Consider the following 70,127-nt stretch of genomic DNA (forward strand, 5'->3'; position numbering starts at 1 on the left):
TTTCAGGAAAAACCCTTCCATTTTCCAAAGAAAATGAGTTCAGTCCCACATTTGAGATTTTACTCCTGGCTTCTCATAAATTAAAATATTTGATATTATTTTTTAGCTTGTTTCCCAATAAAGCTCATTTAACCATGAGTTGAGTATGAAAAGGAGAGACCTCCAAGTTCCAGTTCATCTTTTTGGGTGTCCAAAGGATCTGGGAAGGGAGATCTGGGCATCCTCCTTTCCTGCTGCTTTGCCAGGTGCAAAGATGAGGTGCTGCCTGCTCCCAGCATCACCAGATTTTGGGAAGCCTGTGGTTCTCCAGGCACTCCCAGGTGAGGAACTTGCCCCTTCCACTTGGCAAAGCCATGGCTATCCCATCTTTCCCAACACTTGCCATTTTACCAGCAAGGCTGACAGCTTGCATGTGAGAACTCCCAGGAGGAAAACGTATGGAAAACATCTGATTTTCATAATTTGAATCCCAAATTGTCTCAAATCCGTGCTTTGCTTTTCATTTTGTTTGTTGATATGTTGCCATTGCAACCTTTTACACAACTCAGTGACAGGTTTGGAGCTGAAACTCCTCTGTCAGGGGATCACTCTGGAAAGGATCCCACTCTTCACAAGGGTTTCACCTCCAAATTACTCCTGGTTGTAGCTCCTAAATTTCTTCAATTACAAGGAGATTCCAAAAGAGTTCATATTTGGTTGGCTGGAGTTTGTGAGGAAAAGTCTTTCCCTTCATGACCCAACTTTGCTCCACATTTCCAAGAAGTGCTGAGATCATCATCCAACTCACAAACCCTCCTTGCTCCAACGAGGAGACTTTCCAAGGGATTATCCTCACAGGCATTAAAAATACTTAAAATAGGCAGCAGAGATGATGCAGGGAGTTCAGGAAGCACCTATGTCCAAGTAAAAACATGCTCACTCCAACTCCACATGTCTCCAAAGCTTGTTGAGTTGGGACAAAGTCTTAAAAGAGTGCAGAGATTTCCCAAATTTCACATTCCAAACCTCAACAAAGAGTAGGAATGAAAAGCAGCTGTTGGTACAGCTTAGAGGAATCTTTCTTGGGAAGTTTTACACTCGCAAAAAAATTCCTTTTGGAAGTCACACAGTATTTGCAGACATTTTTAAGCAGGGGTAAAAAAGCTAGCATGGCTTTGGGAAGTGTTTTTGATAAACATTTCTGAGGTACAACAGTTTTCCACTTTGGAAAACATGTGTGAAGATGCTCCTATTTTTAATTAGAAAAAGAAGTAAAGCAGCTCTTAATTAGAATAGATCTTGGGGTTTTAAAAAATACTTTTGCATCAAAAAAGGTTGAAAATCCATAGAACTTGCCTTTGTGCACAGTTTAAAGCAAACACTACAACTTTCAGCTTTTCTCCTCCTGTTACAGGTTTAGGGGGAAATTTCAGATGTTTCATTCTGTTAATTTTTTTTTTTTCCCAAACATATTGAGCCAATTCAATGTCATATTTTAAAGAGAAATCTTTCCAAGGGGAAGGTTGGAATTATCATAGAATGGTTTGGGTTGGAAGGGACCTTAAAGCTCCTCTTGTTCCAACCCCTGCCACGGACAGGGACACCTTCCACAGACCAGGCTGCTCAAACAATCACTGTCCTTCAAACAGGAGGATGAGGGAGTGATGGAAGGAAAGAAAAGGCCAAATTCATTAAATTCCTTCTTCAATGGTGAAACACCCCAATTAGAGTGGAATAAAGATGAGCTCCAAACTAACTCCTGCTCTTGTTTGCACATCCATTGATTTGGGGATTTCACTTGCACGGCCACTTTGGGGGACTGGTTCAGGACTGATGGCAGCTCTCTCTGTCTCTCTCTTTAGGATGAAAGGATCCATGAGGGAGATGTGGTAGGAGGGAGTCCAGCCACCCCCCTGGAATGTGCTCCTTCGGGAAGGGACGAGCTCCCTGCCTCGTTTTATGGATGTCACTGAAGTAGACTTTGAAGGCCTTTGGAAGCCCATCCCAGACTTGGCATGGGAAACCACAGCAACAACCATACCTGCCTGACAGACGATTCCTTCAAGTACAACCTGTACGGAGCCGTGTACAGCGTGGTGTTCATCCTGGGCTTGATCACAAACTGCGCCTCCCTCTTCGTGTTCCTCTTCCGCATGCGGATGCGGAGCGAGACGGCCATTTTCATGACCAACCTGGCGGTTTCAGACTTGCTTTTCGTGTTCACTCTGCCCTTCAAGATCTTCTACAACTTCAACAGGCACTGGCCCTTCGGGGACACGCTGTGCAAGATCTCGGGCACGGCGTTCCTCACCAACATCTACGGCAGCATGCTGTTCCTGACGTGCATCAGCGTGGATCGCTTCCTGGCCATCGTCTACCCCTTCCGCTCGCGCACCATCCGCACCCGCCGGAACTCGGCCGTCGTCTGCGCCGGCGTCTGGATCCTGGTGCTCAGCGGGGGCATCTCGGCCTCGCTCTTCTCCACCACCAACGTGTCCAACACCAGCACCACCTGCTTCGAAGGGTTCTCCAAAAGGATCTGGAAAACCTACCTGTCCAAGATCACCATATTTATTGAGGTGGTGGGGTTCATCATCCCTCTGCTGCTCAACCTCACGTGCTCCTCGCTGGTTCTCCGGACTTTGCGGAAGCCGGCCACGCTGTCCCAGATTGGGACGAACAAGGAGAAGGTGCTGAAGATGATCATCGTGCACGTGGCCATTTTCGTGGTGTGCTTTGTCCCCTACAACTCCATCCTGTTCCTGTACGCGCTCGTGCGCTCCCAGGCCATCGCCAACTGCTCCCTGGAGAGGTTTGCCAGGACCATGTATCCCATCACGTTGTGCATCGCCACCCTCAACTGCTGCTTCGACCCCTTCATCTACTACTTCACCTCTGAGTCCTTCCAGAAGTCCTTCAACATCAAAACCCAGATCAAAATGGATTCTCTCTTCAAGACAGAGGTGCCGCTCACCAAGACGGCGCTGCCGGCACCGCAGGACGAGATCAGCGACCAGGCCATCACCAACGGAGGAGATCCCACCTCTGAATCCCATTTCTAGGGAGCTGTTTACACAGGAGTTACCCCCATGAACTCCTGATTAGCACCACGTGGCAAAGAGCAGCTCCAGGAAACGGGGGCTCCCGCGTGGGGTTAATGAAGAAAAGCTGCTGGGGGACGACAGATCCTCGCACCGGGATGGTCCCAAAGTACAAAATCCCCATGGATCCTCCTTTGGAGATTGTGGATAGGCTGCAACACATGCATCAGCTCAGGAGGGAACAGAACAGCTTCTTTAACCAGAAGATGCCAACATTTGGCATCTTTGCCCCTCAGCAGTTGACATGGGACCAGCTGGGAAATAGAAAATTTCATTTTCTTAGAGAATCCTGCCGATATTTCTGCATTCTGGAGGTGCATCCTCATCCTCATATGTTAACTCAGTAACTTCCCACAATATGTATGTTTGCTTACAAAGGCATAATAAAAGCTTGTGGCTTTTCCTTACTCCACTGCCAGAGTGTAGAGCCTGGTTTTCCTAGAGACTGGAATTTATGGAGAGGTTTGAAGTGTAAATAATCGTTTAGCAATTAGGCAAAGGAGTTGCTTGGTGACAGAAAAGATAATAAGAAAAAAAAAGATAATTATTACTACAGTTTTGAAACATGACGTTTCATTTTTATCAGATTAAGCTGTCATTTAATTTATTTGATTATTTTTAATGCCACATCTGGGGAGGAGTAAAGAGCTCATTAATGATCTGTTGCACCTGGGCTTTTATATCCCAGGGGCTTTTATGACTATTTCTAGGAAGGGCTGGACTGTAAAGTCAGCTGGAGAAGGGCCTGAACCCCCAAAGTTCTTCCAAGGGCAAAGCTCCCATGTGAAGCTGAGGCAGCTGAAGGCCCAGGAATGCTGATCCCACTGAAATATGGACCAGTGGTGTCAGAGCACCCAATCAAGGGATGATCTCTGGTTGCTTAATGGGTTTTTAGAGCCTCAAAGTAACTCAAAAACCAGTTTGCTGCACTCTTTTCTTAGCTGGTTACAGCAATGTTGTCTTGTTTTCCAATTAATTTATTTCCTTTTCTTCTAGAGATTACAGAAATATATGGAAAATTAATTATTTGTATGTGTTGTATTTTACCATCTGGTTCCTTTCTCCAGCTCTTGGCTTGTGTTTGGAGCTCGACAGCCCTTCCCAGGCTGGTTCATTCTTAAGTGTAAGACACAGAAATGAGGAGAAATTTTAATTTGAAAAGATATAAAGTTACAGCTTGTTAGCTCAGCTGTCTACATTGCCATGGTAAAGCTACTTCTAAGGCTGTATTGCCAAAAAGAGAGACAAATTATTAATTGAACAGATGTTTTCCACTCAACTCTATTTGAAATCTCTCTGATGAAGCCTCATGAGATACAAGAGCAACACCTCAAAGGTGATCATTAAAAGCAACAGAGGTTTAAGTGTGAGAAGAATTCAGCTGTAAAATGTTAATGCTTCCAAGGGAATATTTATTTAGCACTGCATTCACTTTGAATAAAGAAGTCAGTGGCTAACCAAGGTTGAGAGACCCCAAAAATGATTCTTTTTCAGTCCTAAAGTGTCACTTATTGGAGAAAAGCATATGATCAACTCATTATACACAGAGAGCATGAGAGCAGCCAAAATATTCTATTTCAGCTCTGGGTTACAGCAGTATTTACTGGAAACTTGCACACAGGGCTGGCCTGGGAAACTGTTCTGGAGATTAAACCCTCAGACAACTGCACTTTGGAGCAGGAAAATGTGAAAACAGGGAGAGATAATTGAAAAAATTTAGTGGAGTGAGGTCAGAGTGGCAGGACAAGGGATAGGCAATGGCAGGGAATTTGTCAGCCCAAGGGATGAGCTGGGCTTTGGGAAGGAGCAATATTTGTCATTTAACCAGTGTCTTGTCCCTTTTCCTGCCTGTGTCCCTTTCCTGCTGGACCCAAACTCTTCACAGGGAATTTTCCAATCCATATTTCCTTTGGCTGATCAGCTCATCTCAACCCTTGCCATGAAATGTGTGGATTCCAGAGAAGATGTTCCCATAATTTCAGAGCAAAAGGCAAGTGAGGGATTTGCCAGTTTCCCCACAGGCAGAGTTCTCCCTGTGGAGCAAATCCTTCATCCCAGGGCAGAGAGGAGGGTTGGAGAACCAACAGCTCTGGCACACCCCAAACTCTGTGAGAAATGGGGCACCCCATCCCAAACCCTGCCAGGAACTGAGACACAGGATGGATTTTTAGGGATGAGAGAAGAAAGGAAAAAGAACAGGAAGAATTCACTAACAAGCTTCATTTCTAGGGGTGAGGGAGAGAAGGAATGAGAGTGAGAAGGATTCACTAAAAAACTGAGGGTGCACAGAATATCCTGAGCTGGAAGTGACCCACAAGGATCATGGAAATCCAACTCCTGGCCCTGCACAGGACAGCCCCAAGAACCCCACTCTGTGCCTAAAAACACATCTTCCTATTGGCAAGAAAAATATTTGGAACATAAGAAAATGCTCTTCTCTGAGGCAAACCCCTGATTAATTCAGATTTACAGAGATGAGAATCCTGTTTACACTCAGCTTGTTCTCAGCAGGCAACATCCAACTGCCAGCTTGGAAATCTTATTTTAAAGCTGCTGCTTCTTGCAAAGCAAGAAGAGATTTTGAGACCCCAGAGTTTGTGGGGTTTGGGAGCTTTGTGGGACAAGGCTGTTCTTGTATCTGGTGGCTGCAGAATTTCTCATTTCCAGAATCCTGAGACATCTTCTGCTCTGGATGTGCTGCACAGACCTTCCTCTGGTAAAATCCAAGTGAAAAAAAGAATCCAGGCTAGAAACCACTGTCTGGGCTTCTGAGGGAAATGGCAACAGAGAGGAGGGAAAGAACTGCCTGGGACTGGACAAGCTCCAGGCTCCACATCCATGGCCTGCCTGTAATCCCAGCATAATGGGTGTCTTTTTGGGAGCCAAACCAGTGCCAATGCTTACAAATTTCTGTTTGCAGTTTTATGGGGTAAGAGCTGTGGTGGATATTCTCACATAAAATGTAATCCTATCATCCTGTGCCAAAATGCCAAGTGAAAAGATCCATTATTTTGTAATTTAAGACCTCATAAATTATATGGAGATCACATGATGACTGACACTCACATCTGCTGGGACAGGTCTTGACTAATCTGGTTTTTTCTAGGTCAGGTACACTGAGTACACACTCCATGGTTTGTGGATAAATAGCCAATTATGCATTCAGAGAGAGGAAAAGACATTTTTCAGATGTCAGCAAAGCCAAGCTGGGAGGAGAGGGTGGCAAAAAATTGGATTCCCAGTTTTTCTGGCTGAGGGGCAGCTGAGTGCTCCTCCCCCTGACAAAGAGCTGCTGTCAGCAAAGACAGCACAACTTCAAGTTTAAAAACAAAATCAAATTAATTAAAAGTCACTGCCTTTAGCTGAGCCTGAGACAGGACCCAGAGATCCTAAACAAACATTAATCATGGATTTCCCTACTCCCAGCCAGCTCCCTCTTCCCATTCCCCACTCCTCCCACAACATTCACTCACCAGTTTTATAACCCACTGCCCAGGTGGAAAAGCTGCAGTTCCAAAAAAGCTCCTGAGCCCTCTGCCCAGCCCAAACCCACCCTGGGGTGCCCACACCTGGTGGAATTCTGTGCCAGTCACAACAGGGGGAACCAGGACTTTGCTCTGCAGCCAGGGAAGCTCCTCCTGGTGCCACCCTGCAGTGGGTAAAAGGTGCCAAGCCTGGTGTAAATCTTGGGTAAATCTTGTGAAAATCTCCAGCAGCTTTGCACAATCAGTGCAAACTACCCAGAGTCACAGCTAAGAACCACAAGGGCAAAGAGGCAGCACCAGCCATGAACAAAAGTCATGGGTGAGCTCCTGGAGGAGCCAGAGGGATGGAAAGTTCAGGGATGGAAAGTTCCTGTGCTGCACATCCCACCAGCCAGCCCTGCTCCTCCTACCCCTGCTCCCTGCATGGATCCAGCCTTGAAATCCCTCTAAAACAAACCCTGGGAAGTTTTTTTTGGTGGCTGTCCCTGAAGTTCTGCATGGATGAGGGAGGGAGGCTCTGCTGCCAAGCCAGAAAAACACACAGAAGGGATTTCCCTGTGCCAGAGAGGAGCAGCACCTCTAAACTCCTCAAAAGCTGTGTCCCTGCAGAGTTCCCCCTTGCCATTCCCAGGGGGAGGGTTTGCTGCCACAGCAGGAATCTGTCCCTTGGTGTGACCTGCTGGCCACAGGGAGCACAGGGTAACCCCAAAGCTTTGTGCCCAAAGAGCTCTCAGGGCAGGATTTGGGGGCAGGAACAAAGCAGCCCTCACTTCACTAAGCAGGTTTTGGTGCTCAGCATTAATTGAAGAAAGGGGCAGAGTTGTTCTCTGTGGATTAGCAGCCCAAGCCTTGTTACCCCTGTAATTCCAGGAAAGCTGTAATTTGTATTTCTGAATGCTGACCCCAGGCTGACCCCAGAGCCCAGGCTGGGTCTGAGCTGTGTGCACCCTCTGACACTCCAGGGACCATAAATCACCCCTGGAATCATGGAATTAGGGATGGAAAGACCTCCAAGATCATCAAACCCAACAATCAGCCCAGCCCCACCACTCTGACCAAAAACCCAAGTGCCACATCCCCACATTTTCTGAACACTTCCAGGGATGGGCACTCCACCCCTTTGCTGTTTCAATGCTTGACAACCCTTTCTGTGAAAGAATTTTTCCTGATACCCCATCTGAACCTCCTCTGGCACAACTTGAGGCCATCCCCTCTCATCCTGTTGTGATATTTTTTATATCTCCTGCATCTCCCTGCAATCCTGTGCCATGGAGATGCCACTTGGAGAAAATTAGGTTTGTGGGAGGGTTCAAGGGAGTAAGGGAGATTTACCCAAAACATCTTTTATTCCCACAAGAGTGGTCAAAGCTCCTTTTCTCTGGGTACAGATTCCAGCCATGGGAATATTCTCCCTTTCCTGTTTGTTCTGTCAGGATCTGGGTGGGTTTAAATGTTCATTCTGCCCAAAGTGAAATCCTGGAAGTGTCCAAGGCCAGGCTGGAAGGGGCTTGGAGCAGCCTGGGACAGTGGGAGGTGTCCCTGCTCATGGTCTTCAAGGCCAATTCCAGCCCACACCATCCCATGATTTAAGACAGATTTAAGACATGATTTAAGATTTAAACCAGATTTAAGACATGATTTAAGATTTAAGCCAGATTTAAGGCATGATTTAAGATTTAAGCCTTATAAAATGTGCACATTTCACAGTAAAACATGGAGCTCTTCCTGTTTTCTCCTATGGAAAACATCACTTCACTTAAAACTAACATTTAACACTGCTGGCTGTTCTTGATTTTAATTCTTAAATTTAATTTCCATGCAAAACAGCAGGACATTCAGACCCCCAAACCACTGGGACAAGCAAGGAGTGGGGTGGTTTCTTTTTGGGATCACTTGGCGTGTGTTTTCCAAGAAAACTGTCCAGCTCCTAAGAAAACCCTGGGCTGGTTTTTCCCTGCCTGAGGGATTTGAGCAATGTAAATATTGTATAGAAGTGACCAACGCCCATGTTTTGCACTGTTTGCTCTTTTCTGTGTCTCTGTGGATGTGTGTGGATAATGAAAAAGGAAAGTTTTTTCCGGAAAAACAGAACGTGTGAGTGTGCTCATTTACCCTGGCTTACATAAATACACAATGTTAGCTGGAATAATATTTAAATTCCAATTTCTCTGTAGCCCTCTCAAATCCTGAGTACATCCAGTGCACACAGAGATTTTCCTGGAAACCCTCAGCATGGAAACTGGTCATTCCTTGTTCTTGGTTTGTACAAATCCCATTTCTTCCATCATTAACCCAAAGCACCTCTGCAGTCATGGAATACTTTCTTAGAACTCATTCCCTAGATCACTTCTAAGCCCACAACACACAGAAAAAAAAAAAACCCCAAAGCAGTTGCACTGAACCTATTTTAATTTATATTTCCCCAAGTTCCCATCTTTCCTGCACAGGGTGACACATTGCTAGTGGAATTAAATTAACCTTAAAAATATCTTTTGACCACTGGAAGGGCTGTGCTGCTTCCAAAGCTGGTTTTGTGTGTTATCCCTGGAAGTGCCATGGAATAAAAGCCCTCTCAGCACCAGGGAGGGCTGAAATCTTACACAGGGAGTCTGAGAACCTCATGGATGACACTGAATTAGCAGCTGATCCCCAGGGGAGGTGTTATTTTATGTTCTAAATCAATATTAGCTGCATTAGGGAGCTGAGGAAAGTGCTGTGAAAAATCCTGCTGCACAGATAAAGAGCCTTGGGTAATAATTTACAAATTTTACATAGATCACACAAAGAAAAAAAAAAATAACCTCTTTGAATAGTGACATTATTAACATTATAAATTCTCTGTAACTGCTCATTACACATTGAAAGCCTGGACTAAAGAAAACCCCCCAAAATAAGGCCTGGATTAAGCCCAGGTGTTGATTGTGCAGCTGCAAGGAATATTTTGTTTTTTATAACATGAGCAGCACCACTCAGAGCTGGAGGTCACAGTGGAGCTGAGACTTGCTCACACAACCACAGACCCAAATTTCCAGCACATGGGCAAAAAGTCCTCTTAAAATCAGGATTAAGCCAGGCCTGGAACTACCTGACAGCATTTGAGAGCTTGCTTCATTTTCAGTTTGGGCAGGAAAAAGGTTCAGATTTATCAAAGGACAAATTTCAGTCCCAAGTCCAACAATCACATCCTGCAGTACCTGGAGGAGGAATTTTCTCTTTCTGGCTCAGGGCTGCTGTTTTCCCCTGGCACAGGGACAGCTGGAGGCCACAGGCAGGGGCCCAAAGGATCCCACTGAAATTCCTGCACTCACCTCCAGATTTTTGCATTGCAAATGATTTCATTTGAAAAGCTCCTTCCCTCGGGGTTGCTCAGCAGAATAATTGGGCATTTTCCAGCCCCACTCCCACTTGTGAGAGGTGACATGGATGATGGAAGCATCCTGATCCAAGGGAAAGGAGAAAAATTTGTCATAGCTGAGGCATAAAAAGTGAGTTTTTGGCAGCTTAGATTCCTGTCTTTCCCCATCTATTACCTCATCATTCCAAACTGGCAGAGCACTGAGGGATCACAGGTAGGACTGAGGATGGGGAGATAATGGGAAAACACCCTCCTGCCACAGCCACTCCTTCCCAAAGATTTATCCTGCAATTCCCCCTTTAAACACAACTCCCTCATTGATTCTTTCCAAATCCAGGGCTCACAGGACATTTGTCCCTCTCTCTTCTGAGGAGGGGAGGACAATGACATTGATTTGGGGGGCTGCCTCCTTTTCTCCTCTCCACATCCCCCTGTGGCTCCCCCATTGCCTTGAGCTGTCCAACACCTCACATTGCCCCCTAGATCTCTGCAAAATAAATTAAAATGAAACAGAACTGTGATTTCCACAACCTCCCCCAAAAGGAGGTTTATTTTTATCCTGGATCTTTTAACCAGGTTCCTGGGAACATCCCATCCATCCCAGTGCTGGCACTGAGGAGGTGTCCATGGAGGGACAAGGGGAATTTCTGAGCCAACTTTGCAGCCTCACAAAGCCACTCTCCAGAACAAGCAGCAGCAGGGTGGTGCAGGTGGATTTTTATTTCCATGTGAAGCCTTAAATACAACTCCTGAACATTGAAACTCCCTGGCTGACACCACCAGCCCTTCAAAGCCACCTCACCCTCAGAGATCTGTGGTTTAAATCAGAATTAAAGGGTGATTCCCACGTGATTTCACCTCTTACTCCCATTTTTATTTCATTAGCTGAACCTGTTTGGGTTTGCACTCCAGCTCTCACAACAGCAGAGCACCCTGCCCTTGGGAAAGAAATGAAAAATTCTGCTAAAAACATCCTTTAGTTTTTGGGAGGGAGCTGAGAAGGGACACTTATCTCTGGACTCCTCTTAGACAAAGCAGGACAGATTGTGGGGTCAGCCACAAGGCAAAGAAGGGAAAAAAGAGAAAATCAGGATAACCCCTGTCCAGCAGTGGGAATAAGTGCCTGAATTCCTGAGAAGTCCTTGACTTGCCACAGCCTTGAGCCAGTCTGGGACTGATGTGAAAACTGGAGAGGATTTGGGGTATTTAGGATTTTAAATCCTAATGTGTTACCAAAACCTGAGCAGAAATGCTGTATGTTCAGAAATGCTGTAAGGTTCTGAAATGCTGTATATTCAGAAATGCTGTATGCTCAGAAATGCTGTATGTTCAGAAATGCTGTATGCTCAGAAATGCTGTCAGGTTCAGAAATGCTGTATATTCAGAAATGCTGTATATTCAGAAATGTTGTAAGGTTCAGAAATGCTGTATGTTCAGCAATGCTGTATATTCAGAAATGCTCTATGTTCAGAAATGCTGTATATTCAGAAATGCTGTCAGATTCAGAAATGCTGTATGCTCAGAAATGCTGTATATTCAGAAATGCTCTATGTTCAGAAATGCTGTATGTTCAGAAATGCTGTATATTCAGAAATGCTCTATGCTCAGAAATGCTGTATGTTCAGCAATGCTGTATATTCAGAAATGCTGTATATTCAGAAATGCTCTATGTTCAGAAATGCTGTATATTCAGAAATGCTCTATATTCAGAAATGCTGTATATTCAGAAATGCTCTATGCTCAGAAATGCTGTATATTCAGAAATGCTCTATGTTCAGAAATGCTGTATGTTCAGCAATGCTGTATGTTCAGCAATGCTGTATATTCAGAAATGCTGTATGCTCAGAAATACTGGATGGTTTTGCCATCCCTATGGATGATGGCCTGGGAGCACATCCTTGCTGTATCCCGTCCTCTGACTGCACACAGTGCTGGAAGAGCCAAAAGGGCAGAAAGGAGTCCAAGATGACCCCCTGTGCATCTCCAGGAACTAATTCACGGGATTCTAGAAGGAGCAGCTTGTCCTGCAAAGCAGGGTGAGGATTTGGGGCCATGGTTTATGGCTGTGCTCTTGGCAGTGCTGGGCTAATGCTTGGACTCGATCTCAGATGTCTTTTCCAACTGAAACAATTCCATAATGTGGAAGGAGGAAGGCTGAGGGAGAGGAGGGAGGCTGTGTGTCAGAATTAGATCATAAATTTCCCCAAATAACTCATGGAGCTGAATCTTTCACAGGGGTCACCTCCCCTTGGCAAGCTGGCCAAGAGCCTGGCAGCTCACACCTGAACCTGGTCCTGGTTTAATAAATCCAGGGATTCCTGGCCAGGGGACAGGGCTGAGCTCACACAGCCCTGTTGTTTCCATTCAAGGCTTGGCTCACACCTGGCCAGCCCCAAGCACAGCAGCCCCAACATCTGCAGGAGCCCCCAGCCCCAAAACCTCAGGTGCTTTTCAAGCACAGCCACGGGGTTTTGATTACAAACATGACTTTTTTTAAATCAGAAAAAGCTGGGAGCTTGTTCTGCAAACAAGTTTTATTGTCTTCAACTGGGGGTTTTATTGTCAACATCTGAGGCTGGAGGAGGGGAAAAAAAAAAAATCCCAGCTTGTTGGCAAAGCCATTCCCCTGTCCTGTGAGTCACAGGTTTGACCCAGCCCGGTGGGACAGGAGCCATCTGACAACAATGGGAGTCTGGCACTTTGCATCCCAGAGTTCAAGGAGCACACAGGCCCTAAAAATAAACCCTGCTAAGCTGCTGAAACTGTATTTTCCTACCAAATTTCCTGCTGAGCTGATCCAACCATCATTTGACCACATGGATAGACCTCCTTGGTTCTAGGCAGGGAGATTTAATTAGGAAGGAAGGAAGCAGGGAATTCCTGTTTGGGGTTGTTTTTTTTTTTTTTTTTGGAGAGGGGAGTAGGAGGGAAGAACAAATGAGACAAAAAGAATTATGAGCAATGGACATGTTTTCCTGGCACTGGAGTTGCTGAGAGTAAAGGATGCTGTGAAACATCTCCTTCCTCCTCAGGGGTCTCTCTCTCCTTCCTTCCCTTCACCCAGCAGGGTTTAAATAAAGAAACATCTGCAGAAACTCCCCAACAGACGAGCCCTAATCAGGGGAAGATAAATGTGAGTATCTGGGATGTGTATGGAGGTGTAGGATGCCAAGGGGCTTTGTGGGAATTGGGTGCCAAGTCACTTGAGCTGCAGATTAGAGTTGGCAGGGATTCCATGGAGCCTGGCCCTGGAAAAATGTGCTGCAGGACAGAGAGCCATGGGAATACTCCCAGGAAAGGACACCCTGAGGTACCACAGCTCAAAAACGACATTTTGGTACAAGGGGAATGTTGTGAGTGGGTCTAAATTGCAGAGAGGTGGAAAAAAAATCTGGATTAGGCAGAGTGGACAAGGGCTGGAATTACCTTTGAGCTCAGGATCTCATATCTTGCATGTGGCAGCTCTGTGCCATCTTTACTTTTATTTCATTGAATACATCTCTGTCTGGATTTGGGGAGAATCCAAGAGTTTCCACTCTGGCAGGAGCTGTTTGGGAAATAAGAGCTGCTAAAATCCCAGGCAGAGGTGCTCCCTGGATGCTTCACAGAAGGATCCAGGCTGGGCAGCCCTTGGAGCAGCCTGGGCTGTGGAATGGGAATGGGATGGGCTGTAAGGCCCCATTAATCCCCATCCATGCTGGGATCCTATAAGGGGAGCACATCCTCTGCTTCCTGTGGATCTGGCTAACCCTTCCCACCATGCCAGCAGCAGCCTGAGCACTCTCCCTGGTTCCTGCAGGGCTCCTTGAGGGCTGTCTCATCTCACAGCTGACCTTTATCTGGTCACAGAGATCACCCCAGAGCTCCCTCCCAGCTCCAAACAGGAAATCCCAGCCAGCCCCAGAGCAAACAGGGACTTTTCCAGCAGCAGGATTTTCACACCTCTCCTGGGCTGCTCTTTCCCTTTGCTCTTCTGCTCAGTATTTCGGGGGGGAAATGGAGAACAGGGGAGATTTAAAGCACTCCCCCATAAAAGCTGCTCAGTTTCACAGCTCCAGCAGGAAAATCTCCTCTGCTGAGACTGAGCAGGCAGCTGGAGCAGAGGCAGACCAATGGCTTCAACAGCATCTATTTTTCCTGGCTTTGTCCCACTTGACTGCTCCAAAAAGCAACCTAAGGGCTTTAGGCAAGGAGCAGAGATCAAATTTACTTCCTTTCCTTGCAGGGTTTGAAGTGAAAGATCCTATTCCACAGTGCTCTCTTAGGAAAACATATCAAGCATATTTTTACTCCTTTTTTCCCCCCCCCTCTCTCTTTTTTCCTCTTTGCAATAAGCTCTGGATAAAGCCCAGAGCCAGAGCCTGGTGTCTGTCTGGCTCAGTGACACGCACAGGATGAGCTGAGCCTGTCCCAGTTGGAAGGATGCATTCCCAGGAGGAATTCAGCTCATTTTGGGGCTCTGGGAGAAGCCTGCAGGCACCTCCTGGAGCTGGTGAAAGCTGTGGCTCAGCTTTGTAACACCCTCTAAGCCAGGCCTAAGGGCTTTATCACATCAGGCAGATTGGGCAGCTCAAGGTCACAGAGCAGCAGAGCCCAACTGCAGCTTCACACCAGGGGAAAAAAAAAAAATCCTCCCACCTCAGTTACTTCACTATTTTTTCATCATTTTGTTCTTCCCAAACCTCCACCTTCCCCAGTATTTTTGTAACACTGGAGCTCAGCATCCCAACATTCCACATTGGCTAAAATCAACTGGGCTCACAGGCTGCCACTTAATTCCTTCAATTAAAAATAAAAGCTGGTGGCAAGTGCAGATTTCTGGTCCTGAAAAAGGAAGGAAGCTCCATCCTCACGTGGAAATCACCATTTTAACTGAGGAAACCCAGCAAAAATGGAAACACAAAGGGATGCAAATGACTCAGGGGTTGAACTGTGTGTTAGCCAGCAAGGCCAGTGGTGTTTTGGAGACCATCCTAAGAAAAAAGTTGTTTATTCCCAGCTCCATGGCAACCAAAAATCACTTTTGTGAGCTCTGCTTGTCCTGCAGCCAGCCTGGTGTCTCCAGCAGGAAACCAGGGGAGGAATTTTGATTACAAGTGATCACTGCTGAAGATGTGTATTCAGATAAAAAGGACTTTTCATCCAGTTCCCTTTGTTTCTTGATTCATAGTCAAACTCTAATCCTATGGCAAGTTGGAATTCCCATAGCAACTCTTTTTAATCAGGAGAAGCTGGCAAAGGGGAAAGGGCATTATTTAAATACCTGATTACTGACTTCTGCAGCAAAGCTGCTGCCAAACACCCAAGAACAACTTCTATTTGAGCTTGGGCTAAAAGTAAAAACCCTTCTAAGGTGAAAATCCAATGTGAAAATCCTTCTTTTTAGGAGCTGCAAATTCTTGGTCTGCTCCCACTGCCTGGATATCCACACATCTCTTAACACTTGTGCTTCCTAATGCAAGAAATGGAAATCTTTCTGGAGATGCAGGGCAAGAGAGCAAATGAGGATTTATCTTCAAGGGAATCTTGCAGAAATACTTTTATTTAATCTTTGCTGCTGTATGCTGATGTTAAAGCAGTTATTTTTATAGTGACACTGATGGACAGAGGAAAGGCCAGGGCAGATTGCTGACAAAAACTTGATTTCCCTTTAAATAATCTAGATTTTCTCTGTTAATTGGAGGACTGGAATTTGTACTGATTGTTTAGAAATACACAGAAAAGAAGAAAACCAACCCACAGGGCTGCCCAAATTCATCTGGTTTTGAGCACAGCCCAGCAGTGCCACAGGATGGATGTGACCCTCCCAAAGCCACCCCAAATCCAGAGGGATGGAGCAGCCTTGGGGAGCTCTGAGTGTCCCTGTCACCCCAGCCCTTCCCCACATCCCAGGTTTCTCCCAAACCATGGAAATGTCACAGACAATTTTTCCTTAAAACAACAACAACAACAACCCCCCAGGCACAGAGCTGTACAACCAAAGCAGAAATCCAGAGTTTGCAGAGTCCTGCACCTTGGACACCTGGAGCACCCCTGCACCTGCATTTCCATGGACACATGAATGGTGAAAATGAGTCAAATCCAGCAGTGGGAAGGAGCTGTGAACATCCAGCTGTGCCCTGGCTCACTCTGGGTGTCCCAGCCACAAAATTCAGATGCCAAACCAGCACTGCCACGCTGGATTTGTGTTGGAGCTCAAGACAAAAGCTCTGAAGTGATTTCAAAAACAGCAAAAATTTGATTTCTAGGCACTCTGAGTGTTTCTCTTTGGGTTTTGACGCTCTGGTGAACATTTCAAGTGAGAACTGAGGTTAAAATACCTGGTACAGGGCTCAGGGATAACCCAACACACTCCAGTGTCCCCCACAGTTCTCTGATGTCACTGGGGTGGCTCAGGAGACACCACAACAAACAGAAATGCAAATTACCCCATCTCAGATAAGCCTCAGGAACAGGAACCACCTTCTCTTCCAGCCCCATGGGCAGCTCCAACACACCCAGAAGGGCTTTGCTTGCCCAGCAGGGGCTGTGGCTCCTCAGCTGTGACCCAGGGCCTCACAGGGACTGTGTCAGGGATCTTTGGGCAGGTGATGCTCCTTGGACACTGCAGGGCTGACCAGCCAGGATCACACATTCCAACATTTCCTGGGAAGGAACATCAGGAGCCTGTGTGTGCCCTGGGGGCACAGGGATGTCACCCACTGCAGGCAGCTCCTGCTCACACAGCCTTGGGCACTTTACAGGTATGAGCAGCTCTGGTTCTGCCCTTCCAGGAAATCCACCTGGATATTCCCTGGCAACCCACCCTGAGTGTGGTTTCACAGTTAAATGTGATACCCTGTGGAAAAATCAGAGGGTGGGATCAATTAAGATGGACTGAAGGCTTTACCCAATTAAAAAATTGAGGAGACAGTTCAAAGCCTTTCTGTGATCCCAAAGGAATGGAGGATGCAAGGAACAAAGGATAGAGATGAAAAGAGGATGTGCAGACAACTGGGGAAGAGACATGAAGGGGTAAAAATAAAGAAATAAAACAAAAGGAAGCCTCAAAGAACCAGAGGGCAGGACAGAGCTGACAAGAGAGCAAATATAACAGGGCAGAAGAGGAAGGTGATGTAGGACAGATAGGGAAGAAAAACCCTAAACAAAGCATAAAATGCAAAATAAATTAAGCCAGCATGAGTCACTTTGCCATAGTCAGCCCATCCTCAGGGGCTGACAGCCTCTCCCAGGCACAAGCACAGGGCAGAGCTCTGATCCAGAGTCACTGATGGTATCACCTCATACACAGACATTTCTCAGCCCATCCTGTGCCCTGCTGCAGAAATGACTCTGCTGGGGTAACGAGGCAAGAATTAAAAACACAGCAGTGCCTGTGCCAAAAACTCAGAGCAGCTGCTCTGGGGGGGATGCTGGGCTAAGGGGGCCAGGAAAATCCTCCCCCCACTGCTTGGCACAGCCACAGTTCCTAAATAATTGCCAGGCACAAGGCAGTGAGAGCCTGGCACAGCTCTGCTCACAGAGCTCTGCTGTGCTGCTGCTACTACAGGTTTACAACAGCCTTCCTCATGAGCCTGGGACCCCAGACTCCACAGAGCAGATTGCAGGTGAAGGCAGCTGCTGATTTACTCTGAGCTGCTCTGAAATCCCCCAGGGCCCAGGCAGCTCCTTGGCTCAGCAGCATCCCCAGATCCCATTTTTGCAGATTCCTTTTCCTAGAGACTTTCTGCTGAGCAACCCCACAGTTCCTGAGCTCCAAACTCCTCAGGATCCATCAGCATCCAGAGCTCCTGCATCCATCAGAATTCAGAGCTCCTGGATCCATCAGAATTCAGAGTTCCTGGATCCATCAGCACCCAGAGCTCCTGGATCCATCAGAATTCAGATCTTCTGGATCCATCAGCATCAGAGCTCCTGGATCCATCAGAATTCAGAGCTCCTGGACCCATCAGAATTCAGAGCTCCTGGATCCATCAGAATTCAGAGCTCCTGGATCCATCAGCACCCAGAGCTCCTGGATCCATCAGAATTCAGATCTCCTGGATCCATCAGCACCCAGAGCTCCTGGATCCATCAGAATTCAGAGTTCCTGGATCCATCAGCACCCAGAGCTCCTGGATCCATCAGAATTCAGATCTCCTGGATCCATCAGCACCCAGAGCTCCTGGACCCATCAGAATTCAGATCTCCTGGATCCATCAGGAGAGCTCTGAGAGCCCAGGATGGGTGGGTGGGTGGGTGGGTGACACCCCTCTCCCACCCAAACCTCATCCCTGCAGCTCTCAGGGACTCAGCAGCATCCAGGGAGGTGTTTCCAGGGAGAAGGGGCTGCTGCCTCACCCCAGCTCCTGTCAGCCCCTCTCTCCAAGGATTTTCTCCTGCTTTCTGCTCAGCAAAGCTTCAGGAGGTGACAAGTCATAATTCCACTATTTAAAGGTTCTGATTTCTCCCTCCCTCCTGTGTGTGCTGCAGTCTGCAGGTGAGGGGTGCACCAACCCTAGACCTGGAAAAGGAGGATTTTTCAGGTTTGTGTTCAGTGCTTTGCTGCAAACCAAACTCCAATTCCCTAAAGTGCAGCATATTTAACTCACAGATCATAGAGTGAAACAAGAAATTAGCATTAAACCTTAGAAACCAGCACTGAGACCCCTTTCAGCAATGCCAGAAAGGAGGTTTTGGCGAGTTTCAATTGATATTTTTTCCCACCCAGGGGCCTGGAAGGTGGCCAGGGCTCTGTGGGAGCACTGGGGCTTTGTTTGCCTCAATTCCCAGCAGGCACAAGAGCCTTGTCCCCTGTCCTGCCCCTCCTGCTGCAGGAATTCTGTGTCAATACACTCCACAGGCTGGGAGGGACTGGTAGCTCTGCCCTCAGTGTCATTAGGACTTGGCCCTCATTAATTAACCTTTTCAGGGTGCTGAGACCTGGATTCCAACATCCTGGGCTTTCCAGGCACAAATCCCTGCTCCCTTTCCCAAGGACAGCTCTCAAAACCTCCCTGACCTTTCCTTTTTAAGGTATTTTTTGTAGAAGCCTGACCCCTGAAGGTGCTCACAGGATGCATCTCAATTTTACCCCTGTCATGATTTGGGTTCTGACACAAGGAGAGCTTTCTGAAATAATGAATTAATCCCATCCACACCACCAGCTCTTCTCTGGGGCTTAGAAAAGCAGGAATATGCTCCTTACAGAGTTTCTTTTTCCACTCTTCTCCTAGAAAACATTATTTATTCACAGTTAGGTAACTATGTGCAATCAGGGACAAAAATCTCATTTTTAAACCTTCAATCTCACATGCTTTTTGCCTCTTATTTCAGTCACCTTGAAAGGGCAAATCTAAGGTGCTCCCAAATTCCTTAATTTGATTATTTGGCTTTCTGGACCAAAAGCATCATCCCACTCAAGGGACCAGAGTTTTAATTGCTTCCTAATTAAAGAAAAATGCCACTTCTTGTGGTTTTTTCTCTGTGTGAAGTTCAATGCATCACAAAAGTGTTATATATATAAAAAATATAACCAGAAATGTTAAATCAGAAGGAAAAGGGTGCAGAAATTGTGAAGCATTTAGTGAGGAACACAAATGTAGTTGTAAGAAACCACATTTGAGGGGGGAATAAAAGGATCTGTTATAACAAAATGGTGTCTTTATTAGGGGTTGTCCATTGAAGTCCTAAATTATACTTTCAAATGCAGTAATGGCACAAGAGAAGCAACATGAAACAAGCCTGTGGTAGCTGCAGGCTATGAAATCTCTGTGAAAATCTGTGAGTGACACCCAGGGAGCTGCTCAGGGTTTAGAGAGCAGCAGAGGGCACCCGTGGAACACAAAAAAAACCCCTTGGAGCTCACAGGAACCAGCAAAACACAGCAGAAAGAGCTGTAAATACATCCCCTGACAGAAAAAAAAAAAAAAAAAAAAAAAAAGGAGGGTATTTTGCAGGAAAAGCATTCACATGAGTGCTGTAAGAAGAGGGAAGATAAGGAAAAAAATCATAGAGCTCTTCAAAACCAGCTCAGCCAAAGCTGCTTATCCCAGGCAGCTGAGATGTCACAAATCCTCTGCCATTTATTCACATTTCTCTCCCTCCAGCTGCTTTGAGGGTCCTGTTCCCCTGGGACATTTCTTTATTCCAGCACTGACAGATTCCTTTGATGAAAGGAGTTATTCCAGTGCCAGGAATGGTTTTTGCCACTGCAGTGCCCCGAGTGTCAGCCAGAGCCCAGACCTGTGTGATCTGTTCTGGGGAAAAGCACAAATCCTGCACAAATCCCACTGGGATTCCAACAGGCACAGCCCCAGGAGGAAACCCAGCAGTGGCAGAAATTAATGAAAGGGGGGAAATAAGGGATGGATTGCATTTTTGTAAGGGAAAGGGAGAGATTCGGGCACAGGGAATAAATCCTTCATTTATCTATTCCAAGCTACTGCAAAGGAAGGGGTTAGAATTAGAGAATCCTGGAATGGTTTGGGTTGGAGGGACTTTAAAGCTCATCCAGTGTCACCCCTGCCATGGTCAGGGACACCTCCCACTGTCCCAGGGTGCTCCAAACCCTGTCCAACCTGGCCTTGGCACTTCCAGGGATCCAGGGGCAGCCACAGCTCTGGGCACCCTGTGCTCACAACCAGAAATTATTTCCAATATCCCACCTGAGCCTTCCCTTCCTCAGCTTAGAGCCATTCCCTGTGTCCTGTCCCTCCATCCCTTTTCCCAAATCCCTCTCCAGCTCTCCTGGAGCTCCTTCAGGCACTGGAAGGGGCTCTGAGATCTCCCTGGAGCTTCTCTTCTCCAGGCACATCCAGCCTGCCAAAGTTTGTTTTCAGGACTTTGTTTTCCATTATTCCCTGGTGCAATGCTGAGGCATCTGCTGCCATCCCACATCCAGAGGAAAACACTCCAGGCAAGAAAAGGAACTTTTTTCAGCTCAGAGTGGGGGTGAGAGCAGCTCTGCTGTGCCACCCTCAGCTCCTCCCTGGCACCAGTGTTTGGTGCGGGTTTATTGCTCCAACCAGCTCAGACTTTGTCCAAATGAGCTCTAAAATATCCCCACAGACAGAAATTTCCCCCCTCAACAACACTGCTGTGTTTGCTCAGGGTGTGGAGCAAACCCTCCCCCCAAATGGCACTGAGAGAAAACACAGGAAAATGGTCAGAGGACAAAAACCACCCAGACCCCCCTGAATCCAATTATTAAAGCACTTTATTATCATCACACAAACTCCTCTCCTGCTGTCCCCAGCCTGGCTCTGCCCTGAGGATGAGCCCCAGGTGTGGAACATTTTCCACCTTCCCTCCTTGCCATGAGGAATTGCTCAGAGATATCAAATTGCTTCAAAACTGCAGTTCAGAGTCACAATCCCAGAGGCAGAGATTCTGGGAATTAGTGTGAGACCCTGAAAATACAGGTGCTGCTTTTAGTGATTCTCCTCATTAATCCCTTTATCCAGACTATCCTTGCCCTCAAAGGGAACCCAAGTTCCCTTGGTCTTTAGAACAGATTTTTCAAACTATTATAAACAGTTAATGGACATGAAAAGGCTGAACTTTTGCTACCTTCATAATTCCACAGTAAATCAGGAGCATCCCTGGCAGAAAATCTTCTCATTTCCCATGGAAACTCTGACCTTCAAAGCAGACACAGCTGAAATGGTTAAAAGCACAAACAAAACCCCAAAAACACCTGTTCAAGTGTCAGCCCAAGCAAAGTTATTTCTCCCTTGAGGTTTACAGAACAAAACTCTGTCTCCTCACCACGTGCACACCATGTGGGAAGTTATTTAATTCTGAATTAAAAGCATTGATAATGACATTGGGTGTCCCAGATAAATTCTGGGAGATGAATCCTGGCTTGGGAAGGATCCCATTATCAGCACCCCTCTAAATCTATTTTAAATTAAAGATAAACCAGCAGCTGCAGAGGAGAAGGAAAAGGGAGAAAATGAAGCACTTGCTGAGGGAAATCTTTCCTTAAGCCCCCCAGGTTTGTATTTGCTGCTAAAATAAATTCAGGTGGGATGGAAAAGTGTCAGACCAAAAGTGGTGAAAGTGTTTTGTATCAAAACTTCATCAAGTTCTTTGTTTCAATAAAACGTCTTTTCCTCCTCTCAAATCTTCTCAATAACAACTTCTCTTTCCCTAGATCTTTTCATCTTGTTTTCATTTCAGCTAGAAAACATTTAAAAGTTCATTTAAAAATACTCAAGAAGGTTGTGGGGTTTTTTTGTTTTGGTTTGGTTTTTTGTTGTTTTGTTGTTTTGGTTTTTTGGGGTGGTTTTTTTTGTTTGTTTTTTTTTTTTGTTTGTTTTTTTTTTTTTTGGGTGGGGGTGTGTGTGATTATTTTGTTTGTTTTGGTATTTTTAACAATTAACATTTTCTTCTATTTCTTCTCCACCTCCATTTTATTCTCAACTCCACATCTCGAGACTCCTGCACGAAAAACTCAAGACAGGATCCAGCTTTTAACAGCACATTTGCAATGTTTTATGTGGATGAATTCCTTCATTTCATTGCTTTTCAGTAGCTGATACCTTCCAGCCTGGGGCAAAAAAGGGCTTACAGAAATTTTACTATCTCAAGTGGAACTGAAGCTGATTGTTACAAATAGTCCCATAATGAGGTTAAAAGGGCCATAAATCTTCACAAAGTCAAGTTCCTTCCTGCTCTGAAAGCACATTTTCAGCAAGGCAAAGTCAGAGGAGCTGACTTGGAAAGGCACAACTTGGAGCTGAAAAATAAACTTAAAACAGCAACTCAGCCCAAGCAGCTAAAAAATCATTGTCAGGGAAATGATCCTGGAAATAAAATTGTCTGAATTTGGGATGGACTCCAGGGATGTAAGAAATGGGTGGCAGGGAAGAAGGCAGAACCACATCACCTCATTGTTGGGGGATTCATGCTTGAAAGGGGAAAACAACAAACAAAAATACCAAACAAAATAAAACAAACAAACAAAAACCCAAACAGGATGGGCCCTGTGGATTGAAGGAGAAGGGGCCTTTCTTTGACTTTCATGCCAAATGTGCCAGGTCAGAGCCCAAAAGGATTTTGGCAGCTCGTGGAAAGGGAAATTGAGGAGCTGAAATCTTGATATTTTCTTTTCTAAGGTGAACCAACACCTTGCCAAGCCCTGCATCCACTCCAAATCCTAAAATTTCCCCCTCTAACCCCAGCCTTCTGTCCCTTTATATAAATTTCTATAAATTTGGCTGTTCCTCCCCATTGCCCATGCTGATGTGTTTGACTGGAGCACGGCAGGCTCCCCCAGACCCCAGACCAGCCCATGGGATCCAGCCCCTCTGTGCTGCAGAGCCTCTCCCTGGGTGCTCACAGCAAGCAGGGGCTGCAGGAGCACACCCAGCAGGAGCTGTGGGGACATTTCTGCAGCTTTGGGAGCATTTCTGCAGCTCAGAGCCTCTTCTGGTTTCGTGCAGCTGTGGCTAAACTGTCATCAGCTCCCAGGCCACCAGCTGGGACAGAAGAGTTTGGGTATTAGGTAACAATTCTGATTAATTATCTGAGCTCCTTGGGACATTTCATGAGCTCAGCACACCCAGAGAGGCTGTGGGGTAAGAGAAAACCAAGCAGCCAGCAAATCCTGCCTGCAGGTCCCACCTGCAGCTGCCCCTGTGTCTGTCCCTGCACAGGGACTGTGGTGACACCGTGTCCCTGCTGCCACCTGCCAGCTCAGGGCACATTATCCCTCTCCTACACCTCTCCCAGCAATTTCCAGAGTTTTTCTCTCTCTGAGCATCCCTCAGCCTCCCCCTCTGGGATGTCCCTCCTGCCCTCCCTGGGGAATCACAGCTCCCCTTCCTCTGGAGCATCTGCTGACAAAAGGCAGGATATTGTTTTCCTGAAGCCTGATGTCTCTGGCTCTGCAGAAATCTAATTAATGCATGTTAATGAGGCTAATTCAAAGTCTCTGATCCAGCCCAGTGCTTCTTCCAGACTTAAATTCTCCTTCTAGCTAAAAAGAAAAGAAGAAAAGGGAATCAGCAGAGCTGGTCTTTGCATCTTGACACTTACACAATTTCACTGATATCTCAACCACAAACCAGCAGTTTCCTTTTTTTTTTTTTTTTCCACTCCACCTGCACAAGAATTCTCAGAATAAAATGATTGCACCATGAATTTATGAGCTGCAGCTCTTCCAGACGAGGTGTCTGGTTATGTGGTGGCTACAAAAAAATTTTTTTTTATCCAGACAAAAAAATGATGAGGCATCCTGTGAAAAGCAGAGATGGGGCTGATATCAAGTGGAAGAGGAACCTGAGAGTTACTGACAAATCTGGGAAACACCTGGGTTCTGCTTATCAAGAGAAGACAGGAAAAAAAAAAAAGTTTTATGTAAACTCAGCAAGCAAAAATAAACCAAACCAGACCCAAACAAAAAAACCCAAACCCCAACAACTCAGCCTGAAATGAGAAGGGGAAAAGTCCCATTCTAATTCACAGATTATTATAATTTCCCAGTCAGAGCCCAGTGCTAACTGGGATTACCTATGGCCCGGTTTATGAGGGAATCATAGGACTGGTGTGGATTCTTCCACTGATTTCAGGGAGGAAGGGAAAGAAGGAACTTTGCTTTTAGTCTAAAATCAGATGATTTGAGAAGCCAATTCTGAATGGTTTTTCTCTCTCACTTCTCACTGGGATGTTCTGTATGTGGAGCCTCCTCTGTGCTCCATTTTCTCAACAGATCCTAAAGGTGGAGGAGTTATCCCAATCCCAAAAACCTCTTCTCAATCTCCCAAGTGGATTCTCAAAGGTTCTCATTTAAAAGCAGCAGGATTTGAGAGTTCCAATCCAATGAAAACCCATTGGAAGTTGGTGGGATATTTGTTTTTTCCAGGCAGGGAGGACTCCTGGGATCTTGAGGTGCCTTGAGGAGGTTTCTCAGCTAAACTGAAAATTGTTTGGGGGATGTGTCTGCATGTCCCTAAAAAAAAAAAAACAAAAAAGAGATTTTGCCAGTTAAGGTTTGGATTTCACCCCAGTAAAATTGTGGTACTGGAAGTTGTGTTTTCTGTCTCTGGGTACAGCTGGAATATGAGAGAAAATCAATTTAGACTGACTCAAAGGCTGCAAATATTCCTTCTCCCAGCTCCTGAATCTGGGAATACCCGGTTAGAAACATCCATTTAGAGTCAATCCCTTACAGCAGCTGTTCAGAAATGCTATCCAAGGAATTGGTAGCTTGATGCAATCTACATTATGGATAGAAAATGAAATTAAAAAGTGAAACATTAGGGAAAAACATTGGAGAAACAGGGTGTAGTTTAAGGGTTGTTTGATCCCAGAATCTGAAAGATTCTTTCTGCAAGACTGGGATGCTGCAAACACAACCTAGATGTGATTGTGCTGCATTTCCTCCCCAGGTGTCAGAGAAAACTGAGGAGTGAAACACAAATTTGAGAGAGAAAACCAGAAACAAGGAGTGAAGCTAAACACAGAGCTGCTGGAGAAACTGTGAAAACAAAGAGCAAAAACCAACAGGGCCAATGAATTTTGGCTGCCAAGGAAACTTTAACTCCTCCATGCAGAGGAACTCTTGTAAGAGTAAAGACTCACTCATCCTTCCCAGCACTCAGCTGGATTTACAGCCCTGTGGGATGTGATGTCTCCAAGATGGGAAGGAGGCTCCAGGAGTTGCTGCCTAGTTGTTTTTCTTACATATTTTGCTGTTTCTTCACAGTTTTTCTGTATATTTCTTAGTTTAAGCCAATGTTTATAACAAGTGCACAAAGTAAACGATTTTTAAGTGTTTTTCTGCAACTTGTTGAAACCCTTCAAGGCCACTGAAACATAAATTGTGCTAAATCAAGAAAAAAAGAGCTAAGAAACAAAATACCAAAATTAAAAAACCCAAAATAAAAATTCTATCATCATACCTAAAAACTCATACAAAACACATAAACAACATAGAAACACCAAAAAAATACATGATTGCATAAACAATAATCTTAAAATATATAATTAAAACTAAAAAATAAACAATAAATCAACATCTACATAATAATATTAATTTGCTGTTCAAAAATCCTGTTTCTCCCACACTGAGAACTTGTGAACTGAAGGTCTTCACTTGTAGCTCTGGAGGGCAAAATGTTGGAGTTTGTGGCTGGTGGGGTTCAGCTTCAGCAGAATCCAGGCACTTGGAGCAGGACTAAGAGCTGACAAAAAATATTTATAAGCCAAAAAGCCCCAAACAGATGATGCTGAGCTAATGTTTGTCAGGAAGAGCTAAAATCAAGCATGGTCACACACCACTGCACCTCTGCTGCTGGGCAGGGAAGTCAAAGCAGCTCCCAGGGTTTTGTCCTGTCATTCAGAATCCTGGGAAGCAGTGACAGAGCAAAACCATCTCCTGGCTTTTCATTATTCCAGTCAGCCAGTGGGATCTGTAGCTGCTGTGATTTGTACTGCCAGTGTCTCTGATCTTATTGGAATGATGAAATGTCTCATGAGGCTGTTTTCTCCCAGGAATTATTTTCCTTGGAATCCTTCCCCAGCCAGGAGCACCCAGAGCAGAGCTGAGACACAACTGCTGCTGTTGATTTCTGGCTGTCAGCTCTTGATGGGGTGGAATTCACTTTTTTCTCTGACCAGATTTATATCTTAGGCCATGTTTGTAACACACCCCACACAGTCCTGGCTGCTTCCACATCCAGGCTGGACAGGGATTTGAGTGAGCTGCTCTAGGTGGACACCTGCTCCATGGCAGGGGGTTGGAGTGAGATGAGATTTAAATCTCCTCCAGCCCAGACAGTCCTGTGATTCCATAACCTGACAGGGATGAGTCCAGCCTGGCCTTGGATCCAAGGATCCAGGGGCAGCCAAAGCTTCTCTGAGCCTCCCCACTCTCACAGGGAAGGATTTCTTCCCTATATCTCATCTCAAAATCTACTAATTTTTAAATGCAGTCAAGTTCTGTCTTTGCTGGAGGGTTTGGTGCTGTTCCCAGACGAAGTGAAAGGGGAAGCAGAGCCTGATGAAGAAAATGTGATGAAGAACATGACTGGGGTTGATCACATTCGTTGGGGGGAGGTTTTCCAGTCTCAGGAATTCCCCACGGGGATCTCTGGGTTTGTCTTCCAGTTCCGATGAAAATTCTCATCCTTCTCTTTGCAGCTTTCATGGGGAGGCTGTGCCAGTGTCACAGATGATATTTGGGATTGGGATATTTTGGATTGTGGAATCCCAGGATGGTTTGGGACGTGTCCAAGTTCACACCAGGACTCTGAGAGTTGTCCTGCCTCTCCAGAGGGGTGAGTCACCTGTGGGTAAGGGGGGACAGAGCTCCAGGCTGAGTTGGTTCCCTGAGGCTGATGTTCCAGCTCTCCTTTTGCTGGAAGCTCTAAATTAACCAGTTATAACCTTTACATTTAGCTGGATCTCACCAGATTGTCCTGGTGATTCCCCCTGGCAAAACTAGAGCAATGGCTTTGGCATAAATCTCCAAAAGGAGCACAAACAATGCACTCAACTCCCTGAGACAAAAGGAAAAGGAATTTCTTGTGCCAGCTTGTGGCAGCTGCTCCAGGACAACTCACCACTACAAAGACCCCCCTGGGAACAGAACTTAAACTGGGCAAACAGATTAAAACCACCACAGGCAAAACTAAGAGTTCATTTTTCTCCCCAGGTGCCTCTCCCTCAAAATTTTCATTTATCCCTCCAAAAAAGCTGCTGGACTCTGACTGTGAAGGGATTCTGAGCTGCAGGGGATGAAGGAAAAGTTTCAGCAAAGAAAACCAACTATTATTTTTAGCATCAGCTGCATGGAAAATACTTCTCAGAGGCTCTGGTTGGTTAGAGGGGAAGACATATTTTCTCCTTTTTCGTTCCTGTTAAAAACCAGAATTTAGGAAGTAAATGACTGACAAAGAGCAATGGTTCTGACAGGCAAATCCTTGTGGCTGGCATTGGCAAACCCTGGTTCTCCCATTGGAAGAACTGCTCAGATTCCCTTCCAGCTCCAGGGATTCAAGGTGCTCAGCTGCTCTGATTGCTGTGCTCAGCATTCCACGATTTCCTTTCTCTTTCTGCTGTCAGGGAGGAATATTTTTGTTCCTGTAGAAGCCCTCGGTGTGAAGGTTTTCAGCTCGTTATTATCCCCAGTTCCAAGCGCCCAGGGAAGGGAGCAGCTGCCCTGGGATGCAGGGATGGGCTGAGACAGAGCTACTGGGCAGCTCTGCTAGGAAAATCTGCTGGTTTGAATTAAAAATCCATTTATTTGGAGCAGAATCAGCCTCTCTTTTGGACAGGAGTGTGTCTGTACTGGGGGCAGAGGAAATGTTAACAATGTGAGTTGTTAACAATTGGAGCTCTGTAGCAGCAGAGAGAGGCACTAATGAGCAATGATATTTCAGAAAATGCAGGTAATTAGAAGTTATTTCTCACAGAACACCCCATTCTGACTTTTCCCATGTGCCTCCTGTTCCTTTTTGTAGCAAGAAAAAAAAATTATTATCAGTTTGAGGCCCCAAAACCAGAAATAAAAGAGAAGAATTTGGAAATATTTGTCATTCTGTGTTCCTCTTTCTGTTATCTGATATATTAGAGTAAACAACACCCTTATGTAATTTAACCCCCATATACACATTTCACTCTCCTTTAAATAGTCCTTTAAATTCTCCATAGGAAGAATCACTGAATCAGGATACAATTATTTATTTTCTCCTTGTCAGAGTAAAGCTTTTGACCAAACTTAGATAAATTTATTGGTGTGATCTTCTGTTGAATGTCTGCTTTTCCACACTCCAAAGACTTGACAGCAAAAAAAAAAAAAAAAAAAAAATTGACATGAAATTTAAATCTTTATGTTATTTATTGGCTGCTCTATCCAATATAATTATTATTTATTGGATGCCCCATCCTTGGAAGTGTCCAAGGCTAGGTTGGATTGGGTTTGGATAGTGGAAGGTGTCCCTGCCATGGAAGGGGTGGAGCTGAATGGACTTTGAGGTCACTTCCCATCCAAACATCCTGGAATTCTGTGATTTTAGAAAAAAAATTTAATAATTATGCACTATTATGAATATTGATATATTAATAATACTGCACAATATACTATATTAATGTTTTCTATATACTAAATAATACATTTTCCTAAATTACATACCTATGTCAGTAATAATTTAGAAATGCAGCTGCTTTTCCTCTAGCTCCCACTGAAGAGCTGTAATTTGTTTTATGGGAGGTATTTTTCCTTATTTGATTTCTGCCCCTGTAGATGTGGAAAACCTCTAAAAACCCAGTTACAGTTCTTTGGACTAAACCACAAAAAAGCCACAGAGAAGCCACTTCATTTTGGATTTGGGGAAAGAACTTGGAAAGGAAACAGAGGCATGGAAAAGCCATGGAAACTTCTTTCTATTTGGGATTGTTGCACATCAAATCCAGTCCCTGAACAGCAAACAGGCAAAGTTGGAGCTATATATATATATATTTTTTTTTAGTTAAAACCATGGTATTGCTCAATTATCTGTCACTTGATGATGGCACCAAAGTCCAGGTGGCCTTGCAGGATCCAAGTTCTCCTTTAATCCAGGTAATGTTGATAATTAATATTTCTGGGAAGCCATAACCAAGAGGAGGAGGAGCCTTACACTGCACAAACTGAAGTTTTACCCCCACAACGAGGCAAAGAGCTCTGTAGGGAAATTCCATCAGACCCAGCATAACTGTAAGCAAAATCTCTGGGCAGTTCTGGTTTATCAGCAGAAAAAGCCACTTCCTGAGCCCTTGTCTGCAGGAGAACTGATAAACCACCCCAGTAAACAGGCTCAGACCCTCTGCAACTGCTCTTATTTAGGGAACAAGAAATTCAGCAGGATATTCTGCAGGTACAATGAGTTGTGCTTTTAAATTTCTTTCATGGTCCTAAAACTCAGGTACCCACCTGGCCCAAACCAGAGCAGTTTATGGCCATGGGGAGAGGCAGGAGCAGCAGCTGCATCTTTTCCCTTTCCTTGTTTTTTTACAAGGGTTTTGGCTTTTATTCAGATGAGTCAAACCTGTCCTAGATGGAGGTTCATGAAGAGAAGAGCATCTGCACAAGAGCTGATAATGAGGGTGGTGGTGCCATGGCACAGGCACCCAGAGAAGTTTTTCCTGGATCCCTGCAAGTGTCCAAGGCTGGGTTGGACAGGGCTTGGAGCAGCCTGGGCTAGTGGAAGGTGTCCCTGCCCATGGCAGGAGCAAGATAAGCCTTAAACTCCTTCCCTTTCCAAACCATGGTGTGATTCTGTGATTCTACAAATGTTTGTTTTCCACAGATGCTGGTGGGGTCAGTCAGGGAACTTCTGTTCCCAAATTCTCAGCTTACCAGGCTGCAGAGTGCAGTGATTTTATGTGAAAGACAATTTTGTGATTGGAGAAATTCCAGCAAATATGTTTCCATTGCTGAGGAAAAAAAAAAATCAGCTAAACAGGATGTGCTGATAAACACTGCAGCACCAGCCAAAACCTCACTATTGCTTTTCACAGGGTCCATATAAATAATTTCAAAATAAACACCTGGCAAGCTGCCAACTTCTACCAACCTCCTTTGACAACTGATAGAAATGAGACCATCAGGAAAGTACAGCACTGCATTTCAGGGGGTGCTCATGTGAATGAGAGCCACCAGTTCTGGGTTTCTGAGGTTTCTGAGCTGCCAGACATCATTGCACTGTCCCCACGTCAGGTAGCAGCTGCTGTGAGGTTTGACCTCACACTCAAACCACAAGAGAACAGTTATTGGTGAGGACAGGAGCCATGGAGTGATGGGGGACAATTCCCAAAGCAGTGACTTTCTGAAAATCCACCCAGTGAGATCCTCCAAGGGGGCAAAGCTGCAGTCCCAGCTGGGTATTTATCCCCTGGGATAAGGTGAGGCTGGATCTGTGCCCCTTCCTTGGAGCAATGTGCCACCCTTGGGCACTGCTGGCACGGAGGTCCAGTGTGTGTAAAGCGAGCTGGGGACTTATTTAGTTCAGGAGAAATGTCAGGCAAGGCTCACACTGTGCTAAAAAAAGCCTTTGGGAAGTCAGACCTCATCTGCAGGAGGACTGAGCTGGAGCAGAGCAGCAGGTCCTGAGCCCCAGGGGCAGGAGGGGACAGCAGGGCAGGAGAGGGCAGAGACCTCGGGAGCATTTCCATGGTCTGCTCAGAGCTGTGCTTGGAGAGGAGGAAGGCTTGGAGGGGAGGAAGGGTTGGAGAGAAGGATGAACTGGAGAGGAGGAAGAGGTGGCAAGGAGAAATAGTTGGAGAGGGGGAAGAATTGGAGAGGAGGAAGAGCTGAAGAGGAGGAAGAATTGGAGGGGAGGAAGAGTTAGAGGGGAGGAATAGTTGGAGGGGAGGAAGAATTAGAGGGGAGGAATAGTTGGAGGGGAGGAAGAATTAGATGGGAGGAATAGTTGGAGGGGAGGAAGAGTTGGAGGGGAGGAAGGGTTGGAGACGAGGAAGAGTTGCAGAGGAGGAAGAGTTAGAGGGGAGGGATAGTTGTAGGGGAGGAAGGGTTGGAGGGCAGGAAGGGGTTCCTTGCACCCAACTCCACTTGGAATCATCCCAGTGGGTGCCGAGCCAACCCGGCAGAGCCCCAGGACAGGAATCAGCTGGGACAAGGGCAAGTACCTCCATCCTGGGGTCACTGTGGGGACACCTGCCCAGGGCAGAGCTGGCAGGGCTGGGAGCAGGGCTGGAACCACAGCAAAAGCAGCACCTTTTGCGGCAGCTGGTGATGTCAGCCAGGTCCCCTGGTTTGTAAACAGTGGTGCAGGGACAGCGCACTTCCTCCGGAGCGCTCGGCTGTGAGCACGGCTCTGCTGCCAAGGTAAGGCTGCTGTACCCCTCTCCTTGCAACCAGAACCTCGTGCTGCTTCCTGCACAAACATCCCTTTCCTCGGGCTTTTCCTCTTGCCAGGAGGGGGTTGGTGGCACTTGCAGCCCTGCAGCAGCAGCAGCAGCAGCCGCTGTCCCCTTGTGCCAGCGGGGGAGCACATGGAGGAGTTCAGGCAGCGGCTGCGAAAACAAATGTCAGGCGTGGGCAATTAGCAGCGCTCCAAATGTTCTCCAGTGTGGTTAACAGGGATCATTTCCGTCTCTTGCCTGATTCCTCCGGGAATATATTTTATTTTAAAGCCATACTTGACTGTGATGTAACATGCAAATCTGTTTTTTCCCAGCGGGGATTTATATTGCTATAAAATAAAATCCATGTGCTGCCCATCTTTGTGCCATCAAAGGCAATGTGAGTGAGCAGCAACAGGAGGAAACTGGTAATAGTGAGGGAACAAGATGACAAAAATTAGTGGGATTGCTTGGACTTGCTTTCGCTAATGAGAATGCTGAGGTGGTTTTAATTCTTAATCAGACTGCTCTGAATTAAAACTTGACTTCATGGGCTGCAGGTTTTAAACTTCATGGACTGGAGGTTTTAAACTTCATGGACTGGAGGTTTTAAACTTCATGGGCTGCAGGTTTTGACTTCACAGTCTGCAGGTTTCCAGCTGTGCTTTGTAAAAGGTGCTTTTCTGCTGGCTTTGCTGTCACTTGCTGCTCAGCTCAGCTCAGCTGGGAGCTCAGCAAACAGCCCCTGGGCTGCTCACAGGCAGGATTCAGAGTGGGTGGCCCCTGAATCTGAGATTTCTGCAAGTGGGTTGAGAGGGAATCTGGCAGAAGGCGAGTCAGGATGTCAGGACCTGCAGGAGGGGATTCCTCAGCTGGAGCAGGAGCTCTGCAGGGACAGTGGGGTTCTTTTCAAAGGTGTATTTTTGTGTCAAGCAAAAGTGCTGGGACTGGCCCCCATGCCAACATCATCACCATGGAATTCCATCCCTGAGGGAAATCTGTGGGACAGCCCTTGCCTGGAGCCAGCACCCTGAGGGGCTGCTGGTGTCTGTGCTGGAGCTGCAGGAAGGAGCTCAACCAGAGCTGCAAAACGAAAATGCAGCAGAGAGCCCAGAGCTGCTCTGCTTCTGCGAAAGAGAACTAAAAAAAGCACCTTTAACTGTAGAATGTTCCACTCCCAGTGCAGAGGTTTCACTCTGGTGTCATGGCCATGCACTCAGGGCAGGGTGTGGAGATGTTTGTGCCACAGTCAAATAACTAACCTGGCTCTGATGGGCACCTCAGGACAGATGACATCCCTGTGCTTCTCAGCCTAGCTCAGATCCTATCCATCTTTTGCCTAGGAATGCTGTGCTTAGTTTCCAAATCTCCAGTAATAACATGCTCACTTCTTATATCCTTATTGCAGCAGTATCAGGGGTGCAGAGTTCTCACAAAAATATAAAAAAGAGTGGTTGGATCTCAGTGTGCTTATTTGATGCTGTTTTTTTAAAAAAATTCATATTCTGAAAGTAATGTTGTAGTGGGAACCACCTCTCTGCAGGATGTAAATGAGAGATAAAATAAAATCTACTGGAGATTTCAGTCTTCTGCAGTGCTGCACACCCACCACACAGTGAAGGATTTGGAAGTGTGATTTTAGGACCCTCAGTGATATCTCAAGTATCTGCTTTTGTGCACAAGTGGGAAGAGAAGGGCTTGGTGTGGGATTAAGCCTCAGTCTGAGCCAAAGTGAGAGGAAAGGCAGAAATGCAGTAATTTTGTGGTGCCTTGTGCCTGGGTGCATTTTGATTAAAGAGATGGTTTAACCTCATTATGTTTTTATAGTTTTGTAATGAAATCTTCCATCCTCAGAAAGGGCCCTGCTGATGGGCCAGCAGACATCACCCTGTGCATATTAATTGTGGTAATCTATTAATTAATGCAATTAATGTATTAATTGTGGTAATGTATTAATTGTGTGAAGTGCTCAGACCCTGAGTTCCCTGAATGCAGGGAGGAATTTTCTGTCTCCAGGGCATCCAGTCCTGTTCCCAGTCTCTGGGTTAGATCTGGGGTGCTGGGGATGGGTATCACCTGCAGGGTGGGTTTCAGAACCTCCTGGCTCCAAGCTGCACCACAGCTCCCTGATCTCCTCCAAAGTGCATCTTTTCAGGATTCTTCTGCCTGCAAATTGAATAATAGAATCATTTAGGTTGGAAAAGGTCTTTAAAGATCATCAGAAATGATACCAGAAACCAGGCCCACTCCTGGGAGCAGTTTTTTTCCCTAATATCAGTTATTCAGCAGCACTGGATGTTTTCAGTTTGGGATCCTCCTAAATGATAGCAAGGTGGACTCATGAGAACTCCCACTGTGACAACACTTGGGAGTGAGAAAAAAATGGCTTAAAGAGAGACAAGAATGAAATTTGGATGAACTCTGACACCTTGTGGACAATTAGCAGAGGAAGGTGATGGGTGAGGGGGAAGCTCTGGGGGCCTGGGCAGGGTTTGTCCCACCAGAGAGCCAAGCTGAGCTCTGGGATGGAGTTGAACCCTCGTGTTGCAGGGACACGGCAGTTTGCCCTAAAACCTCTGGTCAGAGCCCAGTTTGAGTCAGCAGACCTTTACCCCATCACCCCAATTGTCCTCAGTGTCACATGAGAGCTAAGTCACAGAATATTCTGGGTTGGAAGGGTCTAAATAAGGCCTGGCTGTATTTGAGGACCTTAATAAGCAAATTGGCTGCTGCCACTCATTGGAATGAAGAACAAGCACACACACTGGCCAGCATTTAATTAGATAATTAATTGTAAAAGTGTCTTTAAAATACAACATTTTGCAGATGTACCTAATCCTGTGTGGGTTTAATGGCCATCTTCAATATCCAGCTAGCTCCTTCCATCTTTGATATCCAAGGAAAACCAGGCACATGAGGACTTGGGAAATGTTTTCTTGGCAAAGGGAGAGGTGACCTGAAGGGACAGAAGGTGCAGTGGGCAGTGCTTTTACCAGAGACAAGGCCATGGCCAGCTGGATAACAGCTGGAAAGGGATGAAACCTCCTGAGCAGCAGAAATCCACAGCTCTCCCAGGAAATGGGATGTAGCCACATCCAGCTCTCTGAGAGAAGGAATATCCCCAGTCCCTGCTCCAGTCCCTGCTCATCCCTGTCCTGACAGGGATGGAGAGATCTCCATTGCTGCTGTTCAGGGGAGAGAAATCCTCTAGCCTGATGAATCTTTTTCTGTGTTTCTGTCACAGTTTGAGGCTCTTCCCTCCTCGTGAGGCTGTCGTGGCAGGAGCAAGGCTGTGCTGTCCTTAGCAGAGCAGAGCATCCTGTCCCAGAGCTCAGGGGCTTTGGGAGGGAGCTGGAGGGACAAAAGCAGCTCTGAGGGGCTGGGATCCAGCCTTGGTGCAGGAAGGGATGAGCAGAGAGCTTCCCAAAGGCAGCACTCAGAGCAGCTGCAGGAGATACACGCAGACCTTGTTTTTTGAAAGAGAAGCTGAGAAAGAAAAGCAACAATCTGTTCAGGGAGCCTGCAGGAGCAGACTTATCCTGCTGCCATGTGGGACCTTGCCACACTTTGGGGGCTGAATTCCAGCCTTTCCATGGCAGCCTGGAGCAGCATCTGGAGGAGTGCCAGATGTAAGCACCACAAGGGCTGAGAGGCTGAAAACCCAATTATTTGTGCTCTGTGTCACTGAGAGCTCTAAATTCAACTCCTTTGGAAAAAGTTTTAGTAACAGAGTAGGAGTTACTAATTTCTACCTACAGAGACAGTTTTTCTGGCGAATGCTCTTTCAGGAAATGAGTCAGAGGAGTGAATCAGTGTCTGCAGTGCCACATGAAGCTGATTTTCAGCTCGAACTGTTATATTCAATATGAGAGGGAATCACTGTAATGAGAATTATAACCCTGGGAGGAAACCCTCCATAAACCCCAGCTCCTCCTGCCTGTGTTGCCTTGCTGAGGACAAGTTACCAAATTTACTGGTCCCAGTTACAAAAGCTGGCAAGAGAAAGGTGGCCCAACAGTTCAACACGTGGCATTTTGCTGATGGCTGAGAGGCAGAAATTGGCAGTAGCCAAACAGTAAAATTATCTGATGGAAAAAAGAGTCAGACTGAGGCTGCCACAGTGGTGAGAAATAGAAGCTGGTGGTGAGACCAGGTCTCTGTTGTTCCATCAGCTTAAACACATTAACAGAACCCTTCAGGAGCACTGGCTGTGTTCACTGCAGTCACATTTTCCAAGCCCACTCCCTGTTACCCTTTTGCATGTGGTCTGTGCCCATAATCCCAGAGGAAATGTGTCTTCTGAGGGGCTCAGGAGGCTTGTCACCCACATAATGCCCAGCCAGCCCAGCATATCCCTGGAAGTGCTCAAGGTCAGGTTGGATGGGGTTTGGGGCAGCCTGGGATAGTGGAAGGTGTTCCTGCCCATGACAGGGATTTAGATGGGCTTTAAGGTCCTTTCCAACCCAAATAATTCCCTGACTCAGTGCTTGGCACCCACACTCTGAGTGTTGGGACACGATGGAGGCTGGGATATGCCCACCTTCCATCCGTGTGTTCCTGCCTTGCTCCCAGGGACCAACCACAGGGACCTTGAGGAGCTGGCCAGGGGATGGGCAGCCCCTCCTGCTGCTGGTCAGAGTGGTGCAGCTTCACCTGTGCTCCTGGGACCGACACAGGGATGGTCTCCCAGGGATCTCTGACAGGGCAGCTCTGAATAGGATTCCAGGAGGTTTCATGCAGACAACATTCCCAAATCTCTGCTCTGTGCTGAGCAGCAAAGTGGGAAATGCAGACCTGAGCACTGACAGGTCTTGCAGCGCCTTTGCCTTCACATCCTGCTTTTATCTCCACAGGAATGAGCCACCCACCCTACAGCAGCACAGCCTCCTCCAGCAGCCCAGCCATGAGCCAGAGCAACCAGAGCTGCTCCCGCCAGGAGATCACCTTCAAGAGCAGCCTCTACGCCACCACCTACACCCTCATCTTCATCCCGGGGCTCCTGGCCAACAGCGCTGCCCTGTGGGTGCTGTGCAGGTTCCTCAGCAGGAAGAGCAAAGCCGTCATCTTCATGATCAACCTGGCCGTGGCCGACCTGGCCCACGTCCTGTCTCTGCCGCTGCGCATCTACTACTACATCAACCACAGCTGGCCCTTCGGGGACGTGCTGTGCCTGCTCTGCTTCTACCTGAAGTACCTCAACATGTACGCCAGCATCTGCTTCCTCACCTGCATCAGCATCCAGCGCTACTTCTTCCTGTACCACCCGTTCCGCGCCAAGGGCTGGAAGCGCCGCTACGACGTGGCCATCAGCGCCCTGGTGTGGCTCGTGGTGGGGGCGGCCTGCGTGCCCTTCCCCATCATGAGGAGCCACGGGCTGGGCGCCAACACCACCAGCTGCTTCGCCGACCTGCAGGTGAAGCCCATCGCCAGCAAGGTGGGCACGGTGCTGATGACGGGCACGGCCGAGCTGCTGGGCTTCGTGGGGCCGCTGGTCACCATCCTGTTCTGCACGTGGAAAACCAGAGCCTCCATCCGCGGCTTCCACGGCCCGCAGGAGAGCGGCGGGGAGAGGAGGAAGGCGCTCAGGATGGTCTCCATGTGTGCAGTCGTGTTCTGCGTCTGTTTTGCTCCCTACCACATCAACTTCTTCTTCTACATGCTGGTGAAGGAGGATGTCATCACCGACTGCTTCCTGAGCACCGTCACCCTCTACACACAGCCCTTCTGCCTGAGCCTCGCCAGCTTCGACTGCTGCTTGGATCCCATCATCTACTTCTTCATGACTTCTGAGTTCCAGGAGGAGTTTTCCAGGCACAGCAGCATGGCCATCCGGAGCCGGCTGATGAGCAAAGAGAGCGCCTCGTCCATGAAGGAATGACAAGAAAGGCACTTGGGAAAAAACCCCAAGGTATTTCATGTGAAATCTGGGACTGGTCTGAGATACTCCATTGCCAACTCCGTTGTGGGAGATCCTGCAGGTTTGTCAGGGGAGTTTTGGGGCAGTGGAATTTTTTCAGTGTATAGAAGATAAAATCCTGTGTAAGACTGGTGTGCTGGAATCTGGTGAGTGACCCACTTGGTGTGACTGTCCCCACGCTGTGCTGTCCCCACCTGACCTCACTGGACTAGAAAATACACAGGAGGGATGAAAAGAACTTTTACTGGGAAATGGTGGAAAAGTCCCAGGGTTTTCTTCTCCTTTCCCAGCCGCAGGCTCTGTGATCCAGCCAGAGACAATCCCACATTCACTGATACCTGCTGAAGGCTTTTCTCTGGGAAAACCACACAAGAACCTAAAACAGGCCAGTAGCAGCCAAAGGACATTGTGGTTTGTGCACTGAGGGCTGTGGACAGGTGAAGGTGTGCAGGTGGTTTCCATGTGCACCTGGGTTTGGTGCATCCCACTCAGTGTCCCACCAGTGACCTCTGCTCCCCCTTTCTGCACTCACCCTCCTGCTCTGCCCCTCCTTTCCCTCCTCAACCTTCTGCTCTGCTCCCCCTTTCCTCCTCACCCTCCTGCTCTGCTCCTCCTTTCCCTCCTCCTTTCCCTCCTCACCCAGCTCTCTTTGCCCCCTAATTACTGACACATCCCACAACTTGCACCTGCAGCTGGTGCAGGACTCTGTGCAAGACAAATTCTCCTCCAACATCCAGAGAGGGGCACCTTCCCTTGCTCCAGGTGATTTTCTTCCCCTCAAAGCTCACAAAGGGGACATGGGCATGGGTTTTGCCTCTGGACCCCTTGAGGCACCCCATGGTGGTCCTGGGGTCAGTGCAGGTGGGTTTGGTGGTGTTGGTTCCACTCAGGTCCTCACTCCCTTCTGTGTGTGGTCCAGAGGAACCTGAGATGAATCTGCCCCAAAAAAGCTCAGCTCGACCTGTTCAGTTGATGCATCTTTTAAAAAAGAGAGGAGTCCTTGCCATGGTGATTTCACTGATAGACCAGAAGTTAAGTTCATAAATTACTGTGATTTTTTTTCCCCACCATGCCCTGTCATGATCCTAATGTTTACATTTTTTGGTAACTATGCAAAGCAGCCACAAGGAAGAATTAATTTACCCATTATTTTTAATTAGTTACAGCTCTTCAGCTGAGTCCACCCACTCTGTAACCTCAAGGGTATCTCATGATACCTGGGGATGGATTTGGCTGAACAGTCACCAATTTCCTGCCTTTGGAAATCAGTATATTTTCAAAAGAATGTGAACAATTTGTACAGTCTTGCAACAGTTGCTACAAAACCAAAAGAAATACCAGAAACACTTGCCATGTGTATTTTAACTTCAACCACTCAATTCCACTGAGTTAAAATGTAACTCAGCCAAATATTTCCTGTATATTGTGTTTGCCCACTTCTCTGTTTTACAAAAAAAATATAAAAAAATTAAAAAGAGGGGAAAAAGCCAAGAATCAGGGTTTAAACAATCATTTCCCTCTAGAAGGCAACGACACTGATTAAACACAATAAGCTCTCATGGTTCTCCTCCCAGGTGTGAGAAGATGATTTTGGGCTGAGTAGGATGCTCTGGAGTCGATGGAAATATTCTCTCTAATGTCACTGACACAATAAATGTTTACAGATGCTCACGGACTGAGCTGACCTCACACAATTCATTTTTTGTCAGTTCAGCAGTCTCTCATAAGCTACACTCTGTACAAAGCTGTCAGGGAAGGAGACTTCAGTTTCAGTGCTTGTTTTGAGGATTTTTATAGCCCTTGCTCAGCCTCCACGTGAGCTGTTTCCTGTCCCTTCACTTTCTCACCCTTCTCTCCTGACCAGGTGAAAACAAGCTGAGGGCACTTACAGGAACTCTGCAGCTCGTTCTGTGGGTTTTACTTCCCAAGAAGTGATGCTCAAAAGAAAAAAAAAAAAAAAAAAAAAAAAAAAAGAAATAAAGGCTGTTTTGCAAACATCAGCTGAGTTTTGTAATGATCACTGGTACCTGGAAAAACTGAGTGGGATCAGCTCCTCCTGGAGTCAGGTTCAAGTGAAGGAGCACAACTTTTATTACTCTTAAACAGATTTGTTGCTTGTCTTCACTCTGAATAGTGGTTATTTATTTAGTTTTTTGAATCTGCCATGCTTCTATTAGATTTAGAAGTTTTGAGGCTGGGAAGGTGTCCTAGGTAGTGGAAGATGGAGAAGGCATGGGAATACTGCTCCAGCTGCTGGGTGTCCAGGAGTGACAGTGGCTCTCCTGCCCATAACCTTGGCATGGATTTGGTGTCTGCATCAGGAATAACATTCTCCATCTCCATGATGGCATCCCCAAGTACCTCAGCTCCCCACATTTTCCTGCCTCACTCGCCCTCTGAACTCCCTTAGGTTCCCCAAAATGCTCCTTTTCCACACTCAACACTTTCAATTCTGTGGTGGATCCAGGGGATCAGATAACCCTGTCTGAAAGTCTTTTCTGGTGTGGGGAAAGTGCCCTGGTTTTGGTTGAGGTGAACCCAGTGGGGTTAAACCACCAGGGAAAGTCAGTCAGGATGGGCCAGCCTGGAGAGCAACAGCTCAGTGCAGGGAGAGATCAGGGAAAACTTGGAGTTTTCTGAAAGTCCAACATGATCCATTTGGCCTCCACAAAACCACACATGAAATCCAAACCTTTTAGGTGAGACCTTCCAAAGCCTCAGTGTGCATCTCAAGAGGAGAAAACAGGCACTGCAGGGAGGAGCAGAGGGTTCCAGCTGCCTTCCCAGCTGGCTGGTGCTGGATCTGACCCAGGGCCTGGCTGCAGGGGCTGCTTTGCCTCAGTCAGAGGCACAACAAGCCTGGCTCAGGTTCCTGTAATTCACCCCATTTCCTGTGACCAAAAAACATGTTTATTATTTTGACAAGAGGAAATATAATTTCATGATGTTGCTCCTGGATTATCTCTTGTGCTGGTCCTGCTGCTCAGATTCATGAGTGGAAAAAGTCTTTTCCTCTTTTTTGGGCAGACACAAAAAACAGACATGCCACAGAAAGGCAGAATTGAACCAAACCAAGAGGTTTGGTACAGCTCCACAGGGGTGTGAAAGATGGATCCTGGAGCTGGAGCATCTCACCCTGAAGGGAACTGCTCAGGATGGAGATGTGGTGAGGTCTCCAAGCCACCTGCACTGGCACAGCCCTGGGCAAACACATCTCTTTTCCTTTAGAACATGAGCCATTCACCTTTTAGCAAGAGCAAATGTGTTTCTATGCAGTGCTCCCCATCCTAACCAGGAGCAGATGTCTGGTACCTCCTCTCCTGCTTGAAAGGGCCCTCCTGTGCATGAGAACAAACATATCTGGAAAAAACTCCTGTGAGGTTTAAAGCCTTTCTGCAGCTTCAGGTTCTGAGCTGCAGAATCTTGCTTCCCTTAAATGAAATTACCAGCTCTCTGCCCAAGGAACAAAAACAAAATATGCTGGAAATGCAGGATAACAATTCCACAGTTCAAAAACATGAAACCACTTCATTGCACTTAAAAGATTTTGGGGATGACTGGTGTGATTTAACCAAAAATGCTGGGTTTGTGGATTAGACAAAGGCTTAGCCCAAAAAGTAAGGGAGGCATTGACAATTATTTGCTGTAAAATAAGTCAGAGCTTCTCAAAATGCTGCAGAGAGCTCTGTGTGACAGTGAGAGGGACAATGAGCTGGGGGCTCACCCAGCCCTGCTCAGCTCCCTGCACAAGGGTGAAGCTGCTTTGTGTGAACAAACCTCCTCCTTCCCCTGTTTTCATACATCCTTCAGGTGCATCCTGTCAGATATTCTCAATGCTGAGCGCTGGAGAGATGCTGATCATCTGCATTTGGCCCCCTGCCCACAGGATACCAGGCTGCAGGAGAAGAGACCTTTATCTGGAGTCCTTAGATAAAGTCTCACAGTTATTAAAAAAGTTATTTAAAAAGTTATTTTAAAAGTTCCTTTGTGTCTTCTGCCTTTGAAAGCAGAACATTGCCAAGTGTGAAAGGCACGTTGGCGTTGGGGATGAGCCAGAGAAACAGAAATGCTAAACAAAAACATGCCCAAGTTGAAAGAAGAATGGAGAGGTTGATCCCTGTGTGTTGAAGGATGAGGCCTGAGGTTTGTCAATCCCTCAGCTTTTCATGGCCAGGAATGTTGTGATCTTCTACAGAAGCTCTCCAAAAAGCCAATGAGCAGAGGAAAGGCTCAGCTTGGTCACAAATCCACTGATCTCTCCTTCCCCAGCAGCACAGCTGGAAACAAATACCTAAAAATAGGGCTCAGGGATGGCTGGATACACTGCTGCAGACACAGAAATAGGATGTCCCAGGCAGGATGTCCTGATAAAACAGCCCCTTCACTTTGGGATTAACCTCTGCCCTCTGGAGAGGGACAGGGCACACTGCCAGCCTCCCTCCTGTGGTCCCTGAACTCTCCACAAAAACAAGAGCTGCTCCTTCTTCCCAGCATCAGCACAGGGAAGAGATGCACAGGAGGAAAACTGGGAATGACAAACAGCTCTTGCACCTCCCAAATTCTTTGAGATGGAAAGGGGGATCCTTTGAGATGAGTCCATGGGGATTTAGGGTGCTCAGAGAAGCTGGGGCTGCCCCATCCCTGGAAATGTCCAAGGCTGGATAGGGCTTGGAACAGCCTGGGATGGTGGGAGGTGTCCCTGCCCATGGCAGGGGTGTTGGAATCAGAGCATCTTTAAGGTCCAAATCACTCTCAGATTCCCTGATTTCTGGGCAAAGGAGACCTGGCAGCTCTGTGGGTGGCAGAGCTCTGGTGCACTCCTGATCCCAGCCCAGGAGCTGGGAACTAAAGTTTGTAAGATCTTCCTCCTTTCATTTCTCTTCCACAATTCTGTTCCCATGAGTTTTGTGAGGTCACAGAACCATTTACAAAAAATAGTGTAAGAATATTTCTATTTTTATGTTACCTTCAGGAAGGGAAAGTTGACAACAGTCAAATTATCTGTGCAAGCCCTGGGCTGTGAGCTGTGACCCTGGATATCAGGTAAAACTGCTCAGCTGGAAAAGAGGCAGCTCAGAAGTCACACCATGAAGTTCCACCACTTTTTCAGCCATGCAGGAAGGAGGTCATGCTCAGCAGGCAGAAAATAAGCTAAAAACTCTATATGTGCATATATATAGGAAGGGAACTAAAGGAATTAAAGAAGATTTGGAATAATGCACATTATGAGTTTTTTGAACAAGAATATTTTGGGAAAATCTCCACCTTAAACCATCACGTCATTTCAGGAATAAAGTCCAAACCCTCCAGCTTTAGCCTTGATAGTCTGAGGCTAACCAAGCTTCCAAGAAAATGAGGGAAAATTACTCCCTTCCAGTAACTTACACTGGCAGAGTGCTCGGTTTTCCTCCTTATTGGGAGGTTGCTTCTGTATTTTACAGCTCTGCCCAGGCAAAGTGACCGTGGAGAGGAGCAGGAGCAGCCGGAGGGAAGGGCAGCATCCCATCCCCAAACCTCCGTGCCCAGCGGGGACAGAAACCCGTGGTGTCCATCCCAGGGCACCAAAGGACGTCATCGCCTTCCCAGAGGCTTTAAACGTCATTAGCTGCTCACGTTTGGTGTGGAGAAGAGAAACAAAATACAGGATTTCCTGTTCTGCAGCCACCGGACCGGGCTGCAGATGCCGGCGGGATTCCAGCGCTCTAAAACATGTGGAAGGCAAAGCAGGGATCGCTGAGAAAATCAGTGGGGAATAAAAGCAGGACGCTGGCAGCTCCTTAGCACGGCTATGACCCCCCCGGAGCATGGGAGGCACAGGAAGGTGAGTGGCATTGCTGCTTTTCTTCTTCAGGAGGCTCAAACTGGCGCAGTTTTAGCAACTTTATCGTTTTCTTTGTGGTTCTTCAGGAGATGGAATCGGGTGAGCTGGTGCAACATCCTCAGCCGCTTCTGCTGTGGTCACAAATTTGTCTCCGAGGGTGGGTGCGGGGTGTCGGTGCCTGGGGGAGGACGTGGGGAGAGGCTGTTGGAGCCAAAAATCTCGATTTTGTCCTCACTGACAGAGGATGCCACGAGCGACCAGCGTTATTTACGCATTTCCTATTAGTGCCTAGATCAAACAAACAGAATCATTGCTTACAACTCCAGTGCCAGAAAACTCCACTACTTAAACCAAGCTCTCATTTCCAGCTGTAAGTGGATTTATTATTTTTAATTTTTTTTTTTTTTTCCCCAAGCCTGCTGTTCCCTGCAGCATCCCAGCGCTGAGGGAGGCAGCTCTGCCCCATCCCCGGCTCGGAGGGTTCTCCCCAGCCATGTCTGGAACTCAGCTTTAGCCTGGGTTGTCCAAGCAGCCCATGGAAAAGATGAGGGCGAGTTTGCCAATGGATGGGGAGCAGTAAATGCAGGAACACCCCGGTGGTGTGGCTGGGTGGGGCACGGGCTGATTCACAGGAGCCGGGCGGTTTCCAGCGCTGACAGCCGCATTCGCCTCCAGGAACACTCCAAAAATCAGCCCCGGGTGCTCCAAGAGCTGCCTTGGCCTCCTAATTAATTGCAGAGTTATTTGATGTTTAAAGAATGGCGGGGCTGCATCCACAGCGGTGCTCTGATTCCTCGGGCACTGATATTGGGCTCCCTTCTGGAATTTCAGCTGGTTAAAACTCAGCTTTGCCAAAAAAACACTGCCTGCTCCTTCCTATGTTTAAATCCACTTGTGGATGAAATGGGAAAATAATCAAAGAATGGCAGGAATATTTTATAGAAGATTTATAAAGGCACTGGACAAAACTCCAGGAGCATCTGTCCTGACACCAGCAGCAAAGCAGGGGAAGCTGGAGGTAAATGGGGCAAAAGGAAAACTGGAAAACAATAAAAAGCTCACAACTTCCCAGGAATTGTTGTAGTGAACAAGCCTGGCCTGACCCAGCCCAGGGTGGGGATCTGCTGCTTTCCTGGCAGTGCCCTCACCCAGAGCAGTGTCAGGTCAGGAGTGGCACCCGGCCCTCCCCAGAACAGGCACTGCTGTGCTCCCAGGGAAAGCCAAAACCATGGAAAAACCAGCAGGGAGGCTCCTGGAAGAGGTGGAGGGTTTGGGCTGAGCTGTGTGGGACACCAGGAGCTCTGTGACCCTTTTTGTGATCCCACACCAGGTGCCACCTCTGTCACTGGACAGCTGTGACAGGAAGGGGGAACAGCTGCATTCCCCACACTCCCTGGCAGTTTTCCCTCTCTGTTTTTTGCAGGGATGTGAAGACAAGTCCTGCCACCCCTTTCCCTGGGTTAAACAGACTCAGTGCAAAGGGCACAAGTCCCTTGTGGATTTTCAGGCAGGTGAGGAGCACAGGGATCCTGCAGGGACCAAGGAGCTGTTTCCCAGTATTCCCTCAGTACAGATGTTCCCTCTCCCCTGCCTTTCCCAACTCAGTGCAGCAATCCCAAACCTCTGGCACAGTCGGCAACCCCAGTTCCACTGGAAAAACAAGGAAAGGCAAGAAGGCAGATTGGGAAAGGCCAGCTTGGAAAACAGGGTGTGACACTGACCCTGCTCACATCAGAGCTGAGGGTGGGGGGCAGCCAGATAAGAGGCCAGGCCTGTATTTTAGATCCTTATCTGCACATAAAAATATAAAATATCTAAAATGATGATTTCCTCCTGAACTTGAAAATGTGGTAATGCCACCAAAGAGCTGCCCAGGCGAGGAGGAGCAGGATGGGGGAGACTTCATCCTGTACCTTGAAGCACTGGGATGGATTCACTCCTGGAAATTGATCCCTGTGACAAACACCAGGCTCTGGGAAACAGCACTTTTGCTGCTTCTTAATTAATTAATGACTGGTGATGAGGGGCTGGGTGACAGTGACAGGAGGTGCTGAGGGCCCTGCCAGCCCCAGCTCTGTGCAGGGAAGGGCAGGGCAGGCTGGCCCCCCTCTCCATTTCCAAGGGGAAAATCCCATTGTTTGTCACAGACCATGCTGCAGCCCCTGGGTTTGTATCCTGCTGCTGCCAAATCCCGTCTTCCCAAAAGAACAGATTCTTTCCCATGGGATCTGCTTATGAATGGCAAAATCCACCATCTCTCCAGAGAGCAGCAGGAGCACCTGAACTCCCCATGACCCTCTAATAAATCCCCTCTGCACTGGGTGAGCTGGGACGGGTAAATGGAGGAGAAGAATTTCTGCTTTAACTAAAGGGGAGTTGCATTTATCTCCTTGCATGTCCTGAGCAGTTGCTGAAGGATAATTCCTGCTGCTGAGGGATAATTCCTGCTGCTCCAGCACGATGCCTGCACAATGTGCCGGGAGTGCCGGAATTGAGTTAGCAGGACCAGCAGAGCAACTGGCGTGTGTTTGGCCAGTTATTACCTTATAAATCCAGCCCTAACTCTGGAGCCAGAGCTGATGGATCTGTCTGCAGCTCTCCCTTGGCCTCTGATGCCTGGGGATGTTAATTATTGCCTTTGCTGACAATTCACATCAGATCCCTGCATGGATCTGCAAAGACAGTGCCTAAATCCATTGCAAATCCCTATTTATTTACAGCCCTGCTGAAAGTGCTTGTAGATGTAAAGCACCAATTTGTCAGAGTGTGATGGAAAACTTGATGAAATAAAAGTGGTCCTGGAAAACCCAGGGAGCTGTAAGAGCTGTCTGGCAATCAAAAGAGGGATGTTACAGAGCTCAGGGTATTCACTGTAACTGGGGCATCTCACGAGATCCTGCAGAGCATCTCTGCAAGGAGAGGGTGGAGATGCCTGGAATTGCTGGAGTGGGGTCACCCTTCCCACCACACACATTGACTTACACACAACTGGCTCATCTGCCCTAAAGTGTGGCATCTGGTTGTTGTTTGGGGTGATAGCAAGTAAAGAAAGCAGGAAGGGCCTTTGCAGGGGTTTCACAGAGATGTTTATTTCGGCCATGTGTGTGCACTGTCCAGGGTTCAGGGAACAAAGGGAAAGGACTTTGTGAGGGTCCAGGTTAAGTACACGGGATGAGCAGGGTGGGAGAGCATCAGGGACCAATTGCCAGGGGACAAGGGTGGATTAGGGCAAAGGGCCAACAGGGAAACAGGGTGGGAGTGACCAGAGACTGAGGGACAGGGAGAGGGGCTGACCCAGGGAACAGAACAGGAGTTGCTTTGGCCAGATAAAACAGGATCTGTTATCAAGAGAAGGCAGTGAGAGAGGCCTCTCATTTTCCCTAATTGGGAATGCTTTTCTGGGTCTCCACACTAAAGCACATGTACTCCAAGGAGAGATTTTGCCTCTACAGCATCTTTTTACCCATTCCAGAACCCCCTCCCCTGCCGTGACCGCCCCATGAGTGAGGAGCCCCTGCCAGGATGGAGAGCAACGTGTCCTCTGGGAACTGTTCTGACCCCCAGATGTCCTTCCAGTCCACCCTCTACGCCACCACCTACACCCTCATCTTCATCCCGGGGCTCCTGGCCAACAGCGCTGCCCTGTGGGTGCTGTGCAGGTTCCTCAGCAGGAAGAGCAAAGCCGTCATCTTCATGATCAACCTGGCCGTGGCCGACCTGGCCCACGTCCTCTCGCTGCCCCTGAGGACCTACTACTACATCAACCACAGCTGGCCCTTTGGGAGCTTCCTGTGCCAGGTGTGCTTCTACCTGAAGTACCTCAACATGTACGCCAGCATCTGCTTCCTCAGCTGCATCAGCATCCAGCGGTACCTGTTCCTGCTGCACCCGTTCCGCGCCAAGGGCTGGAAGCGCCGCTACGACGTGGCCATCAGCGCCCTGGTGTGGCTCCTGGTGGGGGCGGCCTGCCTGCCCCTCATCATCGTCAGGAGCCCAGCCCTGTCCAGCTCCATCAACAGCTGCTTCTCGGACCTGGGCGTGAAGCAGCTCAGCCCCGGCGCCGCCATCGCGCTGGTGACGGTGGCCGAGCTCTTCGGCTTCGTCATCCCATTCGGCACCATCGCCTGGTGCACGTGGCGGATGTGGCACTCGCTGCGGGAGGGCCCCACGGCGCTGCAGGACGCGGGCGAGAAGCGCAAGGCCCTCAGGATGGTCCTCATGTGCGCCGCCGTCTTCTTCGTCTGCTTCACGCCCTACCACATCAACTTCCCCTTCTTCATGATGGTGATCGAGAACGTCGTCCGGGACTGCGGCCTGCACCGCGGCACGCTGCGCTTCCACCCCGTGTCGCTGTGCCTGGCCAGCCTCAACTGCTGCCTGGACCCCGTGCTCTACTACTTCATGACCTCCGAGTTCCAGGCCCAGCTGCTGGGCCACGGCTGCGTGGCGCTGAGGGCGCGGCTGGGGCCCCGCCGGGCCAGCGCCTCGGCCGGCGGCGCCCACGACATCCGCCTCAGGAGGAGGAACCTCCCCCGCCTCAGGTTCTGCTCCCTTCCCAAGCTCTTCGGCCAAATCAACAGCATGGAGATCCCCGCCGTGCCGCCCGACGAGCTGCTGCTGGAGTCCATCTCCTGAGCCTGGCCCTGCCCGCACAGGGGTTCTCGGAGCTGCACTCTGCTCTGCAAATCCCTCTGGAGTCAGCCTCGTGTGCTGCAGATCCCAGGACTCATCCATAAGGACCTTGTGGTGCCCAAAGGTTTGCTGGTTGTGTTGTTGTTGCTGCTGGGGGCTGTTGTCTTCCATCCCCTCATAAGTCATTGTTGATGCCAAAGTTTCCCCTGTGCTGAACTGCAGTGGGTTTGGGTGCCTCATTTCAGGTGTTTCAGTGTTTCTGAGATTTGGCATTTTTGGGAATCCTTCTGAACTCTGAAAGTTGGCACAGCTCTGTGGATTTCAGCCCTGAGGCTCACATGGGGCTCTGCATCAGGACCATTCATTAACTCCACATAAACTGAACCATTTTCCACTACAAAAATCCATCACCTGCATCCAATCCAGCCTAATCTGCAAGACTATAACCAAGAAAACAGTATTTTATCACATCAGTGTTATAAGGGAGGGTTCAAACAAACTGGGCTCAGCTCATGTTGCTGGAAAAGGCACCCAGAGCTGAGCCAAAGGATCCACCTGGCTCCTGGGAGCTGCAGCTTCTCGGCTGATCATGGAGAATCAATATTTGAATGATAAATTGTGATAGCCATGCCACAAACAAAGAGGGAGATGTGCCACCTCCCAGGGCACATTAACTCACAGAGCTCTGGTGGGAGCTGCAAGAAGAGGGACTTGTTGTTGGTGTTTCTTGTGTTGTTATTTGGAGTCTTGTGTTATTTGTCGTGTTGCTGACACGTGTGGTTGCACATGAAGATGTTATCCAAACCTTCAGTTTTGCTTTGAACATCAAAAGCCATCCCAACCCCCACTGGGTACTGAGAAAATTTACAGAACTGACTCCAGTACACCCTGAAAGCTTCAAACTCTGAGGAAATAAAATGATCCCAATGTGTATTTGAGCTTCAGGAGTATTATTTTAAGTGCTTGGAAATATTCTCATTATGCCCCACATCTGCTCTCAGAGCAGTGACACAATCTGAGGGGAACTCCACAGTGTGGGGCTCAGAGAAGCCTCAAAGAGTGGCCAGTGCAGGGGTTCTGAGGTCTCCTCCTTCCCAAAAACCCTCAGGGAATTTTTTAAGTAAACGTAGGCAGAGAGGGGTTGATAGAAAACAGCTTTTCTCATGATTGGATGCACATTTCCACCCCGTGCAGCATTTCTGGGAAACACAGAATGGGTGCTGAGGCTGGATGGGGGAGACCAGATGGGAGATCCAGACAAACTGGAGGAATTTGATTTGGTACTTAAAGTGTGCCAGACCCAGGCAGAAAACCCCAGGAGCAGGCAGAAAACCCCAGGAGCAGGCAGAAAAGCTGCTGCCCTGGGGCTCATTCTGACCCAAATCTCCTCCTCCTCTCACAAAAAATATAAATAACAAAAGGCCATGTTTTCCTTGTTTGCTTGGGGGCTAAAAAAAAAAGAGAGCTTTCAGGGCTGGAAAAATGCTGTTTCAGATGGCCCAAACCCAGCAGAGTGTGGAGGCAAAACAGGAAACCCAAAAAACCTCATTGATGCTGGGACTGGCTCTGGGCAGCTCCCTCAGACAAGACAGGATCTTCACCAGGACTGTGCCTTTTCCTGGGTGTTTTGGGAATGACACAACCCCAAGGTGCTGGGCTGGACATCCAGGAGGCCCTAAATGATCACAGACAAGTCATAAACCCTCCCTGAGCAACAGCAAATCTTGGCAAATCCATCAAAGCTCCAACTTTACAGGCAGCACCAGCTCCAGGTTTCCCAGGAGCTCCAGTTCCCACTGGGACTTTGCCAGTTTGTTTTCAGATTGCTTTTCTGACATTTCTGCAACACAGCTTGCCCCTTCCAAACAGGGAACAGGAAAGACCAAACCCAAAACTTTCACTGATGTCACGTGGAGACTCAAAAAAAACTCCCTTGCTGGGTTGGACACCCTGGATAGCAAAGATCTTGCTGGGTTTTCTGTAAATCAGTCCCTGAAGAAACATCCTTTGCCAGTACAAACTGGTGCTTCCTGCTCTTCCAATGCCTGCCAGGCTCCTGTTTTATCAGTTGTAGGATCATCATGGAATGGTTTGTGTTGGGAGTGACCTTAAAGCTCATCCCACCCCTGCATGGGCAGGGACACCTTCCACTGTCCCTGACTGTTCCAAGCCTGGCCTTGGACACTTCCAGGGATCCAGGGGCAGCCACAGCTTCTCTGGACAACCAGGGCCTCCCCACCCTCACAGGGAATAATTTTTTCCCAAGATCCCTTCTAAACCTACACTTACACATCCCTAAAATTATGCACTACTTGGGAGTATCCAAGCTGTCCCTTGCACACTTTTTAGGGCCCCACAGGGAGGGAGGGGAGCTGCTTTTCTCCTTGCTAAAAATACCTTTATCCTCCCTCCATGACCACATGCTCCCAGTCCAGCCCCAAAGTGACTTTGCCTCTGGAAAACCACTCAGCCTCTGTGGAGCCCTCACAATGGAGCCTCTCCTGATTTTTGGCACCACTGCTGGCAAGGAGCAGCTTCTCCACCCACCCACCTCGTGCTGGAGAGGGAAGTGCTGTCCCTGGCAAAGGAACAAACACCAACAGCTCCAATCCTGAGCACAGCTCCAACACACTGCCAGGGAATTTTGCTGCTTCAAACCCAGCTGAGCCAGGGAGTGGCTCTCCAAGCCAAGGAGCCTTTTTCCAGACAGCCATGATTTCATCAGACCCCAATCCAATTTTTTGATTCATGTGCTCAGCCAGCAACACCCTGCAAAGCCCAAGTTTGGGGTGTGGTGGGGACAGCACCGTGTGACAGCCCCAGGTGTGTCCATCACCCCTCCCATGCTCCAGGGTCCTGTTCAGGGCACAGGGGAGAGGATTTGGGAATTCTGCAGGGATGCCAGGGCAGTGTTCAGCACTGGGAGGGTGCTCAGCATTCCAAGGATCAGCCAAAGCCTCATCCCTGCACAGCCAGCACATCCTTCCAGCAGACACTGCCAGGCCATGGCCCAGCCCTGCTCCTTTTGCAGGGATTTTTTGGTTTTTAAAGAGAATTCCCTGCTGCAGTCACACAGGGCAGGAAAATCCAGTTTTTAACCCCCAGCCTGGTGTAAGGAGCATGGCTGCATCCCTGGCTCCACGTGAGCTGATGCTGGGAGCTGCATGCAGACATGCTCCTTTCCCCTGGGACAGCCCCATGTGGAGAGCAGACAGACAACCTCTTCCCAGGAATGATTTCCACTAAAGACAGGCAGTGCAGATCAGAAAGACCTCAGCTGATTCACTCTGAGGAGCTCCTGCGAGGTCATGAAGCACAAGCTTAGATAAAGTGAGAACTTCCAATTCTAAAAAGATACAAATGGAAATAAAGAAAAAAATATAACCAATACAAGAGAAAAATACAATTTTAAAATTTTACTTTATGCTGTAAAATAATTGCTTTGTGATTTGATGCCCAGCTCCAAGACACCCTGATTTTTGATGGCTTCAACTACTGCAGGATTGGAATGCCCAGGCAGGGTTTTCCCTGGGGACAGCAGAACTCAGAGACTGGCACTTTTCTGCCCCTCAATTCCCACCCCACACCCCAGGAAAGCTCCTGGAGTGATGGGAAATGGGATGGATGCCAGTGGCAATGCACACAGAGCATGGCACCAACAAAACAGGATTTGGGGGGGCTCTGCAAGGTGCTTTTGAAACAAAACCTCCCTCTGTACCCTACATCCACTCCCTGCCCCCATAACCAGGCTGACTGCTGTGGAAAGGGCAGTGGAACAGAGAATCCATCACCTGCTGCAGTGGGAAAGGCAAAGGAGCCCATCCCCAAGGCAAGTTTCACATCCCAGATCCTGCTGAAGTTAGGGAAACACCCCAGGGCTGAGGTGAGCAGAGACAGCACCCTCTGCTGAGGGCTCAGGGAGAGCACAAACTCCAATCCCCACTGCTGCCAGCCCAAAAACATCAGTCCAAAACCCAGGGACAGCTCTGCAGAGAAGATCCCACAGTGCTGAAAGCTCTGGCTCCCTCATTAATTAAAGCATCAAGCCATCAGCAGCTTCAAAATAAAGCTGGAAGCTTTAACCAGCTGCTGGAACGGGCACACAGCTGCATTTTTGGGAGATGTGGTCCACAGAGCCTTAGAGAGGGGCTGGGCACCACAGAGTGACAAACCCTGTGCCCTGCAAGGCTGTAAGAGCAATTAATCTCCTGTAAAACACCATAATAAGAGTGTGGAGAGCTACAAACCCCTAAGCTGGAGTTGTGATATGAGTAAATCGATGCTTTAAAGGAGCAGGTGTAAAATAATATTTGTATGTATGCTGTTCTCCTGGCAGGATGTGTAAAAAAAATGAATAAATGCAAATTACAAAGCTGCAAATCTCTGCAGAGCTTCTCTGGAAATGGTTAGCAAAGTCACTTTTTTTCAAATTAACCAACTGAATCGTTGCTCCCTTAACAAGAATTCTTGTGGATGTTCCCGGAGCTGGAGGCCTCCGCTGGAGAAGCAGGAAAATGTTGCTTTTCAAACTCAAAGTGCAGCCAGCTCTGCCCTCTGCCGATGGCCGGGGGCCACCATGGGCCCGGAGTGTGGCCGTAGGTGACACCACTTGGTGGCACGTCTGGAAAAAAGCAGCCCTTGGCTCTCACCCTGGTTTGCTCCATCAGAACTGCGGGAATCCCCCGAAGGAGATAAAAATGACAGCGGAGAACTCGCTGCTTTCGGGGAGCCCAAATCTGCCCACGGGGGGATCCCAAAGCGCCCCAAATCACTGGGAGCAGGGACTGCAGCACAGGGACGGAAAAACCCGGGTGAGAGTGAAGGAAAAGAATTGATGAAACTTCTCGTTCCCTCCGCACCTGTCACAGAGGGGCTGTGCCAGAGGGTCCCCAGGAGCTGAGGGGGCCCAACCCCACCCCGGCAGCGGGAACAGCTCCTGGGGTGACAGAAACAGAACACCCCGAAACAGCGACAGCGACCAGAACACGCCGAGAACGCGACAAGAGACCAGAACACCCTGAAACTGTGACAGAGACCAGAACACCCCGAGAACGTGACAGAGAACAGAGCACCCCGAAACAGCGACAGCGACGACACCCCGAGACACAGAGAACAGAACACCCCGAAACAGTGACAGAGACGACACCCCGAGAACGCCACAGAGACCAGAACACCCGAGACAGCGACAGCGACCAGAACACCCCGAGAACGTGACAAGAGACCAGAACACCCCGAAATTGTGACAGGGACCAGAACACCCCGAGAACGTGATAGAGAACAGAACACCCCGAAACAGTGACGGAGACCAGAACACTCCGAGACAGCGACAGGAACCAGGACACCCCGACAGAGACCAGAACACCCCGAGATCGCGACAGAGACCAGAACACCCCGAAACTGTGACAGAGACCAGAACACCCCGAGACAGCGACAGGGACCAGAACACCCGAAACTGTGACAGAGACCAGAACACCCCGAGACAGCGACAACTCCCAAAACACCCCAAGAACGCGACAGCCCCCAAAACACCCCAAGAACGCGACAGTTCCCAAAACTCCCTGAGAGCACCAGCCCCTCGCAAACATCCTGAACAGCACAGAAGGGGAAGGGAAGGGAAGGGAAGCGCGATCCCGGCAGGGACACCCCGCGCCCCGCCGTGCCCGTCCCGCTCCCCGGGGCGCGGCCGCTCCCCGGCACTTGCGCTTTTGCTTCGCTCAGCGAGGGAGGGACCAGCCTTGGGGACCTGTGCAGACACACCGGGACAGCCTCCGGGACAGCCAAGGTAGGGCTGGGATTCCTCTGCCCTGGTTATCTTCGGGTCGGGCTGGGTGGGCTCGATCGGGTTCTTTTGGGGTTTTGTGCGGTGGGTTTGGTGCGGAGTGGTGAAAGGGGATGGGACAGCTCAGGGACAGCCAGGGGGGTCCTGCCTTCACCACGGACCTGGAAACTCCCAGAGGAAATAGGGAGAAGGGAGGAGATCCAGAGTGAGCCCAGCTATAGGTAAGGAGGTAATAGTTCATTTATTGAAGAGCTCCTGGGATGCTCTGAGCATCCGAGTGAGAGGAGGGAGATGGCTGAAGATAAAACACCCAGTCTTGAAGTTTCAAACCGTGTTTTCTGCTATCATTGAGTGAGCAGCTGGATTTAAGGATTAACCCCAACTCCAGCGATTCTGAGCCTCTGCAAACCCAGCCCTACCTGAGATGGGATTTGTCTTCAAGGGGCCTTTGAGGCCACACAGCCCCACCCCCTCAAACAGGGATAACTGACCCAATTCCCACTGCTCCATGTTTTCCTTATCATTAATTGTCCCAAGTGTTCCTCTGTGGCACCACACTGATTTTCCATGGTTTTCCAATTTCCATTTGACTGCAAGAACCAGGGAGGAAGAGGACAGGGCTGTCACAACACAGGGACATGGCTGTGCATCCCTGGGGGCTGTGGGCTGATGGTTTGGGGGGATAACTCACAACTTTGGTGCCAGAAACATCTCCCAGGGACATCAGGATGTGCCAGCAAGGGAGAAGGAGGGTGGGGGATTAGGATGGCACACAGCACTGCTGCTCTGGGTTATTTTCCCTTCTTAACCAGGATAAATATTAACAAAGGAGGACAAGAGCTTTTGCAAAGGATTAAAAGGCAAAATCAGAGTATTTCACTGGCATTAAACCAGAGCATTTATTTTTTTTCCCTTCATATTCTTGAAATTTAGTTAGCACAGCAAGGGGCAACACTACTGTGATGGAGAAAGAGATAAATCCCAAATATCTACCAGGAAACTACTTCAAGGCAGAGAAGCCTCTTCTGTCATCTGTTAAAAGAACAAAAAGCCAACCCCACATAACACTCAATTTCTGGCTTTAACAGTTGTATTTTCAGCTGATTCCTTGTAAATCTCCTTCCTGCCAAGGCAGGACAGCAGCGTTTCAGGTGAGCCAAAGTGGGCACTGGGAGAAGCCCAGGCCAGCCCTGGGCCAGCTCTCCCCTCCCCACAGGGCCCTTTGGAGGGACAGAGCCACCCTCACCCCTCCTTCACTCGCACAGGAAACTGAATTTCCATTTGATGTTTCCCCTGTGCATGTTCTGCTTTTATTTTAGCTTGTGGAGGAGAAGAAAGAAAAACACAAGAGAGGTGGCAGGCACAGCCCAGGAGGGTGAGTGAGCAGGGATCACCAGGATGCTGCTGCTGTGCTCCTCTCACCCCTGGCATGGGATTTATGTGTTCCTAAAATCCATCCCCACACTGAACTGGGACTGAGCCCCCCAGCTCAGCAGCACATGGAAAATGCTTTACCCACCATGTGCCCAGCTCTAACAAGCTGATTTTAGGCGGCCTGCAACTCTTACCTGCTGCTCTGACTCATTAGGCACAAATCCTCATCCAGTGCCCCAACGTGGCTGATTTGGGAGGTACCCATGGAAAAATCAGGGGGAAAAGCAGCTCAGGGGGAGAGGGAGGAGAGTCTCTCACCCATCCCCTTGCAGTGAGGGGGAAGCAAGCACAGAGCATGCAAACCCAAATTTCCTCTTTCTGGAGATGTTTTTAGCATCCTGCTGGTTTTTTTTGCACAGCACATGGGGCTGAACTCTGTGATGTTGCTGCTTGGGATTTCCAAAGCGCCGTTTCTCACATTGCTGAGTTTTTACAGCCCCTCCCCAGCTCTGGGGGTGTCTCTGGCTGAGCCCCCTCTCTGCTCCCCACCTTCAGCTGGACCTTGGGGACCCCTGTGCCACAGGGAGAGGCAGAAAGTGCTGCAGGTGCCCCAGGGCCAGGCTGGGGGAGCAGGGAATGGAGCTCCAGGAAAGTCTCTGTGTGATGGGGATGGGGGAGGGCAGGAGCTGGGGGCAGCAGGAAAAACAAGATGTGCACGTGGGGAAGGGCTGGGGGTGCATTTTGTCAAGTTTGCCAAGTGAGTTTAAATTGATAAGAAAAATTGTTAAAATAAAAATATTATTAATTGTCACTTCTGAATAACAGGATAATTTCACAAGCCGTTTTACTCCACTGCTTGGGTTAGATGCTCTCTTTTTATAAGAAAGGAAGACAGCTCAGTCTCCTTAGTGAGAGAAAATACTAAAATAGACATGTTTCCTTTTGTGGCAGATTTTCTGTTTCCACCCAAAATTACCTCAACTTTCGGTTCCATCACACCAGCAAGTGTTGAACATCATTAATAAGTGTTCACATTTTGTACCTAAGCACTGGAAAAAACAAAAAACAGCAGGGACTGCAGCACATGTCATTGTACCTTTAAAATTTAAATTTTAAAAAATTAAATTAAAAAATTGAAACATCTTAAATTAAGTAAATATGCCTTTGGCACCTGGGTTGGTACCTACAAACTTCTCCCACTTAGACCTGCAGGATAATTCTTCATGTAGAAGGCAAAGGCAAACCTGAGAGGGTTTGGGCAGAAATCCGAATTTCCTCTAGATTTATCAGATCTGGCTGAGGTTTTTGTGTCTGACACATTCAGATAACATCACCTGTTTGGCCTGAAATTTTAAATAAAATCCACTTCCAGCCTCTTTATACCAGTTCTGGTATTACCAGCAACCCCAGATGTGCATGGTGGGTAAGGACAGGCTTAGAAAAAGCAGCTGTGAGAGAGTCAAGCTGGACCAAATGCAGGTAGTTCTGCAAAGGATGGTTTTTGTCCTATTTTTAAAAGTGAAATTACAAAGTTGACCCTGGTTTGGTGAAAGTCACTGACCTGGGGCCTCCAGTAGCTGCACTGGGGGAAGGTTTGTGCTCACCTGGGTTACACAAGGAGTGAATTTCCTCTGTCCCCTGCAGCTGGGCAGGGTGGGGATGTTCTGAGGACTCTCCTGAGAAGCCAGGGCAGTGTTCCGCTCAGGAGATTTTGGGAGGTGAAATATCCCCAGGGAGGGAGGCAGGTCCAGAGCATCTCAGCACCGACCACGTGCTGGGACAGAAGGAGCAACACCCCCAGGTTTGCAGCAGGAAATGAAAACCTAATTTCTATTTATTCCTTGATGGTTCTGCACCTCCACTGGCCAGGGCATGGTGCTTGCTGGGCAGCAGAAGAGCTGATCACCACCAAAGGCACACAGGTTTCTGCTGGAGAGATGCTCCAGCTCTGTTCCTCCCCTTTCTCCAACTGCACCTTTCTGTCTTCCAGCTGTGAGGCCACACCAGTTGCTGAACCCCTGTGTTGAGAGAAGAGGCTGAAATGCCACCCAAAAGGTGACAGGGACCCTGCTCCAGTGAGGAATTGTCCCCTTGGGCTCACAGTGATGCTTTTCCAGGTGTGCCCACCCTGCAGGTGACCCCAGGAGCTCAGAGCATGAGCAGGGCAGGAGGGCAGGACTGGAATTAACTCCTCCCATGCCAGAACCCCCCAGGATGAGCTGGTGAGCAGAGCCTCCCCACGGATCCCAGGGCTGGATGGTTCCCTTTGGATGCTGAGCCACCCTGGCTGCAGGACAGGCGGGATGGGCGAGTTATGATGCAGAAAAGTGGAGAACAGCCATGAACAACAGCTCCTACTGCAGTGACACAAACCTCAAACCCTACTATGCTGTCACCTACACGGTGATCCTGATCCCTGGGCTCATTGGGAACACCCTGGCCCTGTGGGTGTTCTATGGCTACATGAGAGAGACCAAAAGGGCCGTGATATTCATGATCAATTTAGCCATTGCTGACTTGTCACAGGTGCTGTCCTTGCCCCTGAGGATTTTTTACTACCTGACAGGCACCTGGGAGTTCGGAGGGGGTCTGTGCATGCTCTGCTTCTACCTGAAGTATGTCAACATGTACGCCAGCATCTACTTCTTGGTGTGCATCAGCGTGAGGAGGTACCTGTTCCTCATGCACCCCTTCAAGTTCAGTGACTGCAGGCGTGTGTGTGATGTCTACATCAGCATCGTGGGCTGGGTCGTGGTCTGTGTGGGCTGCCTGCCTTTCCCACTGCTCAGGATGCAGCACCAGCAGGATACAAACTCCTGCTTTGCAGATCTTCCCATCAAAAAACTCGACCTGCCCACCTCCATCACGCTGATGACCTTAGGGGAGCTGGTGGGGTTCGTGACCCCCCTGCTCATCATCCTGTACTGCTCCTGGAAGACAATCCTGTCCCTCAGGGAGAGGCACTCTGCTTCCCGGGACCTGGGCGAGAAGAAGAAGGCGCTAAAGATGATCCTGACCTGCGCCCTGGTGTTCCTGATCTGCTTTGCACCTTACCACATCAGCTTCCCTCTGGATTTCTTTGTGAAAACGGGGCAGATCCGGGCGGGCTGCGTGCCCATCTCGCTGTTCCACGCCGTGGCTCTGTGCCTGGCCAGCCTCAACTCCTGCGTGGATCCCGTCATCTACTACTTCACCACGGACGAGTTCCGGCGGCGCCTGTCCCGGCAGGAGCTGCAGGACAGCGTCCAGCTGTCGGGCAGGAGGCACTCCAGGGACGTGCTCGGGGAGGACACCACGGAATGCTAGAGCTGCCCTTCCCAAACAGCTGCCAGCACTTCCAAAATTTGGCCTCAGCCATCATTTTTTCACCCTCGGGACAATGGGAAGAACAGCACAAATTCTGCTTTTGGTGAGGGTTGGAATAAACAAATCCCCTTTCCCCTCCAAAAAAAAAAAAACAACCCAAAACTGACCAAAAATGTGCAGATTTTCACTGGGTATAAATAGGAGCATTTCCATTCCTCACTGGGCAGCAGGAGGTCACAGAGCCACGGCAGGGGTGACACCCTGCCCCGCTGTCACCTGTGCCACCACCCAGCCATGTCCTGGCCAGTGAGAAATGAGAAACAGCAAAGATTCTGGGGCCTTGCTGTGCAGGAAGAGCTGGATCCTAAAAAGTACTGGATGCCACAATCTTCTCTGTTTCTGAAGCACAGGACAACTCAGCAGAGACTGATTCTTCAGAGCCTGCTCCAGCCATGCTGAGCGTGCAGTGAGGAGCAGAAGGTGGCCCCAAAGGATTTCTCATTTAAAGAATTAATGAAGCCTCATTTGGGAGCTCAGCAAATGCCACCACCCCAAACCACACACTCAGGGAAGCTTCCACACACACTATTTTTCTGCCATCAGTTCCCACTTCTGGATGCAAAGCCAAGGGTCAGAGCCATGCCTTGGGTTTTGAACCGTGGGGTTGTGTTTATTCAAGCCAGGTGTCCATCAAGCCTTTCAGATCCTCTCTTCACCAAAAATGGGACAAATTATTTCCTTTTCACTGATAACTGACCCCCAGCCACCACATCCACTCCCCAGGATTCAAACTCTCCAAAGTTTGCTGTAATGGGAACTCCCTGGAAGCAAAGTGTGCCACAAGAGATTTTTAAGAAAAGCTCAATGGTGGATGTTTTTTTAACAATATTTGCTTTAAATTCAAACCACAGAGACTTCAGGCTGGACTTTGGTATTTCATTTGCACCTTCTTGTAAAACGTTATTTTTCTGTGAACATTGGAAATGTTACATTTGGAAATGTAAAATACTGTGACAGTATCATTTTTTATTTATGCAAATGTTGTTTTATAATTTATATAAGGGACATACAAATTGCAGGAAAATGATGTGAAGCCCAGAGAGGGTCAGAACACAAGAAGTTTTTCTTTTCAAAAGCTTTTTCAAATAATAAAACTCCATCACCTCTTTCCTACAGGAATCTGAGCCAGTGCCTGATGGCTGAGCAAGCACTGATAATTCATGGAAACCACAAAGCACAATTCACAGTGATGAAAAAAATATTTATTTTTATATTTCCTCTTGTATATAATAAAGTAATAATTTCTAAAAGCGTTTTTAGATGTAATTCTTGGCTCTTTCTCCCCCCTGCATCACCAATACACACAAACACGTGGCAGCACCTGGATTTGGTGCCTCTTGAGCACCTGCAGAACATTTTAGATGCTTCTCTGAAATTATTTTATTCTTCTCCAGCCCATCCCTGTCCTTTCTGGCCACAGTGAGAGGGGACCTGAATCACTTTTAGCTCCTGAGGAGAAAGAGTTGTTACATAAAACGGTGTCAGAAGTTCAGAAATTGTTCAGTCACAGAAACCTCAAGCAGCTGAAGTTTTCCACCCAGAAAACCCCGTGGGTGCAGCAGCAGTGGGGCTCATTCAAATGAGGGTTAATTATCTCTTTTTACAGGAAGTTGGTGCAATGCTTGGGGTTGGTGACACAAGATGAAATTAGGGGACACCTCCCTGCCCTCCCCAGGGCACCTCTGCTCCAGGTGGGATTTGCTGGGGCCACTGAGGTCTCACAAGCCCCTGGGGATGCTGCAAATGATGCCTTGGGTTTTAGCTTTTGTATTTTTCAGAATCTTTGCTGCTTAGTGTGGAACTCTGAAACTTCATGTTAGGTGTTAGTAAGTTCTCCTGACAGGGTGGTTGGACAAAACAATTCCTTTCTAGCTAGGAAATAAGGACAACTGGTACCCAAAAATCATAAACAACAGTGAGGGAAAAGGGGCAAACCAAGGGGCTGGGACTTCCTAGCCTGGGGCTGTGGTTGGATAAATGACCCCAATGTGCAGATGAACCAAAACTCATAAAAGTGTAAAACTCGTGACCAGGATCCATCTGGGATTTGATTTGGGTGTAGCCCAGCCAGGCTCTTGCACTGCTCAAAGTGGATCCTCTCAATAAATTCCTATTTTATCCCTTCTGCTCTGCCTAGTCTCTGTTCCAGCCTTTCCAGGGATCAGTTCTGGCACCCCAGATGGGACATCAAGGCATCTGGAAAACCCCTGGACTGGAGCAGCACCAGGCATCACCAATAACTACAGAACCAAGATATTCCTTAGATTAATTACCAGCAGGTGGATTTTCATACCTGGGTATTTCTGCCATGTCCCTCTATTTTAATGTCTCAGGATCCACAAGCTGGATTCAATGATCCTTAGGAGTCCCTTCCAACTCAGAATATTCTGTGAATCTCTAAAATAATCTGAATAATCTGGTCTGCAGAACTGCAAGGGGAATCTGAATGAGAATGCAACTGAGAAGAAAAACCCCCAAACCCCAAAATGTTCTGCAGGAAGGGTTTCCTCTGCTTGCAGCCCTCCCCAGGGTGCTGTTATCACTGAGCAGCAAAGCACTGAGCTCTCTGGCAATGTCCTGCAGGCTGGCTCTGTGCTGAGGTGGCAGGAGCCTTTTGGGCACAGAATCAGGTTTAATTCCTGCTGGGCCAAAGGAGAGCCACTGTGGTGTGCTGGGGTGGTGTGATGGATGCTTGGGGAGCTGTTCACAATGAGCAGGGAGTTTGGGGAGCCTCACACACAGGGCACAAGGTGGGTGAGGGTCAGGGGGAAGCAGAGTTCTGGGTGTGCTCCAACCCTGCTCCATCACCTTTGCCCTGCTCCCAGCCCAGCAGCAGCTGCACAGCCTCTCATCCCCCTGGGCTCTGCCTCTTCCCTGCCACTGCACCGTGAGAAGAGACACAGCAGCTTCCCTGGGGCTTTTTCTGTGTTTTCCACAGCTTCCCTTCCCTTCCCTTCCCTTCCCTTCCCTTCCCTTCCCTTCCCTTCCCTTCCCTTCCCTTCCCTTCCCTTCCCTTCCCTTCCCTTCCCTTCCCTTCCCTTCCCTTCCCTTCCCTTCCCTTCCCTTCCCTTCCCTTCCCTTCCCTTCCCTTCCCTTCCCTTCCCTTCCCTTCCCTTCCCTTCCCTTCCCTTCCCTTCCCTTCCCTTCCCTTCCCTTCCCTTCCCTTCCCTTCCCTTCCCTTCCCTTCCCTTCCCTTCCCTTCCCTTCCCTTCCCTTCCCACATTTCCAGTTCCCTCTCCATCCATCACCACCATGAGACACCCATGGAATCCCAAAGATCTTTTTTTGCCATGGTAAAGCTGATTCTGCTCTTACCAAAGCAGAATTTTTGTCCTCTCACACATCTTTTCTTTCCCCAGCACTGTTTTATTTGCTGTTTTGTCACATGTTTGCTCAACATCCTGAGCAGAGTCCCTGTTTCTCTGTAACTTGTTAGATTTTCTTGCTGGGGTTAAGGCAGCTTTGACACATTTTACTGCACTTTCTACTTCCTTTTTCACTTTGCTGTTAAAAATGAGCCTCAGCCCCAGCTCGTGGGGTGTAAATGCACACACAGAGCAGCCCTGGCACTGCTGGACTGTTCCTCAGACCTCAATAACTAAAAACAACCTCCAGAGAGTGACCCAAATATGAGCCCACACTATCTAACACAAAAATAAAAAGATAAAATCTTGTCAGAGATGTTTTGATAAACATCATGACCAAAAATAAGCTGGGTCCATCAGGGCAGTGCCTGGTTCATGCTGCCAATTAAGGCAGAGGAGCTACAGCCTTTGGGGTGATAAACTCTGAGAGTTTGATTTACATGATCTACAGCTGTGGCCAAAAAAAAAAAAATCTGATTTAGAAAAAAAGATTTGGTTATGTAAAGCCATGAGAACAAAATAACAGAGATTAAACTTAGTAATGCCATTGCCTCAGAGGGGAAGATCTGGTTCTGGTTCCTTCTTCCAGCTCTGTTCCTGTCTCTGAGGTCACACCAACCCTGCCAGGGCCAGAGTTTTGTCTGGGCCACCCAGAGGTGCCACCAGAGGTTAAAGGGAAGGGCAGAATGAAACTTCTTTGAGGTCAGGTACCTCCATGGTCACCACGAGGTTGAGCTTCAATCATCAAGATAATTAATTTTTGACACCATTTTGCTCAAGTTTTCTTCTACTCCCACTCTTTTGTCCCCTGAATTCAGGGAAGAAAATGGGAAGTCCAAGCAAGCAGCCAAGGCAGGATGACACAGTGATGTGACCCAGTGCCATAAGGAATTGTGAGAATGAACTCTCTGATCTCATCCCCATTCTCCCAGGGGCCCAACAGAGCTGTGAAAAGGGAATATCTTTGTGGGGCTCCAGCTCATGGAAAGTCATGGCTTTTACCACCCACAATGTCCAGTTTTGCCTCCTCACTTGTGCACCCACGAGTCCCAAAGGAAAAACCCTTATTTGAAAGGATTTAACCCACCCAAGCTCTTGCTTTGGCTGACTCGTTTCCCTCGTGTGCTGTCAGATCACCAGTCCTGTGACCAGGGCCATTATCTGGGACAAATCCACAGTCACAGGACACTGGATATTTCAGGGCAGGGTAACTCCCTGTGGGCACACAAACGTCTGCACAGCTGTAGAGAAAGTTCCCAGGAGACCTGAGTGAAACAGAAGCTGAAACTCAGAGAGCTGTGAGGTTCTGTTTGAATGAGAAGGTTTTTATTTAAGTGAATCAACACAAACTATCAAAGCCCACAGCCCAGCCTGTTCCTGCTGCTAAACAGCCTAAAAATCCTAAAGCAGCAGCATCCCAAATCCAAAAAGAGCAGCAGCACTGCCCATGTTGGTGTCATGCTGCTCCATGAGTTCTTTCACCCAAAATTTGTCCATCTGGGCTCACCTGGCCCAGCCCAAGAGTCTCTGATGGGACTTCAAACCCCTGGTGAGATCTGGTTCAAACCATCACCATGCTCTGCCACAGATCCCAGCTCTGCAGAGAGGACATATCTTGACTCCAATACTAGAGAGTTTTGGTTGTTTTTTTTCAAAGGAAATATAAATGAAAACACAAAAAAACAAGAAAATCAAATTATGTGGAGAAAGCATAATGAAGGGTTTTGTGTAAGGAAAGCATCAGCTGCATTGAGAAATAACAAATACTGGGATGTATGGGTCTGCAAAAGGATAAATGCATGGGATATCCAATGTAGCTGCAAATGGGATATTTATTGGAGAAACACAAATTGTTTCTGGTCTAGTGGGAGATGAACTGGCAGGGGGCTGGAACTCAATGGGCTTTAAGGTTCCTTCCAACCCAAACCATTCTGGGATTCTAAAGGCTGTGACACTCTGCAGCTCACTTTTCCCTGAGCCGAAAATTTGGTTTTCCCTCAATCAAGGGTCTTGATGCAAGGGGAAAACAAGGTCTGAGAATTCCCCAGCAGGCAGCAACTCTGGACAAACTGTGTTCAGCACCTCCACTAGAGCAACCTCACCACAGGGAAAACTCTGGGAATTTCAGCCCCAAACCCTGGGAATTTCAGCCCCTAAATCCTGGGTATTTTAGCCCTATACCCTGGGAATTTCAGCCCCAAACCCTGGGAATTTCAGCCCCTAAATCCTGGGAATTTCAGCCCCAAAACTCTGGGAATTTTATCCATATACCCTGGGACTTTCAGCCCCAAAATCCTGGGAATTTCAGCCCCATACCCCGGGAATTTCAGCCCCAAAATCCTGTGAATTTTAGCCTCATATCCTGGGAATTTCAGCCCCTAAATCCTGGGAATTTCAGCCCCAAAACTCTGGGAATTTCAGCCCCAAAATCCTGGGAATTTCAGCCCCAAAACTCTGGGAATTTCAGCCACCCAGACGGGAGGGAGGAGGAAGAGGAAGGCTCTGGAGCATCCTGAGGGGATGCAGCAGTGCCCTTGGGGCAGTGAGGGGGGCAGAGGGTTCCTGTCCAGGGAAGGCAGCTCCCAGTGAGGCACAACAGGATGTGATACACACAGAGCTGTTCCTGTGTCCCCGCTGGGGAGCAGCAGCAGCAGCCCTGCTCACCACAGAAGTGTTGGCCTTGGAGGTTGTGAAAGTCTCATCCTCCCACCTCTCTGGGGTTTTTTTGGTCATGAGATGAGGAGGCAAAGCTGTAACTGCCTCCAGCTTCAGGCTGGGTGACAGTGCACACTGGGAAGGGAAGGGTGGTCTGAAGTGGGGCTTCTATATCACTCCTATTTTTTAAAAAAATAAGGATTAATTAGTACAAAGGGCTGAGAAAATGAGATGACAAAAGCTATGACCACCAAGGGCAGAAAATCCAAAGGAGTGAATTATTTATCACCAAGTGATCACTGAGATCATCACCCCACAGAAACAAACACCCTCCACAGCCCTTCCCTCCCAAGAGAATTGGGGGCAGCAGGTGGAAGATGTAGGATTATCCACAGAACCATGGAATGGCTGGGGTGGGAAGGGATCTTGGGGACACCTTCCCCTTTCCAGGGTGCTCCAAACCCCAACCAGCTGGCCTTGAACATTTCCAGGGATCCAGGGGCAGCCACAGCTTCTCTGGGCCCCCTGTGCCAGGGCCTCCCCACTCTCACAGGGAAGGATTTTTTTATCCTATCTAAACCTCCTCCATCCATGGATCCATTCCTGATGAATCCCACATGCTGACACTCTCATTCCAGGATAAAAGCACCACATTCCACACCAACAAGGGATTAGGTCTGTGGGAAGGAAGTTCCTTATTCCAGAATCAGGTGTCCACCCATGGATTTAGCCCACAACAGCTCCAAACATCAACAAGCCCCAAAATGGAACAGCTCAGAAGAACCCAAACACTTCTGCAAGACACAAACCACCTTCCACAGTGAGAATGAGTCTGCAGGCAGGAAATTCACTCTCACATCTGTTAAGGTGGAATTCAGGGCTGTCACAGCACAAAAAGAGAGAAAATACATGCAAGTAAACAGAACAGTTGAACTGTAAGAAATAATTTCCTTGGGAGGTGGAGTGGCAGGTGAAGAGCCTCTAATTACTCTCATGACAGGAAATACACCCATCCTATTGCCTAGGTAATATCACAAATATATACTCGTAATGAAGAAATAATGTTAATGCAATAATGTTACTGCAATTATCCATATTGTAATTATTTTGGTGGCAGCCTAGAAGCTTCAATCAGTGCTGGCATTTGGGCTCTGTGCCACAGCTGGCAGCAGAGCCATCCCCCACCCTGCCTGGAATTAGGACAGGCAAAGCAGCTTTAATCCTTCCAAGCCTGACCTCGAGCTCAGCCCTCCCAGGGGGGGAATCCAGCCACAAAGTGGAGGTTTTTGGGGGGCTGCACCCCATTTCTCTGGTCCTACACAGCTCTGCTGTGAGCCCACCTGCAGTGCTGCTGTCCCCAGCATCAGAAGGATGTGGAGCTGTTGGAATTAATCCAGAGGAGGCCAAGTTGTAAAGGGGCTGCAGCACCTCCCCTGTGAGACAGGCTGGGACAGCTGGGGCTGCTCTGCTGGAGAAGGTTCTGGAAGAAGAGACCTTCCAGTGCCTGAAGGGGCTACAAGGAAGCTGGAGAGGGAATGTTCACCAGGAAGTACAGTGACAGGACAAGGGGGGTTGGGATCACACTGGAAGATGGGAAATTTGGATAGTAAGGGTGCCCAGAGAAGCTGTGGCTGCCCCTGGAGCCCTGGCAGTGTCCAAGGCCAGGCTGAATGGGACCTGGGCTAGTGGAAGGTGTCCCTGCCCGTGGGAGGGGATGGAATGGGATGAGTTTTAAGGTCCCTTCCAACCCAAACATCCCAAGATTCAGGCACATGGGATCTCTTCAGGTCCAGGGTGCTCAGTGCTGAGATTTCAGCCATCACTCACCCCAGACTCTGCTGAGCACAGCTGGATTTTGGGGAGTTTTCCAAGAACTGACCAAGCCCAGCCCCAGCAGGCTCTCTGTCCCCCAGCACAGAGGCTGGGGGTGGGAGGTGACAGTTTCTCACTGCCACATCAGCACAGCTGTTCTGACGGGCCCTGCACAGAGCTGAGCTTATTGCCACAAAAGCCTGGTTTAGACATGCACTTTATCAGGTCTGAGGTGCTAAAGCTCCTTTTCATACCAGCCTGAGGCCTCAAGGTGTCTTCCAAAGGTCTCCAAAAAACATCCCTATTTTTTCATCTCAAAATCTACATCTCAAGATATTTATATATGCAAAGAAGTTCAATTTGTATAGATTTTTATGAACAGTAAGCTTGGAGGAGACTGAAGCTCTAATTTAGACCATCACATTCTCTAATGGAAGAGTCTGTCACCACAGCCACCCACACCTCAGCAGTCACACAGAGCAGCAGAGGACAACAGCATCTCCTCAGAACCAAAATCAACTGTGTTCTTAATCACTATTTCTTATGTGTTTTTCTGATTAAAAAAAACAAAACAAAAGAACTCACATGTAATGGAAATACCCAAAGCACTGCATTGCCAGCTTCACATTAATAAAGGCATTTAAAATTTACATCTAATTTTGAATTTGTAGGGTCAGAAACTGAAAGTGCCAGCTCCCCCAAGGAAGCTGCTCAAAGTCCCTGCAGAGATCTTGCTGATTGTCCCGTGCCCACAGGATGCTTTTGCAGTAAACACCGATGTAAATGAAGCTCTTCCAGTAATTGAGTTTGCATTCATCCCGGCAGTGTCACCCCCTCAGCCACCACACCCATGGCTGTAGTACAGTTCTACTCAGATTTAAACAGGCTTTTACAAGGCTAGCTCTATTATAAAAATGTTCCTTACTATAGATAAAAACTAAGCCAAGACACTGAGCACCAGCTGGATGCAGCTTTGATCAAACCATTTTTAGGTTTTATTTTGGTAAAACAGCTGAAAAGCTGTCTGTAGGGTGAATACAAGTTTTTTACCAGTTACACACACTTTACACCCAAGTGTTTGCTGCCTGTGCCATCTACTGGTGCAAAGGATCCTCCAGCTCCTGCTCCTTCCTGTCTCAGCCCAGCTGAACACAGGAGCTGCTCAAAGCCAAACACAGCAGCAGAAGATCCCAGGAGCACCTTAAAATTCCAGTATTTTGGCTTGGATACCCAGCCCCAGCCTAAAACGCTCAGGGATAGATCACAAAGCCAGCAGAGCACACCTGGGAGCAAACCCAGCTCCCTGCTCACCTCAGAGCAGGTGAGAACAATCTGTTCCTCCTGTCCCTGGCTCCCTGCCTGGAATATCCCATAACATCTTCAAGAACTGCCTTCACTTTGTTCCAAAGGTACAGAAAGTGTTCCAGCCCGTGTGGAAGCAGGTCCAGCATTCCTGGCTGGGGGTGCATCCACTGCATGGACACTCTGAGCTGGAAAGAACAATTCCTGGGTTTTATTTTCCACAAAATCAGATCTCAGTGCTACAAGCAGGTGCTTCTTGATTTTCACAACCAACACATCTCCAAGTCCTTCCACTCAAGGCTTCCAAAAAAACCCCATCCTGGTTATCCCCACAGCCAGTCCTGAGCAGGAAATCACCCCTTGTCCAAGGACACAAAGTCTGGAGGAAAAACTCTCCAGCACAGCTGCTTCTCCCAGTAAAACCTGTGAGTGAAGGGAACCTGCCTCACAATGACAGGAATTGGAGCTTTCTACAGCATTTTATTTCACATTATACTTCAATTTACTGAAATGCACACCCTATTTTAGAGCCAAAGCTCTGCTTTTGGGACACATCCCTGGGGGAAGAGCTGTGTTAGTTTCTGTGCTAAAATTCCTGTGTTCTCCTTTCTCCTGCAGCTTCCTGAGCAATGGCAGAGCAGCAATTCCTACAGGCACCTCTCCCTCCCCAACATTCTCTGTGCAGAAATCCTGTTTTCCTTCCAGCTGCACAATCCCAGGCACTTTCCAGGAAAGCCACAAGGGTTCAGCAACACTTTTAGCTCCGAGCCCCAGCACTTTGAGGGCAAGACTCTCCTGTCTGAGCTTCCAGCAAAGTTCAGGGTCAGTGCTGAGGGTTCATTAATCCCTGAACAGCCCCTCATTAACACCCAGGGACAGGCAAACCTTCAATCTCAGCCTCATCACAAGCAATATTCAAATGAATTGTAAACACACCCTGCCCTTGCAGTGCTGCCCCTGGGGGATCCTGTTTGGAGAGAGCTGCCTGCTCTTCTTCCCTCTGCTCCTCGAGCTTGTCTGGCACCACAGAGCATCTCCACAGCAGCAGGAAGAGGAAATTCAGCTTCACAAGCTCAAAAAGAAGTAAGAGGAGTAAGAGTAGAGCAATGCACGCTGCCCCAGGCCCACAGCATCACCCCCTCACCCCTGAGCACCAAACACAACACAAACACCAAAGTTTTAGAGAAACATTTATTATAGGGTTGCAGAATTTATGCCAATATAAAGTCCCTTAATAAAACTCTTGAGTTTATCAACTGCAGGACACTAACTCTTCATTCTCTTTAGACTGCAGCTTTCCAAAAAAAGGGTACAATGCTCTGACTGCAGCAGTAATGCTACTTGCTCATAAAAAGTTGATCTAAAAAGTTTTATATAAGCCCAAGTAGTTTCAGTTTACAACTACAGTCACGTTCACAAGTGAGCTATACCAGAACAGACCCTGGAAATAGGAAGTTACAGGATAAACCAAGTCATAACCAAAAATACTGACAAGCTTTAAGAGCAACTCTATCAGAATCTAACAACTAAATGCCACAAAACCAAACTAAGGGAGAAGAACTCAACATAAGCTCAGGGAAGGTTCCAAATATACATACGAATTCAATACAGTAATTGCACAAAAAGAAACAGGGTAGTGTTAAAGGTTTCTGATCACTGAGCTTGGATTTTACATGCTGCACACATGGTCGTTAAAATAAACCTTGAATGAGCCAGATCAGGAAGGTTTTTGAGCCAGGATACGGAGTGCAGAGCTATTCTACAGAACTACACAAGATGTGCAAACCACAGATTATTAATATTAATCATTCTGTGAAAGTTAAGGTGAACATAACTGGTTCCAGCCAAGGAACTGGTTAACATTGTTTTATATATATATTTTTCTGCCATTCCCAGATTACACTAAATCAAACACATTCAACAGATAAACTGATATTAGCTTTCTAAAAAAAAAACCGAAACCTTACTCAAATTTAAGTTTTACATGAGACAACTAAAAAGTTATACCAAGGATCAACAAAAGCTGAAATGGTGACTTTGTCTTCTGAAATACAAGCAATACACAGAAAATGCATAAGGCTTTTGATTATCACTGCACGGTTTAATTGCAGAAGTCGATGTCTAATGCTGACTTCTCCAGGAAGGTGTGGCCTGGTCACTCCCATCTGTCACCTTTCACTGCTGACAGATCTTTGTCTCAACCACGAAGGAGTTTTCAAAGTGTCTGATGGAGTGACAGTTCTCCGCTGCCCGTTTCTGCACACCTGGGGACGAGAGAGGACAAGGGGCTGAGCGAAGGGACCCCCAGCCCAGAGCAGGCACTGCCAGCTCCCATCCCTGCAGCACACAGTCA

At 48.0% G+C, this 70,127-nt stretch overlaps 5 protein-coding genes across 7 annotated transcripts in view; 4 read left to right on the forward strand and 1 right to left on the reverse strand.

Moving 5' to 3' along the window:
• LPAR4 (lysophosphatidic acid receptor 4) overlaps nt 1–4,103 on the forward strand; it is a 12,364-nt gene extending 8,261 nt beyond the window's left edge. For both annotated transcript variants that reach the window (XM_056491524.1, XM_056491525.1), the window contains exon 2: nt 1,842–4,103. In XM_056491524.1, coding sequence (XP_056347499.1) covers nt 1,995–3,041 — 1,047 coding nt within the window. In that variant the 5' untranslated portion in view covers nt 1,842–1,994 and the 3' untranslated portion in view covers nt 3,042–4,103. The remainder of the gene's footprint in view (nt 1–1,841) is intronic.
• Nucleotides 4,104–30,714: 26,611 nt separating this feature from the next.
• On the forward strand, nt 30,715–39,668 carry P2RY10 (P2Y receptor family member 10). The gene is made up of 2 exons (XM_056491526.1): nt 30,715–31,734; nt 36,605–39,668. Exon 2 carries the CDS (start codon nt 36,607–36,609, stop codon nt 37,627–37,629), a length of 1,023 nt encoding a protein of 340 aa, XP_056347501.1. The 5' UTR covers nt 30,715–31,734; nt 36,605–36,606; the 3' UTR covers nt 37,630–39,668.
• Nucleotides 39,669–43,010: 3,342 nt separating this feature from the next.
• LOC130253187 (putative P2Y purinoceptor 10) lies at nt 43,011–49,054 on the forward strand. Of its 2 annotated transcripts, none has more exons than XM_056491528.1 (2): nt 43,011–43,489; nt 46,962–49,054. In XM_056491528.1, the coding sequence occupies exon 2, from the start codon at nt 47,012–47,014 to the stop codon at nt 48,122–48,124; it is 1,113 nt and encodes a 370-aa protein (XP_056347503.1). In that variant the 5' UTR covers nt 43,011–43,489; nt 46,962–47,011; the 3' UTR covers nt 48,125–49,054. The 2 variants fall into 2 exon arrangements, with proteins under 2 accessions (XP_056347503.1, XP_056347504.1); XM_056491529.1 differs by lacking the exon at nt 43,011–43,489 and adding an exon at nt 44,917–45,000.
• A 4,285-nt stretch (nt 49,055–53,339) lies between these two features.
• On the forward strand, nt 53,340–59,626 carry GPR174 (G protein-coupled receptor 174). Its single transcript, XM_056491530.1, has 2 exons — nt 53,340–53,903; nt 57,265–59,626. Exon 2 carries the CDS (start codon nt 57,615–57,617, stop codon nt 58,578–58,580), a length of 966 nt encoding a protein of 321 aa, XP_056347505.1. The 5' UTR covers nt 53,340–53,903; nt 57,265–57,614; the 3' UTR covers nt 58,581–59,626.
• Nucleotides 59,627–68,947: 9,321 nt separating this feature from the next.
• ITM2A (integral membrane protein 2A) overlaps nt 68,948–70,127 on the reverse strand; it is a 10,090-nt gene continuing 8,910 nt past the window's right edge. Inside the window, exon 6 of the mRNA XM_056491531.1 lies at nt 68,948–70,038. Coding sequence (XP_056347506.1) covers nt 69,950–70,038 — 89 coding nt within the window. The 3' untranslated portion in view covers nt 68,948–69,949. The remainder of the gene's footprint in view (nt 70,039–70,127) is intronic.

The sequence above is a fragment of the Oenanthe melanoleuca genome, chromosome 4A (assembly GCF_029582105.1).
Source record: "Oenanthe melanoleuca isolate GR-GAL-2019-014 chromosome 4A, OMel1.0, whole genome shotgun sequence".
Classification (NCBI taxonomy): domain Eukaryota; kingdom Metazoa; phylum Chordata; class Aves; order Passeriformes; family Muscicapidae; genus Oenanthe; species Oenanthe melanoleuca.

Coding starts and splice junctions, on each gene's coding strand:
- P2RY10 (XM_056491526.1), top strand. CDS start 36,607: ATGAGCCACCCACCCTACAGCAGCACAGCCTCCTCCAGCAGCCCAGCC.
- LOC130253187 (XM_056491528.1), top strand. CDS start 47,012: ATGGAGAGCAACGTGTCCTCTGGGAACTGTTCTGACCCCCAGATGTCC.
- GPR174 (XM_056491530.1), top strand. CDS start 57,615: ATGAACAACAGCTCCTACTGCAGTGACACAAACCTCAAACCCTACTAT.